This window comes from Neovison vison, chromosome 2 (genome assembly GCF_020171115.1).
Source record: "Neovison vison isolate M4711 chromosome 2, ASM_NN_V1, whole genome shotgun sequence".
NCBI classification, from domain to species: domain Eukaryota; kingdom Metazoa; phylum Chordata; class Mammalia; order Carnivora; family Mustelidae; genus Neogale; species Neogale vison.
The window spans coordinates 23,440,400-23,497,757 of NC_058092.1; the positions used below are offsets into that span (position 1 = coordinate 23,440,400).

At 52.8% G+C, this 57,358-nt stretch overlaps 1 protein-coding gene across 2 annotated transcripts; it reads right to left on the reverse strand.

The window, feature by feature from the left end:
* Positions 1 to 16,054: 16,054 nt before the first annotated feature.
* Positions 16,055 to 56,734, reverse strand: NKAIN1 (sodium/potassium transporting ATPase interacting 1). Of its 2 annotated transcripts, XM_044237643.1 has the most exons (7): positions 56,320 to 56,734; positions 22,692 to 22,829; positions 21,026 to 21,106; positions 19,592 to 19,789; positions 18,841 to 18,901; positions 18,145 to 18,226; positions 16,055 to 17,995 (listed from the first exon to the last, which is right to left on the reverse strand). In XM_044237643.1, the coding sequence occupies exons 1-7, from the start codon at positions 56,371 to 56,373 to the stop codon at positions 17,986 to 17,988; spliced, it is 624 nt and encodes a 207-aa protein (XP_044093578.1). In that variant the 5' UTR covers positions 56,374 to 56,734; the 3' UTR covers positions 16,055 to 17,985. The 2 variants fall into 2 exon arrangements, with proteins under 2 accessions (XP_044093578.1, XP_044093579.1); XM_044237644.1 differs by lacking the exon at positions 22,692 to 22,829.
* Between the last annotated feature and the right edge of the window lie 624 nt (positions 56,735 to 57,358).

Below are 57,358 nucleotides of genomic sequence, written 5' to 3' on the forward strand. Positions count from 1 at the left end.
GAAGAGTGTGGGGTCAGAGGGAGCGGGTCTGTACTCGAGCCGGCGGGGACGCGTGGGGTCGTGCAGCCCAGGAACCGGGCCGATGGAGAGGGCCGAACGGTGGGGAAAGCGCGAGGGGTCGCCCGGTGGGCTCCCGCCGGCCTCGAGTGCGCGCAGGCCCGGGGCTCTGGCGCTGGGGCCTGGGGTCTGGATCAAGTCCTTCTCTCCCATGGTCCTGTTTCCTCTCCTGTGAACTGACAGGACGGGTCTTGTTTTGCCGAGTGGGTTGAGAGAACGGAAGTGAGGAGGAGTCTTCTTAACAGACAGCTCCTTCTCAGATGTCTATTTTGTACTTGCTAGGAAGAACGTCTTCATAGCTTTACTAACACTTCACTCACACATTTCCATTTATTGTATGAAACAATCCATGAAATAGGTAATACTATCATCCCCGTTTTACAGCTGAGAAAACTGAAGCTCAGAAGAGACAAGCATGTGGCAAGAAGCAGGACTTAAACCTTGGGTCTCATTTGGCATTTTGGAGTCTTTTTCATCCTAAAGCCCATGTTCTTAAGTAGCATTCATTCATTCATTCATTCTTAGCTATTTACTGATCCCTTCTGTGCTGGGTCATCTGTTGCGTGTAAGGAATGCAGGGAACAGGGTATAGTCCCTACACAAATGAAGGTTACAGTGTAATTGGAAGATAATGAACAATTAATGACAATTACTCAATTAAAATTGAAATATGTGCTGTAGTGGAAAAGTATAGGGAACTACAAGAAGGTGTTTCCTGAACGATGAGTTCCTATCATGTGCCAGGTTCTATCCTAAAGCCTTTATGACTTGACTTGGGTTTCCTGCCCACTTCAGATCTCAATCAGATTTATTTCAACATTGTGTTAACCAGATTTCCAGCAGTTGCAAATGACAGAAACCTACCACAAACTAAAACAAAGAAGGGGGTGAGGGGGAAAAGAATTACTGACAGTCTCTAGAAGTACAGGAGTTTGTACTTATGGCTGGATCCTAAAGGCTCAAGAGAAGTTTTCAGAAGTTTTCAGGGCTCACTCCCTCCTCAATTCTTTCCATGTAGTCAAGCAAGATGGCTACAAAACAGCTCTAGGTTTCACTGACTCAACAGCTCTCAGTCCTGAAAGAGAAAACATACTTTCCAGTGGCTTCAGCATAAGAAAAGCAGTCTTGGGATTGTTTCCTCTAAACTCCCTGAAGTTGTCCTTAACCCTTGCAAACGCTGAAACCCAAAACTGGGTCTGTCTGAACACTTCACTCTCTCCTATCTAAGGATACAAAATTAACTACTTTTCTTTTGTAACAACCATTGAACTTAATGTCTGTACCATTTGGCTCCAAATGAAGCATTGTTCTGTCACATTCTGGGTTATAGCAACATGCACAGGCATCGGCAGGGCTCCTCTATCACGGATTGGAGGATAGGTATGTGAATATCCAACTTATACATTCAAAAAATATTTGCTGAGCTTTTAATGTGCTAGATAAAACCATCTGGTAAGCAGAACAGACCCCAGTCTTGCCCTCATGGGAACTTACCGTCTGGTGGAGAGACTGCTAACAGACACTAAACACAAAGGAGCATATAATTATACTTGAGAGTAGTTGCTACAAGGAACAGTAGCATATTCTAAAAGCTTCCCAACAGGGGGCCTGGCCTGGTCTGGAAGGTTAAGGAAAGACTTCTTCAGAGCAATGTTTGATGTGAGATATGAAGGATGAATAGTTTATTTATTTAAATTGTTTTTTTTTCAAACTGGCATTTTTATTTATTTATTATTAAAGATTTTATTTATTTATTTGAGAGGGAGAGAATGAGAGAGAGAGAGAGAGAGAGCATGAGACGGGGGAGGGTCAGAGGGAGAAGCAGACTCCCCGCTGAGCGGGGAGCCCAATTCAGGACTCGATTCTGAGACTCCAGGATCATGACCTGAGCCGAAGACAGTTGCTTAACCAACTGAGCCACCCAGGCACCCGAAACTAACATTTTTTAAAAAGTTTATTATTATTTTTAAGTAATCTCTGACACCCAATGTGGGGCTCAAACTCCTGGCCTCTGCAACCCTGAGATCAAGAGTTGCCTTCTCTTCTAATTGAGCCATCCAGGCATCCCTGAAGGATGAATAGTTTAATCAGGCAATAGGAGAAAGAGCATTTGGATGAAGGTACCTGCATGTGCAAAGGTCCTGGGGTGGAAAGAGCATGGAGTACTTAAGGGCTTGGAAAAAGATGGGTGCATGCAAGCAAGAATGAAGGACTGGCATAAGATGAGGCTGAAGGGGTAGTCACAGTCTGGTGGATTTTCCCAAAGCTCAGCCTGAGAAAAGAGGGTGTGCCCAGAGGCTGATAAGGACAGTGCTACAATTTTGGATATGTAAATTAAATGAGGTGATGTATGTATGAAAGGGCATAAGAGTACTTAGCACACAGCAGACCCTCAAATGGTAACTTCTAATATTGCTCCCTGAAGTACAACGTCCTGGAGATCAGGACTGTACCCGTTTCTTCTCTGTGTCTACAGGTCCAGTATAGAGGGAGGGAGCTCTGCAAATATTTGTGAACCAAGCTGGAAAGGGTGGTATTCAATCTATGTCTCAGAAAAAGAGGAATAAAAAGAGCACTTCTGGCCAAGGGAGGGCCCAGGTCAAATGCAGGAGGTAGGAACAGACTTAATTGATTTGGGGAAAGGGGAAGACACTTCCAGGCTGGTGGCAAGTGGAGGGGGCTTTGCATAATCATGGTCATGGTTGGCTGCCTCCCTAGTATCCGCCCCCAGCCTGATGTTTATTTGGAGAGCCACTGTCCCCTGCCCACGTAGTGTCAGGAGGATGGGTCTGTATCCTCAGCATCAGGGATGAAGTGAGCATATGATCTAGCTTGGCCAATCTTTTTTGTTGTTGTTGTTTTTTAACTGTTTATTTATTTATTTATTTATTTGAGAGAGAGACAGAGACAGAGAGAGCGCATGTGCACACACTTGAGCCAGGGGAGGGGCAGAGAGAGGAAAGAGTGAACCTCAAGCCAACTCCCCAGTGAGTGCAGAGCCCAGCTGATGCAGGGTTCCATCTCACAACCCTGAGCTGAAACTGAGAGTCCCACCCTTCCCCAGCTGAGCCACCCAGGCGCCCCCTGGGTTGGCCAATCTTTAGATCACTTTCTTTTGGCTGTGATGATTGGCACATGCATGGTCACATGACACACACCAGTCCAATCAGAATGGGTTTCAGAAGTGGGGACATCTTCCTCATGCCTGGTCTCCCACTCTTGATCTCCAGGTTGTGAGTCTGAGTCCCACCTTGGGTGTAGAGGTTACTTATGAATGAATGAACGAACGAACGAATGAATGAATCTTAGGACATTCCAGTGAGGATGGGGGCTATAGAATCCATTCACAATAGGACCTGAGAACTGAGCCAGTCCAGAGGCCTTGCCACTCCAGGATGATGGTAGAAACCGATCCCTGGTAACATCACTTGAGAACCTGTAGCCAGGCCTGTTACTGGGCTGTTCTGCTATGAGGCCAATGACTTTGTGCTTCCCCTGGTGGGCATTGGGCTTTCTGCCACTTGGTTCCTGAGGTTGGAACATTGGTGAAACCAATCTGGGAAGGGCCTGGATGTGGGTCCTTGTTTTTTTTTTTGTTTTTAAGATTTTATTTATTTGAGGAGCGCCTGGGTGGCTCAGTCATTGGGCATCTGCCTTCAGCTCAGGTCATGATCACAGGACCCTGGGATCGTGCCCTTCATTGGGCTCCCCACTTGGCAGGAAGCCTGTTTCTCTCTCTCCCACTCCCCCTGCCTGTGTTCCCTCTCTCGCTCTTTCTATCTCTGTCGAATAAATAAATAAAATCTTTTAAAAAATATTTTATTTATCTGAGAGAGAGAAAGCACATTAACATGAGGACAAGCAGGTCGGGGGGAGGCGGAAAGCAGAGGGAGAAGCAGACTGCCCACTGAGCAGGGGTCTGGTCCCAGGACCCTGAGATCATGACCTGAGCGGAAAGCAGATGCTTAGCCAACTGAGCCACCCAGGAGCCCCTATCTTGTCTTTTCAGTGAGGAGGTGACTTAGCCCCATGCTGTCTTTTTGGACCGACAAGACAGACACAAACATGTGGAAGGGGAGACAAGGGCAGGCAGTGCAGACCGACCAGCAGGAGAGGAGCAGGCAGCCAAGGTGTGGGGGCCCCTCCAACTGCAGGGCACTTCTATGACACTTTTACCAAGAATGGCCCAGGTCCCTGCCTCACTGGGAGGAGCAGAGCCACTCACCCACAGGGACCATTCATAGGGGGTCTGCTCTGTGAGAAAGACATATGCTGGGGTGCCTGGGTGGCTCAGTGGGTTAAAGCCTCTGCCTTTGGCTCAGGTCATGATCCCAGAGTCCTGGCATCGAGTCCCGCATCAGGCTCTCTGCTCAGCAGGGAGCCTGCTTCCCCCTCTGCCTCTCTGTCTGCTTGTGATCTCTGTCTGTCAAATAAATAAATAAAATCTTAAAAAAAAAAAAAAGACACACACTTCCCTGCCCTTTCAGCCCCTGCTCAGTTGGATCTCTCTGTAAGGGCAGTCTGGCCTTGCACCAATTCATTCACTCTCACTGAGGCCCAGAGAGCTCCTTTTCCACCTTTGAGGCTCAGCTCAAATGTCTCCTCACCACGAAGTTCTCTCTGAACTCACCCAGAAGAAGGATCAGCTCTCCTTGCTGTGTGTGTTAAAAAGAAAACCAAAGGCCAAAACGATGTCACTTGGGTCTGTGCAAGTCCAGGCCAATCTAACTGCCATTTCAACCTCCCCCAGAAACTAAGTCTTAACTGGTCAATCAGGAATTCTCTGATAAGCACCAGAGAGTTCATCTGCACGTGGGTCCTCTTCATTCCCCAGAGGAAGATGAGGTCATCTCTTGATAAGACCCCTTGCCCTTCCCCCTAAGGGAAAATGACCTTGCCTGGAACAATTGTTTCTTTTCTTTCGATCATAACTTTCTTGTGCCTCCCTCCTTCCCATAAAAACCTTCCATTTCGTATCTCTTGGAGCTGCTCTCCACTTGTGAGATGGGATGCTGCCTGATTGATGAATCACTTAATAAAATCACTGAATAAATCACTTAATAAAGTTCAGATGAACTTGCTCGAATTTTTTAAAGCTTACTTATTTATTTAAGTCATTTTTACACCCAAAACAGGGCCCCAACTCATGACCCCAAGATTGAGTCGTCAGCTCTTCTCACTGAAGTGGCCAGGCACCCATGAATTTTATTTTTTCACCTGTGTTTCAAGGTTGTATTCCTAAGTCCCTCCTATGGGCTTCTGTTACAGGCCCCACCAGATTCTAGCATGTTCTGGTGAAGGACAGGGTACCACCCCCACTGGATTGTGACCCCGCAAGGCACTGTGAACCCGGGTTGTAATGTATCATTTGATTCCTCCACTGACACTTTGTGGAGGTCCCTAGTGCCTGAACTTTGTCTGCAAAACCCTGAGACATAGGGGGTGATGGAATTTGGGTTCTTAAGGTCAGCTGACAATTTGAGCTGCCATTCATTCTTAGCGAGTTCAGGTCAGGAAAGCTTCTCCATCCTAGTCTCCGTCTCTGGGACACATTTTGTAGAATTCATCCTCTTGCTCTGATTTCCACAAATCCCCCTCACACAGGCCTTAGTGTAGGTAAGGACTTGACAGAAGATTTGGTGGATGTCGGGGGAGGGTTTTAACACATAAAGTTGATCCTTGTTCTCCTTTTCCTCAGCAACTTTTGAATTTGCTTCACAGGAGTTGTCACAAGTTGCAATTATTTTATTTCTATGTCTTTTAACTTTTTCTTGGTTAGTTTGCTTCCTCCCCTAGTTATAAAGCATGGACTGGTCTTGCCTACTGTCGAACGAATGAATGCCTGTGAAACCAAACATCTGTCTTGAATCTTCATCCCCCACTGGGAAAGCCCTTTGAAGTTTCTCAGGCCTTCTCCCTGTCCCCTTTCTCACTTTTTTTTTTTTTTTTTTGGAACCAGTTTGTCCCATAAGGCCTCCAAAATTTTCACCCAGTCATGCAGAACATGCTCTGTTCTCTCCAGCCCCTACTTCCAGACCCATCTGTGAATCTAACAGGAATTCAGAAGAAACTAGAGGCCTCTGATGGGAAGGAATCTCCACCCCTTAGGGCACAGCAATGGGTTTAAATGTCCCCTTTCCCCTGCCATTACATTTTTTTTAAAAAAAGATTTATTTATTTATTTATTTGATAGACAGAGGTCACAAGTAGGCAAAGAGGCAGGCAGGGAGAGAGGGGGGAAGCAGGCTCCCCGCTGCGCAGAGAGCCCAAGCAGGGCTCGATCCTAGGACCCTGAGATCATGAGCTGAGCTGAAGGCAGAGGCTTTAACTCACTGAGCCACCCAAACCTCCCCACCCTCCCCAACCCCTGCCCTTACACTTTTATCACCATTGCCCTCTACAGGCTTGGCACAGGAGGAGCTAAGCCTGCCTGTGTTGTATTAAACTCAAGGAATGGAAAGCTTGCCTGGAGAAGGAAGATTTCAGGTGGTGTGACCAATGAAAGTTGTCACAAACTCTTTGCCAACCTTCTGACCAAAAGGTGGGCCTAGGGGCTCCTAGGTGACTCAAGTTGGTTGGGCATCTGATTCCTGGTTTCAGCTTTAACTCACTGAGCCACCCAAACCTCCCCACCCTCCCCAACCCCTGCCCTTACACTTTTATCACCATTGCCCTCTACAGGCTTGGCACAGGAGGAGCTAAGCCTGCCTGTGTTGTATTAAACTCAAGGAATGGAAAGCTTGCCTGGAGAAGGAAGATTTCAGGTGGTGTGACCAATGAAAGTTGTCACAAACTCTTTGCCAACCTTCTGACCAAAAGGTGGGCCTAGGGGCTCCTAGGTGACTCAAGTTGGTTGGGCATCTGATTCCTGGATCTCAGGGTGCTGGTCTCCATGTAAAACTCCAGCAGCCCTCCTGGAGAGACCATGTGGGAAGATGCAGGCTACACAGAGCGTGTCCGGCCGGGTTCCATTTTATCACTGATGCCACCAAGGCACCAGACATGTGAGTGAAGCCTCATGGGTGTCTTGGACCCTCAGACCCAACCAGCCACCCACTAAATATTGCCAAGTGACCTCAGTTGATCCCATCTGGAGCAGAATGACCCAGCTGAGCCCTGCCTACGTTCCTGCCTCACAAAACCACCAGATGTATTGGACGTTTCCAGCCTCCACGCTTGGGGCTGGAACAGCAACAACTAACTGGAACGGAGAGAACAAGACTCTGGGGGTCGGGGGGAGCAGACTGAGGATGCTGGCTGGGCAGCCACCAGGACGCAGAGGGCAGATGAGTCATGTTCTGGTGGGAAAAAGAAAGCAACAAGAGCTTCATCTGCACCCTGGCAGGCCTGTGGCCGACAGACAGACACTGGCCACCCCATCTCTTCCTGGCTGGCCCAAGCTGAAACAATCCATAGAGGACCATGGCACTGGCCTCACAATGGAGGTGTGACGCATGGACGGCATGAGACCAAAGGGACACATACATATTGAGTACCCACTGTGTGCCAGGCACAGTGATGAGTGGCTTCTTACAAACCCAGCACAATCCAGAGAGAGAGCGAGAGACAGAAAGGGAGAGAAAGAAAGAGGGAGAGAGACACACAAATGCTGGATCTGCGTTTCAAATATGTAAAACTGAGGCTTGGGGGGGGAGACAGAGTTGGGATCGAGCCTGGGCTCTAGTTCTAGAACTGTGGCCTAGCCATGTCAGAAGAGTTAGAGGGCGTGGAAGATGTCATGGTGGTGGTGGTGGTGGTGACTGCAGCTCGCAGGGGGACTGGGTGGTGGCCGCCAGCACGCATGCGCAAACCCTAGAGGAGGGGCTGCGGCGCCCCCTGCCGGGATACCTGGCCCAGAGAGAGGAAGACGGGCCAGGTGGGGCCCCCAGGGCCCTTAAACCCAGGGAATCAGGCCAAGTGTTCTTACCGAGCCGGTGGAGAGCGTGTAATGCTGAGGGAGGCAGGCAGAGAAGCAGAGTCTCTGCAGGGAGGAGAAGAAGGACCTTCAAGTTGGGGAATGACCTGATCAGGGAGATGGCACTTTGCTTCTCTGTGCCTCATTTTCCCCCTTTATAAAAAGGAAATGACCACAGCACCTACCCTGCTCTTCCTTCCTCCCTCCCTCCCTTTCAACTCCTTCCCTCAATTACTCAACAAACACCTACTGGGAGCTGACAGGACCAGGCCTAGGACCAAAACTAAGTGTGACTCCAGCTCGGCCAGTCCTTGTGGGCCACAGGGATGGGGATATGATCGTCCCAGGGTCTGGAATGGTTTGTTCCCTTCCAGGGGTTCTGTTTTCACCTCTAGGCAATGGGAGTGCTCATCACAGTAGAGGCTTGGAGAGGCTTCACAGGGCCACAGGGCTCCTGGGCAAGGCTGCAGGGAGGTGGGCAGATCCTGGGCTGGAGAGAAGACAGAAGGAGACTGTAGCTGGTTCTCAGGGCCAAGTTCTGTGACAGCGAGACAGGGCCCTTTGCCCACCGCCCTCGCCAGAGAGCAGGCAGGGGCTGCAGAGGCGGGGGTGGGGGGATGGTGGTGGGAGGGGAGGCTGGCACTGAGAGCTGCCCCCGGCCAGAGAGGCCTCTGAAAGCAATCTGGGGAGGCAGAGCTGAGATGTGTGTCCCTCCAGAATGCTCGGGGTGTGCTCTGGCAAGGAGGCCTCAGCCCACCCCAAATATTATGCGGTTTTGCCCTGTGGAGCTCTTACCCTCACGCACGAGGGCCTGAAGACACGCATTATTAGGGTCATTTTACAGAGAGAAATATTGAGGCTTGGAGCAGCAGGCTAAACCTGCCTGAAGGGATCCACTGAACAGACAAGAACTCACCACCCTGTTATCTCCTTCCAGCTCCCCACGGACTTAGAACCAACCCCAGTTCCCCATCTATCCTCTTCTTGGGGTCCTGGAACTTCCCATCCCCATCCATGGGGATCTTTCAGGACCGGCGGAGTGCCAGGAAAAGGCAAGATGTGGGGGTTCGCAGACGAGTGGGATGCTACTGGGTCACACTCTGACTCTGGGCAGGCGGAAAGGACACATTCTGGGGCCTGAACACTCCACCCTCTGCCTGATGCCTCTACCTCCTCAAACACCAATGATCGGAAACTCCGGAAAGGGAACTCACGCTTCGCAGTTTACACTCGGCCCCAGCTTGTCTGCGGTCCTCACGGAACCCTGCCCAGTGAGGCTTCCAGTGTGAGATTATCAATCAGGCTTGGCCAAGTTTGCCGGGTTAGCAAGTGGCAGAGCTAGGTAGAACCCGAATTTCAGAATCCGTGACCTTTTCTAGGCCAACACCAAGAAAGGAGACGCGGAGTGAGGGCGCTGGCCGGGCAGCAGGAGGCCCAGGAAGGCGGGGGGTGGGGGGACCTTGCCTCCGGGGTGCTTGCGCGAGGAGCGGCCTGACCAGCGGAGGGTGGGGGTCTTCACGTCTCCAGGTCGGGAGGCAGCGCATTCGCAGCGCCAGCCAGCAGGCGTCGCTGTGACAGCCGTGCTCCCCCGAGTTCTGATAGAAGGGGGAGAGTGGGCTGCTGGAGGGCAAGGTTAAGGCTGTGAAAACAGGCTGCACCTCTGCTGGAGGTGGTGAGGAAGATGCACGCTATCGCTTGTGAAAAGTGCCCACGAGGCTCAACAAACGGGCATTGTCTTCCCACTTTACCACCTGTGAAATCTTATTCTAGTTCTCTGTGCCTCAGTCTCCTCAACTCTAAAATGGGAATGCAGCCGCTGGCTTCACAGGGTTTCTGTGGGGATTGAAGAGAGTTACTTAAGTCTGGCACATTATAAGGACTTGGTGAGTGTTTAATCTTGATTGTGTTCTGCTCCCCCCCTCCGAGGTGCGACTCTCCGCCCCCCCCACCCCCCACCAATCCCCAGTCACACTGAGGGCGGGAGGGCAAGAGCAAGGGAGGTAGCCAGAGATGCTTACAGGGTGTGTTCACCAAGAGGGTGGGAGATTTTTGAAGTCAGTGTCCTTGGCAGTTGCTCCCAAATTTCTGACACACCAAAGCTGTGTGAGATAATGTTTGTTGATTTAAGCTGCTAATTTTGGGATAACTTGCTAGGCAGCACTTGAAAACTCAGAGTCTCCCCACCTCCACTCTAGTCCTAGAGCAGTGGTCCTCAACCCTGGCTGGGAACCGAAATTCCCTACAAGGCAATACATGTCCATGGTTAGAGAATGAGCCTGGGGTCAGAGTGGCTGCATTTAAACATCTGTCTCACCAGTTACTAGCTGTGTAACTTTGGGTATGTAACTTAACCTTTCCCAGCTTGAGGGTCTCCATCTATAAATGATTATAACAGAACTTGCCTTCTTGTGATTGTTACAAAGACTGAAAATGTATGAAAACATGTCAGTTCTGCCTAGAGGGTAAGCTGTGAGAGAGCTAAGGCCTTGCCAGTCTTGCTCATTGGTGTCGTCTGTGTCTAGAATGGTTCTTGGAGCATAGTGGGTGCCCAGTTAATATTTCTTGACAGAGAACAGAATCAGTAAACTGAGACAACTCAACAGTGTTAGTCTGGATCAGCTCCTTGGCTTCCCGACTTCAGCCCTCTCTGCTGGCTCCACAGAATGTTCTCCAACTCCAAGTGGGACAGTGCCCCAGGACTCAGGTTTCCGCTCTCTTCTCCGTCTGCATTCATTCCTCGGTGACTTCATCTGTTTTCCTGACTTGAAACATTATCTTGAAACCAATGATTCCAAACTTTCTGTATCAGCCCAGAGCTCTCCTCCTTGACATCTCCACTTGAACGTCTAGCGGGCATCTTAGATTTTCCTGTCCAATACCAAAATGCCGAAGTCCACCCCCAAACCTTCGCCTGTTGCAGTCATCCCGTCTCAAGGGCAGCTCCAGCCTCTACTTGCTCAGGCCACAAACCTTGGGGGTCCTGTTTGACCCCTCTCTTTCACTTAACTCCCCCTCATCCAGTCTACCAGCAAATCGGTTGGTCTTACCCTCAAAATGTACTGAAATCCAGTCACTTCTCACCCTCTCTACGGCCGCCATCTTGACTGAACCACCAGCGTCTCTCATCTGGACTGCCTCGATGGCATCTGACCTGGCCTCCGTTCCAGCTCCTGACTTCCTAGTCTATTCATCACACAGTATCCAAACGGATCCTCCCAGCTCTGTGCTCTGTTACTCCAGTGGTTTCCCATCTCACTCAGGGTAAATGCGGAGGCCCTTATGATATCCTTCAAGATCAACAGTATCAGACATGCCACCTCCCACCCGCTTCTGTGACTTATCTTCGGCCACTCTCCCCTTCCCATGCTTTGAACCACACCGGCTTCCTTATTCAGGCATGCTCCCACCTCAGTGCCTTTGTACTTTCTGTTCTCTTTGCTTTCTACCCTAACCTTCTTCAGGTCTTTTATTTCTCTTCCCTACCATTTTGCTCTGGGACACCTCCGATCGAGCATATTTTTACTGGTTTATTTAGGTGTGTCTTCTCCCAATAGATACCCTCCCCAGAGGGGGAGATTACTTCTTGCTTTGTTCACTGCTATATTCCCAATTCCTGGCACATAGTAGGTGCTTCGTACATATTCAAGGGTGAATTCAGATGCTTGGATCCCAGTGAATTAGAACCTGGTATGCAAGTGGAGTCCAGAAAGCTGTATGTTAAAAAAGGGCATCCTGGGCACCTGGGTGGCTCAGTTGGTTGAGCAGCTGCCTTTGGCTCAGGTCATGATCCTGGACTTCCAGGATCGAGTCCTGCATCGGGCTCCCAGCTCCTTGGGGAGTCTGCTTCTCCCTCTGACCTTCTCCTCTCTCATGTTCTCTCTCACTCATTCGCTCTCACATAAATAAATAAAATCTTTAAAAAAAGGGGGGGGCATCCTGAGTACAATTTGGGTTGAGAAGCCCTGTTCCAGAGTGTTAGCAGGTTGAAGAAACCCAGGAATATAATTTGAAGTCCAGCCCTCTCATTTCACCCATGAAGTCACCAAGGCCAAAGGTGGAGGAGCTGCCCCAGGGCCCTGGGTGGGTGCAGGGCAGAGGAAGAACTAGGATGTAAGTCCTAGATGCCCGGCACAGGGCTCTCTCTGCTGCTCCAGCCTGCCTGGGCCTGCCCAGTCCAATTCCAGGGCAGACTCGAGTGGAACTGCTGAGTCACTGCAACGGAGGCTTAGGGCAGGGTGTGGTCCCCAGCTCAGGTGGCAGTGGGACCACATGGCGCTGCCCTCACCTCCTCCTCCAGGTGACTGAGGCTGAGGGAGGGGAAGGCAGGGCTTGGAACTGTCTCTGCCCAAACTAACCTAGGGGGAAAGTTAGGCAGATGTTTAAATTCAGGAGTAGACCACAGCCTTTAAAATGACTAATGTACTACACTCACACACGCATGCACTATAAGATTGTCAGTAACAAACTTGAGCTTAGGGGAGAGAGTCTTCAAGTCTAGCTCTGGTATGATATAGCTGGCAGGTATAATTCAGGGGACCCTCCATGACACTGGAGGAGGGGGAGTTCTAAAAATGTCCAAATGCCTCTTTACCCAGGGCTAGGATTTTCCGAGCCTGGATTACAGGGTGGGGTGGGGGCAGGGGGGTTGCAAAAAAATGCAGTTTTCCTGTCACTGCCTGGGAGATGTTTGGGTTCAGTACATTTTGGCTCAGGGTCAGGAATTTGGATGTTAAGGGATTCTTATGCTCTGGAAACGAGAAACACAGCCCTGGGCCAGCAGCCTGTGGAGTAGTGAATCCTGTAAAGCAATGGGGTTTTGCCGTCAGCCCCCGCCACATTCTTAATCTGTTTAAGAAACTGCAAGATCCAATTCCAGTGCATTAAAGAAAACACTAGTGTGTCTCTGAGTCCCAGTAGACACGTGCGCTTGTGAAATGTACCTTAGGGAATTCATAGTCTTGTTTTAAAGAACACTTGGAGTCCCTTTGTGATTCAGCAGTTACTGGAAGATGGTCCGTCCTATCTGGATTATTCTAGTGTGTGGAGATGGCTGGGAGGTGGCCCCAGAGTGGCAGGGGCTGGGGGATCGTCACTGGGCTTTGTAAAAAGACCAGCTCACCTGGCTCCAGAGTCATGAATTTGGACCTAGGTATGCCTCCTGCAGTCCAGGATGATCATTATGCTCCCAAGTTTACAAAGAGCTCATGGTCACAGCCAGATCCTCAGAACACACATCTATGGAGGCTTGGGAGAAATCTGAGGCCTCTTCCAGATAAAACACTGCTCTCTGCCTTTCTCCTCCACCCCACGCTTCCAGCCCTGCCAGTTCTTGCTAAAGGACAGCTCTAACATTTCTTAAATTCCACACATGAATGGAATTGTATGGTATTTGTCTTTCTCTGACTTATTTCACTCAGCATTATACTCTCTAGCTCCGTGTGTGTTGTTGCAAATGACAAGATTCCACTCTTTTTTACGGCTGAGTAGTATCTCATTGTATGTAGACACTGCATCTTCTTTATCATTCACCAGTTGTTGGATATTTGGGCTCGTTCCATAATTTGGCTGTTGTGGACATTGCTGCTAAAAACTTCATATTTTTGTATCCTTTGGATGGATACCTAGTAGTGCAACTGCTGGGTCATAGGGTAGTTCTTTTTTGAACTTTCTGAGGAACCTCCACAGTTTTCCAGAGTGGTTGCACCAGCTTGCATTCCCACCAACAGTGTAAAAGGGTTCCCCTTCTCCACATCCTCTCCAACACCTGTTGCTTCCTGTGTTGTTAATTTTAGCCATTCTGACTGGTATCTCATTGCAGTTTGGGTCTGTAGTTCCCTGATGATGAATGATGTTGAGCATCTTTTCATGTATCTCTATGTCTTTTTTTAGAAAAATGTCTACTCATGTCTTCTGCCCATTTTTAAACTGGATTAACTATTTTTTGGAGGTGTTGAGTTTTATAAGTTCTTTATGTATTTTGGATACTAATCCTTTATTAGATATGTTGTTTGCAAATATCTTCTCCCATAAAGACAGCTCTAACGGAGCAGCTTCTGCTCAAAATCCTTCAGTAGCTCCCATCTACATCACTCGGGCCAATGTGCTCTGACTTGACATCAAGGCTGCTATAACCTGGATAAAACTCCTATCCAGGAAGGCAGAACAATGTCTCCCAAGGGTGTCTAGGTCCTAACCTCTGGAATGTGTGAATAGTTACAAGGCAAAAGGGACTTTGAGATGGGGAGATTATCCCGGGTTATGTGGTTGGGTCCAACCTAATGACATGAGCCCTTAAAAGTGGAGAAACTTTCATGGCTGTGGGTAAAGATCTGACAAGGGAAGGAGGGTCAGAGAGATAGGACATTGCTGGCTTTGAAGATGGAGGAAGAGGCATAAGACAAGAAATAGGGGTAGGCTCTAGAAGCTAGAAATGGCAAGGACATGGATTCTGCCCTAGACCATCTGGAAAGAAATGCAACCCTCCAGACATCTTGATTTTACCCTAGTAAGACTCCCATGCCCAACCTCTACTGAACTGTAAGGCAATAAATTTGTATTAAGACACTAATGTGGGGCGCCTGGGTGGCTCAGTGGGTTAAAGCCTCTGCCTTGGGCTCTGGCCATGATCCCAGGGTCCTGGGATCAAGCCCCACATCAGGCTCTTTGCTCAGTGGGGAGCCTGCTTCCTCTTCTCTCTCTGCCTGCCTCTCTGCCTACTTGTGATCTGTCAAATAAATAAATAAATAAATAAAATCTTTAAAAAAAAAAAAAAGACACTAATGTTGTGGGGGCGCCTGGGGGGCTCATACGGTTAAGTGTCTGCCTTCAGCTCAGGTCATGATCCCAGGTCCTGGGATTGAGTCCCACATGGGGCTTCCTGCTCAGCGGGAAGCCTGCTTCTCCCTCTGCCTCTGCCTGCTGCTCCCCCTGCTCCTGCTGCTGTCTCTCTCTCAAACGTATTTTTAAAATCTTAAAAAAAAAAAAAAAAAAAAAGATACTAATGTGTAATCTATGACAGCAATGGGAAACTAACACATTCCCCATCAAAGTTTCCTCCAGTCAGTCTGTCCCAGGCTACCTTCCCCTCCTCCGACACGTTCCCCTACTTCCACATCTGTGCTCATGCTGATGGCCCTGTCCAGGACACTCAGGTGACCTCTCGGCTGACCTCTTATTAATAAAAGCCTTTCACTCTGGCCTGTCCTCAGCACTGAACCCCTGCCAGCAGCATTCACCCTTCTGTGGTCCCATCCTATGGGCTCCCCACTAAACCATAAAGTCCTTGAAGATGGTGTCTGTGACTGATTTTCCTCCAACCTCCATGACCAGGAGGGGCCCACAGAGGTTTGCGTGATGAACCTGGGGCATCTTTGTAGAACCTCTGTTTTGGGATTACCTGGGAATCTTCACGCAAGTCCTAATTCTACCAAATCACAATGGGAGGCAACTCCACGTGTATTCTCGGGAGAAGATTTCCAAGGTTCAGAGTTAAGGAGGAAGTTGAAAATTAAGTAGAGCATGTTGCCCTTTGTGTGAAAAGGGGAAAAAATATGTCAGTTGACAAAGAACTGTCTGTCTTTGGAAAGATATGAAAAATAGGTAAAAAGACATAAACTCCTGGAACTTTCTGAATTCTGCACCATATATACCTACTATCTAATCACAAAAGTAAATAAAATTTTGAATATTCAAAATACCAATTCTGGCTGTGTTGCCAGAAAAGATCCAGGCTGTCCCAGGACTCTGTGTCTAAAGCACTTTCTGCCACACATTCTAAGTCAGGAACTGAACTGAAAGGAATAGGGCAGACTTGAGATGCAAAGGATATTTGGAAGCCTCAACTTACACTCAACTTAATCAGAAAAATAAATAGAGACTCTCCAAGGGATTGTGAGCCAGGTTTGGGAACCCACTGATTGAGCCCCATCTCTGCATTTTATGGATGAGGAAAGTGAGGGAGAGTGACTTCCAAAAGCTACAGAGCCAGCCAGCACAGGCCAGGGCCCCAGGAATGATAATGGCAGGGACCTCTGCTCACCCTCAAGCAGGGACCCTGGTGACTCACAGGGCAGGACAGGATGATAGAGAAGAAAACACCATCTTTAATGAACCCACCTGCACAGAAACCAGGAAGCGCTCTCTGCCTTGCAAGGTCCCAGTGGGAAAAGAACTCGGTCCCTTGCAAAAATCATCTTATAAAAACAAAAGGCTTCAAAGCACCAGTGGCTAAACCCGTTGAGTAGAAAGGAGGCTGGGGAGTGGGGGGTGGGAGGGGAGGGCTGGAGGCAGGAGTTGGCCTGGAAGCAGGATAGCAGGATAGCAGCCAGGCCCAAAGGGAGCTGCCCCCTTCTTGAGCGGAACTCCTAGCTACCTGGGTAGACCATAGGGGACCTCAGTGCCCGGGGTGGCCAGTGGAACTCCTGGGGTTGGCTTCTTGGCAGAGGGGATGGCAGGATGGGGTCCTAGCTCCAGATACTTTGGCCTTAGATGTAAGGAAGGCTAGATCAGAGGGTAGAGAGGGAGGAGTGGAGTGGTCACCGTGGATGGGCTCAGGCATACAAACCATGCATTTCCCTCCAGTTCCCCCATGCCTTCTGCCCTCCCTCCTTATCCAGGGCCACTCCTGTTTCACAGACTGGGAAGCTGAGGCCTGCCCCTCCTGCCCTTGGACTTATGGCCCATACACAGGAAGCAAGGTCCTCAGGGATGTCTGTGGAAGGAGATGGGGAGAATGAGCTCTCATCTGTTTGCTCTCAAGGGTGCTGGTCCTCCCGAACCCACACAATGACCCACATGCCCAGTCTGCCTCTTCACAACTCCTTCTGGGCTTGTTAGAGGGTTCTCTTGGACATTGGAGTGGTCATAGACGCTGGTGATCTTTGAAAACTGGTGATCGGTAGGTGCTGACCAGCTGTTTTCCGTTCTGGAACTACAGGTCCTCCAATGGGTGAGGTGGATGGAGCCATCGAGGGTGGTGGAGTTGCTGAGGGGACAGGGGATCATGGCTGCAGCAGACCCGGCCTCAGGGACCCGGAAGGGGATGGGGTGGCTGAGATATGCTCCCTTCCCCTACTGGAATGACCTTCAAACGTTGGCCCAGGGTGAACAGGGGCCGAGTCTAGAAGGGCTTTTCTGTGGGTCAGGCTGAACTCAGGGCTCTGGGCTCTGTTCATCTGGTTCCCAACAGGAGAACAGGTATATTGCTTCAAGAGAGGCGCTGGCGAGTGGTGGTGGTGTGTGTGATGTAGATCACATGAGTTCTAGAGTGTTCCATCTGGATGGGGGCTTGGAAATGGGATTCAGAGACCAGGCACTGGGTTTTGGAGTCTGAAACTACAGAAGGTACACTGTGTTCAAGGCCTACCTCCTCCAAACGCCTAGCTGTGTGGCCTCAAGCAAATCGCTTCATATCTCCGGGCCTCAGTTTCCACATCTGCAAAATGGGAATTATAATCCCAGCCTAGCCCCAGGAATTACGAGTCAAATGAAAAGGTTAGAAAGAGCTCCATCTGCTAAGAGGTTATTTTAATTGAGGGAAACTGAGGCCCAGAGAGGGCAAGGAAGGACCTTGCCAGATGTCACACAGACAGTTGGTGATGGAGCTGCGACTGGAACTTAGGACTCCTGCTTCTAGTTCACAGTAACTCTCCCCAGGGCTGGTGAAAGTGTGGTGAGACGGGGCAAATGCCATTTCTCTCTGGACAGGGGGCCGGAATTGGGGTGAAGGGTTTCGAAAGGGAGAGGCTGGAGAAGGGAGGGAGGCCCCAGCGCACGCCAAGGCTGAGATAAAAAAAATACAAACCCCGCGATCCCCTACCCCGCCCGGCTCGCCCCCATCCCTGGAGTCGGGCTGTGAAGGGCCAAGTCCAAATCCGCTGCAGACTCAGCCGACGCAGGCTGCAGTCGATCCACGAGCCGCCAGGGGGCGCGCCTGTTACTTTGGCCCGAGCTCGCGCCAGCGGCTTCAGGCTAGCCGGTAAGCTCGTGGCAACTGGATGGGCGCGGGACAGAAGCTAACCCGACCTGCAGGAAACAAAGGCAGGTTAGGGAAGTGGACGCTGAAAGTATGGGGCAGAGAGATCCGGCTGCCCTCTCCGCTCCACCCTGCCCCTTTCTCCCCTACAGGAACGCCTCAGTCCCGCCACCCCACCCCGCTGGGCGCCGTGACCCACGTGTACAGAGGCTGCAGTTGTAAATGCGATGTCTTCTGGGGCGCCTGGTATCCGTAGGAGTCAAAGCCACCGATGAAGTCAACTGCGGAAGGGGAAGAGGTGCATAGTTAGGGATAGGCCTGTGGGGTATGAGTTATGGGAGGCTCGGGGCTGAAAAGGAAGAATCTGAGGGGCTCAGACCCCTGTACAGTGCCTGGGGTAGGGGGGCTTTGCTGCTGGACCTATGGGGAGCAGAGCGAGACTCGCAGGAGCTCAGCCAGAATGGGCCAAAGCCCAAGTAGATAGAGAGCCTCGGGGGTGGGCCGTCCTTTAAGGGAGCAGGGCTTGAGCTACTTAAGGGGGTAAGACCTGGGGGTGGGGGTGGAAGGTAGTGAGGGGACGAGGCTGGGCACCCACGTTCCTTGGTAGGGGTGAGCCTCGGGGAGCTCCTCTGAGGGGCAGAACCTAAGAGGAGTGGGTGGAGAGTAGTGTTGGAGCCGTGCACTGGGCACCTGGATGTCTGGGTCACAGCCCAGAATGTTCTGGCTATGCAGACCCCCCACCACCCCTGCCACCTCTTCTCCCCCACCAAGAGGAGCCAGGTGGCCAACTCAGGTCTCCCTGCCTCCTAGGCAGCACAGGGCTCTGTCCAGGGTGCTGAAGGCATGGGGTGGTGTGTGGCCAGGCTTCCCGGTTCCCTAGGGGCTTGGCACTCACAGCTGTCCTCCTCCTCCAGGAACACTTTGCTCACGTAGCAGGCGAACACGAAGCCAAAGAGCTGGGGGTGGAAGGAAAGAAGACAGAAGCTCTTCCTCCACCCAGCGCCTGGCCGGGCTCAGTAGGACGGGAGGGGGCGGGGCGTGCGAGGATGAACACCAAACCATAACAACGTCAAGTTAAATGCTTGGGCCTTACAGTCAAACATATCTGGTTCCATTCTGTGTTCTGTGAGTGGACTTGGACAAGTCATTATTTTACCTCTTTGAGCCTCAGTTTTCCCAGCTGGACCTGGGCAATACTTGACTGACGGGTTAAGAGGAGCGAGGATTTTGTGGTTTTGGATGTGTGGAGTGCTAAGGGCAAGCCTGGGAACTATATTATCATCTTGGAGCCACTCTTCTTTCAGTCTCACAACTCTACACAGTTGATGCGGTCACGCCTTTCTGTGAATAAGCATATAAGCTTGGAGAGGGCAAGTGACTTGTCCAAGGCCACACAGCGGATACACTGGAGACTGGGTTGACTCATGGTCTGATGACTCCTCCTAGTCATTAAACCCACTCACTCTTGGAATGGGAGTTGGGGCAGGGGTGAAGGGAGGAGATACAAGATACGGAGGCAGAGCCAGACAGAAGCACAGGCAGGCTGGAAGATCCAGGTTCTCCCTTTCTTAACTAGAGCTAAACAAAGGGGTTGGGGTGGACTTCACCTCTGGGAGTGTGTGGGCTGGGGGAACAGGAGGACTCACAGCCAGGAAGATCTGCAGGGCACTGCTGAGTGCTTCGATGTAGGGGTAGTCAAGCAGGCAGCCGGTGACAGAGATGACATGGTGGTCTTCCAGGGCGAGGCGGGAGTTCAGGACAGGTGTCACCAGGCAGCCTGGCCCATTCTCCATCCACCAGGAGCGGTGCAGGGATGTGTTGAAGGTCATGATGAAGTCCCGGTCCTGGGGGCAGAGGGGCCTAGGATACTGAGCTGGGGCCAGGGGTGGGGGTGGGGGCATCTTCTTCAGGTCCCAGGAAACTTTATATAAGATCTACTTCACACCTGGACTGTTGAAGCAGTCTCCTCTCCTTGATTTGAAGGGTACGGAGGGAGTCCGTTATTGCAAGTCTATATTTGGCCAGTAGGTGGCACTCGATGACCACACAGGTCTCACGCTTCCACCAGAGGCGGAAAGGGCTAGTGCTGACCCACAGGAGCCCCAAAGTTTCAGAGATGTGAAGGACACTAACAGTGACGGAGTCCAGTTTTCCAGCCTGGGTGAAATCCTCAAAACTGACTCCTTCGCAGCCTGTTCAGCCTCTCCACTGCTCTCTGGGTGTGGCCCTGGGCAAATCTATCCTCTCTAGTTCTTGGTGTCCCTATCTAGGCTGCCCTAGATCAAAGGTTCTCACCACAGCATGATCTCTCCATTCTCTCCTGCAGCCTGTTAACTACTAATATCAAGTTCTGACCAGGTGCCAAGCCCTGAGATGTAAAATCTCATTTCATCCCCTCAAGCAATCACATGAAGCAGTTATCTGCACTTCCCAGACAGGGAAACTCAAGCTCAGAGAGGGTAAGCCACATGCCCAGGGACACACAGCTTGGAAATGTTGGAGCTGGGATTTAGATCTAACAGAACTACAAAGCCAATGCTCCCATTCATATATTTTCCCCTCTTGTGTACTAAAAACAGAAGTTGTGTCCTCTGGACTTGCTCTTACACAATCTAAAAACGTCCCCTTTCTTCCATAGTTCTGCACGGGACCTGGTCCACTTGATTTCCCTAAATTTACTTAATCTCTTTCCCTTCTGAAAATACTGATCAGAACTGGATACAAATCTTTGTGGCCTAAGCAGTACCAAGGGCATGGTATTTTCACCCCCTTGCCTTGAACATGTGTTGGGCCCCAGGGCACTTTCCAGGACCACTGCAAGTGGCTGGTTTCTACTGAGCTTGTGATCAAGGGCCACCCGGCCCATCTTCACGGCCCCTCAGCCTTATCTGTCCCATTATTTGTTTCTGAGAAGTGCAGAAACAAAAATGTGGGGGTAGAGTCTGAGGAGTACAGATCATTCGAGTGTATAGAGGGAGGTCTCTTCAAGAGATGAAGCCCCAGACTAAACTAGGAGCCCCTGGCTAGGGGATGGGCAAGGTCAGGCTCTGCCCTCTGGCATTGCCAGGCCTGAGGCTTACCTGGGACAGCTGTCCAACCTCCAGGTAGAAGCAGATGATAAACGCATTCCAGCCAACCCAGAGCACCAGCCAGGCTGCATACTGGGGAGAGGAGAGGTGGGATCAGGGGGGGGCTTGGGGGAGGGGGGAGGGGCGTGTCAATGGAGCCAGAACTCAGGGAGGAGAACTTTGCAAGGGGAAGTGATGACACTGTCTCACGCAGAGAGCACTTTAGTTCACAAATCATTATTACATCCGTCCTGTCCTTACAACAGCCCTGCATGGAAGGCACTGCTCTCCCTCTAAGGAGAACCGACGTCAGCCCTAGAGAGGAGGTTTAAGTTTGCCAAGATCACACAGCTGGGAAGAGGTGGGCCTGTCCCTCAAGCTCCAGTCTTCTGGCAGCTAATCCGATGCACTCTGCGGAGAAGAAGAGACACAGCCCGGCTCCGGAATGCTGGAGAGAAGCAGGGTGTCTCCACCCAAGTCCTGGGCCTGCCATGCCACTGCTGCCTCCCGGCACACAGCACCGCTTGTAGGAGTGCCTGGGGCCTTCTTAAGAGCCAGAGAGAAGGATTCTCCCATCCTGGGTGAGACAGAGTTTTCAAAGGGTGCTGCTCACCGGGCTTCTGGGAGCTCAGCCTGTGGGAGGTGGGCAAAGCCCAAGAATGAGCCAGAATTGGCTGTCGCAGGAATGGCAAAGCATGTCGTCGTCATCACAGGCGTCAAGCATGTGTGTAATAAGGCGACTCAGAAGGCTTTTCCCTCCAGAGGCATGTGAATATGTCACTGAGGAAGAACTGGGGAGGAGGGTGAGCCTAGCTGAAAACAGGAGTTTAACAGAGACCATCAAAAACCAGGGCTTGGGCAGAGGAAGCAGGAGGAGGGAGCCAGGGACACAATCCACTCCTGGGATCAGAGCACAGGAGGCACTGACCTCTAAGGCCCACTTGTGGGGCACCTGGGTGGCTCAGCCGTTAAGCATCTGCCTTTGGCTCAGGTCATGATCCCAGGGTCCTGGGATCGAGCCCTGCATTGGGCTCCTTGCTCAGCAGGGAGCCTGCTTCTCCCTCTCCCACTCCCCCTGCGTGTGTTCCCTCAATCGCTGTGTCTCTGTCAAATAAATAAATACAATCTTAAAAAAAAAAAATAGCCCCACTTGCCGTCAGACCACATTCTCGATGAACAGTAAAGGACCAAAACCAAGCCAGCCTTCTCAAAGCAACCTGAGAAACTAAGGAAAATGAAGTCCGTCCCTCCGCTGACTTACTGATGCAGCCTTCACTCAGGATCTGATCCTGCCACTCTAATCCTGCCACTTATTAGCTCTGTGAGCTTAGGAAGCCTCGCAACCTTTCTGAGCCTCATTTCCTCACCTGGGAAATGGAGACGGTAGGATACCCCTTGCAGGGCTGTTGTAAAGATAAGTGAAACATGCGAAACGCTTAGCAGCGCGCTTCGCACATGGCAAGCACTCACTAAATGACACAGATGGTTAATATTTGGATTTTTCCCTAGGAAATCCTTCAGGGAAAATATCAATCTCGTCTCTCGGCTGAGCAAAGAAGCATCAGGAATAGGCTGGAGCTAAGAGAGAGCGGGTGGGGGGTCCTGGGCACTGCGGGGGGGTAGGGAGCTCGGTCTGGCTGGGGGAGCAGGGGTGTGGGAGGGGCCGAGGGAGCCATACCAGAATGAGGTACCGGGAGCGGTACTGCACGGTGCCAAAGATGCCCAGGATGACTGCCATGATGTGCAGGAAGTTGGCTAAGATAGGAGCCCACTGATAGCCCAGGAAGTCAAAGATCTGCCGCTCCAGCGCAGCGACCTGTGGGAGAGAGCAGGCTGAGGCCACGGTCACGGCCTGGAAGGGAAGGACAGGGACACCCCCGGACCTCATGCAGCAGGTCACACCACTTACCATGGTGACGAGCCACCATGGCCTGACTGCTCACAAGCCTCAGAGCCGTCCCGGCTCTCCCAGACCACAGGGAGATGGGGAGATGGAAGCAAGTCTTGGGGGACAAACTGAGACGGAGCCCTGGTCATCACTTCGGGGAGGGGAGGAGGGAGCTGAGGTTCAGAACATCTTCCTCCCTGCCAAGAGGCCCTCCCCATTGGCACCTGCACCTGCCCCTGCCCCACGTGGGGCTGAGAGCAGGTGGAGTTAGGATCCAGACAGCCTCTCCCAGCCCTGGCCAAGGGCGGAGCTGCCACCCTCAAGGGCCCAGGAAAGTTCCTGGGCCTGAGTCCGCTTTTCCAAGCACTGCTATCTGGAGGCTGCCCTGGCCCGTGGAATCCATGCACTGCAGAGAAAGGGATTTGTTTTTACTTCCCTTCCCCAAGGGAGCTGTGGTAGGTTGCAAAATTGACCTCAAGCTCTTTCTCTCCCCGACTCCGTGCTCTGTGGCAGCACCCTTCTCCACTCTGTGCTGAGTCATGTGACTTGCTTTGCACAGTGAGACTTTAGGCAGCACAGTACAAGAGATCTTTTGAAAAACCTGAATGTGCCCTAGAGCTTGCCCAGTTGCTATACTTGTAAGACGGACAACACCATGCGGAAGAGCCCCGGTGAGCTGCTGGAGGATGAGAGGAGAACCAAGCCCTCTCCCCACCGCCCATGAGAGCCCGTGAACCATGTGAGTGAGGCCATTCTAGATCATTCCAACGCTAGCCAACCTACCAACTGACCAAAAATACGTAGCCAGACTAGAAGAATCGTCCAGCTGACCTACAGAATCAAGAGCTAAATAAAATGATTATTTTAAATGGCTGCTCCAGGGGATGTCTGGGTGGCTCAGTTGGTGGAGTGCCTGCCCTCAGCTGTGGTCGTGATCCCAGGGTCCTGGGAGCGAGTTCCCTGTTGGGCTCCTTGTTCAGCAGGGAGCCTGCTTCTCCCTCTACCCACCACTCCCTCTGCTTGTGCTCAGTCTCCCTCTCTGACAAATCAATAAATAAAATCTTAAAAACAAAACAAAACAAAAATCCCAAAATGACTGCTCAAGAATGATCTGTTACCAGCAAAAGTGAACCGATACAGGACTCAGTCAATCGACCCTTTCCAGGAGCCCCTGGTTCAGTGATTCAGCTGATTCATTAAGAACGAAGGTGCCAGTGACATCCATTGTTACGGACTGTCCAACACCTCTGCTCGTGCTGACAGAACCCATCTCTCTGTTTTGGAAACCACCTCCCAGACCTTCAGTCCCTGTGGCTTGGGTGGGGCTGAGCCCACTTCTAATTTCAGCAGTGGGCTCACGACTCAATCCTGACCAGATAATCGACACACAGGGATCTGGTCAGAGCTGGGCGCTCACCCTGTGGCCAGCTCCCGAGAGTTACCCCGGAGAGCTGCCGGAGCAGCCGGGACAGAGATGCTGTCTGCCGGCGTATCTGAATGGGTGCAGCGTCACTCGCTGCTGCTGATGGCCGTCTTTGCCATCTCAAAGGGACAGAGAGGAAGAAAGAGTGAACAATCAAGGGGAGTCTCCAGGCCATGTAGTTTTCGGTCTGAGGGTCTAGCCACGCTGAAAGTTAATTCTCCCTCCTTGTCGGTGTGATTTGTCACTTGCAACCCAAAGTCCTGATTTAAATGGAAGGGGAGAGAAGGGGATATAGCTGGGAAGGGACAGGGAAGATTCTGATTGAGAAGATCCCAGAAGCTGTTTTCCTGGCAGGGAGGTGGGGAGCGGGAGGTGCTCGCGCTACCACACAGATGGCAAAGCTTGGGCAGAGACCCAGGAAGCTGCAGGCCCAGCCTGGCACCTACCCACCTGGCGCCAGCCTGCCTCTTGTTGGTGACTCCTCCTGCAGGGCCCTACAGACTGCAAAGAGCTTTCCAAGTTCATCGCCCATTGGATGCTCCTTGGCAGAAAGGCGGAGTTGGGGATCATGATCTTGTTCTCAAGCAAGAGACCAGGAGGCTCAGAGAAGGGAAGTGACTTGCCCAAGGTCACACTGCAGGGAGGGGGCAGAGCTGGGCAGTCATTCGCTTTTCTCTGCCACCTGTCCCACCTTGGCACCAACCCATCACCTTTCCCTACTGGTACTGGCCTGGGAGTTAAGAGGTGTGGATTCTGGTTGAGAGTCTGACAGACTCCTGGGTGCCCTGGGGCAGGCCACCTTCCCCAGTGACCCTCAAGCTCCTTCTTCTGTACAGAAGAGACCACTGGACTACAGGACTCTAAGGGCCCTTCCTGCTTTGACTCCAGTGGTCTGCTGACCTTGGGGGAGAAACTCTCCAGGTTGTTGCCTGCTCCCACTTCTCCTACCTCACTTCAGCTCTTCTCCTTTTCACCCAGACTCTGCCAGGCCTTGAGGAGCCCCCTGGTGGCTTGGGGTCCACTTGATGTTCTCAACTCAGCTGGCATCTGTTCCTGGCAAGGAGGCTGCCATCAGAGGACAGAGGAGGTGGCCGAGACAGACCTGCCCAGGCTCATGGTGTAGCTGGGGAGATGCCTTGCCTGGAAATGCCCTCCTAAAACATGCGGTCACCCTGCTGCACCCCTGGCCTCCTGCTCCAACCACTCTGGATTCCCAGGGACCTTACTAACATAACGAACAGGGGGGACAGCTCCCACAAAAAGCTTTGGAGTCCCCAAAGCTCAGGTTCAAATGGCCACTCTGTGACTTAGTTCAAGTTACTTTCCCTCCCTGAGACTATTTCTTCAACAGTAATAGGGAAGGCAATCCTTCCCCCGAGAAGTCGTTGTGAGGATATGGAGACATCACACAGACTAACGGACGACTAGACTTAATAAATGGTGACTAATTCGGAGAAGACGCAACAGTGGCATCTTCTCAGATGGGCACCGAAGGCTTGCTGGGAGCTGCCGCTCTCCTCTATCCCCAGCCAGCTCCTGCCCCCTGAGCGGCTGAAACAACAGCTGAAGTCCTGCCTGCATTTCCCTTTTCCTCTATGCAAGTCCTCCTTGGTCTTCAAAGTATAGCACAATTCCCTCCTTTTCCAGGAAGACCTCCCTGATTGCCCAGAGGGATGACTCTTCCCCCTGAATACGGACCCCTGGCCATTCTGGTCACTGTCAGCCATCACTGTAGCCTCTCTCCACCCTCCCTCCAACCTTCCGAAGTGTGGCCCGCCCTCATCTGCCTCGGGGGTCACTGTCTACCTACTTGTTCACAGATCATGTGCTCTGCGTCAGGTCCCGAGCTGGCACTGCATGCAGAGGGGAGTAAGCTCTGGTGCCTGCCCCCCGGGAACTCAGTCTAGTTGGGGAGATGGGTGGGAAATGGACGGTCATACATCAGTGTAGTTGGCACGGCCACCCAGACCTGAATACTGCTGATCAGGACCTCAGCTGAGATCAAGAGTCAGCGGCTCAACTGACTACACCACCAGGTGCCCCCTAAGCTTTGTTTTTAAATTATTTTTACATTTTTAATATATTTTTAAAAGAATTTATTTATGTTTTTGGGCCAGAGATAGAATGAGTGGTGGGGAGAGGGAGAGGGAGAAACAGACTCCCCACTGAGCAAGGAGCCCGATCCAGGACTCAATCCCAGGACCCTGGGATCATGACCTGAGCCAAAAGCAGACACTTAACCTACTGAGCCACCCAGGTGTAAACTTAGGTTGTTTTTTTTTTTTTTTTTAAAGTAAACTCTATACCCAACGCAGGACTCGAAATCACGACCCTGAGATCAAGTGCCCCACGCTCTACCAACTGAGCTAGCCAGGTGCCCCTCCATATATATTAATTGAGATTCTGCATCTTATAAATAATCTCAATCCTAAAGTTACTATTTTTGATTAGAAAGCCAAGTCAGATATTCCAGAACTTCTGCTTGTGCAGCTGTGAGATGCGACTAATTACCAAATAAAGAACAAACCAATAAGGGGAATATCTTCCCCATCTGGTGGCACCAGCTTAGAACAATCATCTGAGGGCCGCAGTGATTTAAGTCCTAACTGGCCTTGTTGTGTCCTGTCAGTTTGATGGGAGGACTAGTGGGGGGACAAGGGCAACCTTCGAAACTCCTTCGAAAAAATTTCAAGTGCACCTGCACTCAGGGAGAGTGACTTTGGGCTTTTTGTTTGTTTTTAACCTGGCCGGCCTGTAGGCCAGGTCTTGAGTCTTTCTCCTAGGTGGTCCAGGCCCAGGACGGAAGCTCCTGTTGACAACTGATAAAGCCTCCTGTGGGATGGGGGTGGGAGGGCAGTGCTGGCCAGCACCCCTGTCCAAGTGCTTTCTCTTTGCATGTTTTTCGTTGTTTGTTTGTTTGTTCGAAGGAGGCTCCGCACCAGCCTGGAGCCCAATGTGGGGCTTGAACTCAGAACCCTGAGATCAAGACCTGAGCTGAGATGAGTCAGATGCTTAACCGACTGAGCCACCTAGGCACCCGTCGAGTTACTCCCTCTGCCCCACAGAGCTTGGGGCAATCGCTGAGGCCCCTGGGCCTGCCAGTGATACCCCTGCCCCCCGCCAGGACCCCAGATAAGCAGGACGAGGATGAGTGCCCAGACCATCCTGAGTGACAGTTGAGAACAAGTCACCCAGATCCCGTGTGGATTTGTCAGACCCACAGAGTAAGTCCCACATGCCTGCCCCTCAGCCCCCCACCCTCGTCTCCTCAAGGCCCTGTGCTGCTTTGCCTGAACCCCCCACCCCCTCATGAGCCCTTCCAAACCAGCCCGCGCCCCCCTCACCATTTGCACCCACGGATGCTACTGTCTCTGTGCTCCTCTCACATCCCATATTCCTTGGGCCCAAAGGTGAGGGGGGATCCTCTGGGGTCCCTAAGTTGCTTACAGACCCAGAGAACCCGTCATCCACCAGCCTCCAGGTCCTTCCTTTAGCCGGAAATGAGTTTCATCCCTGCAGCATCCTTTGACATCCAGGGGCCACCCTCTCGCCCTCCAACCCCTCAGCCTCTCCGCTCTCAAACACCATCCCCGGGACCTTTCCCCTCACCGCTCCTCCACGGCCACCATGCGGACTGCCCTGCCTCCGAAGTCAGCAAGTCAACAGCCCCCGCTGGACGCGCCCCAGCTGGCTTCCCAACCAGGTCCAGCCCACTGAGTCCTCTGCCTCTTGCCTCCCACCCCTAGAGTTCCCCGGAGCCTTACATGGCCGCTGCGCTCGCTGGGACTGCCGATGCCCCCTCACCTCCGCATCAGTTCCACCTGTAAGCCCGACTCGCAGACCCCGCAGCCTTCCCCTCACACCTGTCAGGAAAAGCCCGCACCTGCACAAACCCAGTTAACAGGGTTCCCCCTGCTTGCAAAGCAGCCAAGTGCTGCTGGAGGGAGCCACTCCCCAGGCGGACACGGAGCACCACAATGCCAGGTCCATCATCACAACTTCGAGAGGCCCTCCCCACCACCCCACAACCCAACTAGGCTTCTCTGGGGAACGCACTTTGTCCGCAGACCACTTCCGATTTCACTGTCCTCCGCCCTCCTGGAGCCCCTCCAGCCTCCCTCTCAGGGGACCTGGCTTCTGGTCCCTGCCCACCCCCCTGCCCGCCCCCTCCTCTGACAGGGGCCTCCACCTCCACTCTGGACCCCATCTCCTGTCTCCTCAGGTGCTCACCTCATCCTCGGAACCTTCTTGCCTGTAACTCAACCTCTCCCTCTGCCCAGGATGCTTCCCACCGGCTCCTAAGCACACTCAAGCCACTTCCATTAAAAAAGCAAAAGAGAAAAGGCCCCCGCTCCTCCTCCAGTGAAGGCCTCATCTATCTCAACGCTCTCACGTCCTCCATGCCCTCCCTCCCACCTGCTCCTCTGGCCACGGGCACGTGAGGATCTGGTTCAGGGGCTAGAAGCAGAACCACGGTTAGAATCCTCATGCCACAGGGCCAGTCGCTTCACGCTCCTGCACCTCAGTTTCCTCACCCGCAGAATGGGTATCATTCACGATACCTCCCTCATATGGTGGTCCCGAGATCCCGTATCATTTGTTAATTCATATATATGTTTAAAGTACGCTCTAGGGCCACGTGGGTGTCTCAGTGGGTTAAAGCCTCTCCCTTGGGCTCAGGTCGTGATCTCAGGGTCCTGGGATTGAGCCCTGCATCGGGCTCTCTGCTCAGTGGGGAGCCTGCTTCCCTCTCTCTCTGCCTACTTGTGATCTCTGTCTGTCAAATAAATAAATTAAAAAAAAAAAAAAGTAAGCTCTATGCCCAATGTGGGGTTAGAACTCACGACCCCAAGATCAAGAGTTGCATGTTCTACCAACTGAGCCAGCCAGGTGCCTCATTTTTTTTTTTTCCAGATAATATTTAAAATTATGTCCTGTGGCAGAACTCCCCGTCTCCCCTTGCTTTATTGTTTGCATGGTGCTTATCACAGATTACTGTACTACCCACTCCCTTTCCCTTTCCCAGTCTGACTCCTGCATTGGAAGGCACACTCCCCGGCGGGAATTTCTGCCAGAGGTGCTCACAGCTGCACTCCCGGCGGTGAGAGCCCAGCCACAGGTGCCAACGCAAACTCGGTCTCCATCCTCCCACGCAGCCAGGACCCTAAGTGTCAGAACACCCCCAGGCCATTTCCCAGGCCCTCTTCATGCTCCCTCGTCCAAGCAATCAGGTGCCCACCCAACCTTCGGGCGCTACCTGTTCTCCCTTCAGCCTCTAGCCCCTTTATAACTGGCTACCCATCAGAAGGCTGGTTGTGAACTTGATACGCCCACACCTGGCCTGTTTCCGGTGTCTGGGACCCATGATGTGTCCAACTGCAAAAGCCAGAAAGCTCAACTTCAAGTGCTGTTCTCCCTCCTGCTCGTCTGAATCCCTCTCACCTCTGGTCACTTTCTCCCGCTTCTGTCCTCTCACCGGGCCATTACAACACTACCAGCCACCCTCCCTGCCCAGCCAGGCCCCACCAAGCCTACCTCAAGCCTAACCCACTCCTCTCCTTTCCCCAGTGAAGCCACCCAGCGGCCCCTCCCCTGCCCTTAGCTCCCCACCCCCTCCCGATTATTTATTTATCAGGTAGCTGCCAGCCAAGGGGGATGCGGTTGCCATGGGAACCTTCAGCCCTGAGTCAGGGCTGCCTCTGTTCTCAGTAGGATACTCTAGCCTGTCTAGACGCCAACCCCAGGAGCCTAACACCAGGTGGGGGCAAGGGATGAGTGATGCAGATGGGCCCACCCTAGTCCCAGGAAGCTGGCTGGGGGAGAGGGGGTTGGGCTGTGGGCCACAGAACCCATCAGAAGCCTCTGGTGCCCAAGCCCTTGCCGGCCAATTCTGCAAGTCAACAACTTTCCTGGCCAAAATTCCAGCCATGTCACCATGGGACTTAGCTACAGAAGTCAGGCCATCTGGGGGAATGACGAGGGAGGGTTCCCTGAAAACCATTTTCAAAAAATGGTTTGGTCCAGCCTGGTACTGTTATGGAGGTGGGAAGAGCTCCCCATTTGGGGCTCAGCCCCCCACTTGGGGTCCAGCCAACTTCAGTTCCATCCCCGGTCAGTCTCTGATTCACTATGAGTCCTTGGGCAAACCACTCCCCCTCTCTGAACCTGAACCTGGGAAAATGTCCTGAAGCACATGGCAAGTCAGACGGTGCATGGAAAGCTCTCAGCCCAGCGCCTGGCCCGCCCCCGGGGCTCCGTATATGGCAACGGCCTTTGCTGCATCCCCCAGCTCAAGCCCCCCTTCTCCCAGTGGATTTCTGAGGCAGCTGACAAAATTAAACTCGACTCAGCCCCTCATCCATGAAATGAGAGAGTGGGACTAAAGCCAAAGAGAAGGACCCCTGGAGAGCTACCAGTCCAACCCCCTAATTAGGGAGCGGAGCAAACTGACAGACAGCGGCGAGTGGTTTATGAGGAGTCTTCCCCTCTCCCTGAGCTCCGCACACATCTCTGGGGTCCATCTAGGGCAACGGCCTTCGAGCAGGAGCTGAAACAGTCCCAGAGAGCAGGCAGTCTTTGGCAGGGGCAGGGAAAACTGGCCCAGCAGTTCACTGAGCAAGTATTTCCTGAGCATCTATTATGTGTCAGGCCCTGAGCAGAGTGTCTGGTGACGAACAGACTGGTGTGGCTCCCTCCTCAGGGAGCGCAAGTCTGGAGACAAACACACAGCCCTCTAGGAGCTGAGGAGGGGGACTTCTCTAATAGGTTCCCCATCCACCGTGTGTGGTGACCTGTGAGGATCCCCTCCTACCCTCGCACAAGTGCGCGCGCGCACACACACACACACACACACACACACACACACAAGCTCTCTGTCTCTTCCTGGGCTCCTGCAAGCCTTCTGCCTCTCTCTGCCCCCGCCTGAATCCTGCTGGAATATGGACAAGGCTATCACTGTTAAGTGAAAACAAAAAGTAAAAAAAAAAAAACAAAAACCCTCAAAACAAAAAACAAGCAGAAAACAATAGGATTCCATTTATGTAAAGACAAAAACAAAAAAACACACAAAAAGCCCAAAAATAAAAATGAAAAAGACACGAAGCGTGCGTGTATAAACGCAGAGTCAAGAGCCTGGGAAACATACCACGAAGCTTCCAAGAAGTCCCCTCTGGGGAGTGGGAATGGGGACATGGGAAAACTCATACTTTCACTTAGACATACTTCTGTATATTGGAATCTTTTTACAACAAAGATTTTTCAAAACCGTTAAGAAAGGTTTCTTAATGTTGATTCACATGAAAAAGCAGTAAAGTTTCTCAGGGGATCTGAGGTCTCCTCTGATTCGAATGTGCTGCGGAGTCCTGCCAGGCCTCTCCCCCTAGGCCTCAGCGCTCCCATCTGTACAATGGGGGCCTCAGTAGCTCCAAATCACGGTCTGGGTCTGGTGGTGCTGTAGCCTGCCTATTGGAAGGGGACAAGCTACTGGGGTCCTGTGACCCCCGCTGAGGGCCTAATGGCCTCTTTCCCCCAGAAGCTGATTCTGCCAGCCCCTAGTAAGGTCTCTCCCTAGGTTCTGCCTGGATCATCACAGCCCCGCTTCCCCCTGCCTGACTACACGCATATCTGTCACCACCTCTCCTCAGGTCCAGCCGGACAAGGGGTGAGGACTCCCTACAGCCCTGGTGTGGCTGCCTGGAACCTGCAGGCATGTTCCCCTTTTGTAGAGGCGGCTCACAGTGGACCCCCAAGGCTCCCACGGTCACTCAGACAGGAAGTGGCCGAGCTCAGGTTTAAGTCCTTGTCTCTACACTCACCTTTCTTCCCACCCACCACACCTCTCTCCAGAGACAGTCAGGGGCTCCCGAAGAGGCAGAGCTGGCTTTCATGAGTCACCCCTTCCCGGCTCCCATGGGCAGCGCTGACATACCAGGTAACATTTATTAATCTCCTATTAGTGCCAGACACTATGCTCAGTCCTTCACATCTGTTCATTCTACAAACAGCTCTCCAGAGCCTTTTGTGCGCTAAGAGAGAGAGAGAAGTCGGTGGTGAGTGTAGAGGACCCAGCTCCTGTCATCACGGGATGCAGGTCCTGCCTGTTCCCCCCTCAGGGAAGATACTAGAACATCTGCTGCAGCCCAGAGAAGAGGGAAGTAGAAGAGGAGCAAGATGAGGGGGACGTTCCTTCCCATTAGAAAACAAAACAAAAAAACCTCTCGTCGGGCTTCAGATTAGTAGAATCATTTATTGAGCACCTACTGTATATCACCTTTCAAACTCAGGTTTCTTAGTGCTACCCTCATCACTGGATGAGGAAACTGAGGCCCCGAGGAAGCAAAGGGGCTTGCCCAAGGACACACAGGAGAGCTGAGACTGCAGCCAAGTCCTCACTCCTCCCTACCACATGGCTCTCTGAGACCTGGCTACCAAGCCAGCTTGCTTGCCCTGGCAATTGGAAATCTCAGCCTTTGTAGCTCTGCTCAAGACTGTTCCCTCCTCATGACAGCTTCCCCAGCACCCCCAGCCCCCCAGCCCCCAGCCTGCCATCTGTCTGTCCTTATGCCCTCCTGCTGTGGCCCAGCCCTGTAGCTCAGCTGGGCCAGGGGGAGCCAGGGAGCAGCTGGCCACTAGCTTGTGCGTAATTAGCCCTGGGAGACCAGCCTGGGGCTTAAGGGGGGCCCAGGACTGTCTCAGAGGGCTGGTCCAGGCCAGCCCCGGTCCCCACAGGAGGCAGCCTTTGGGGCTGGGCTTCTGTCTCCATGGCAACCCCTCCCCTCCTCCCAGCCACTGCTGACCCTTCCCAGCTGGGGGATTCCTCAGACCCCTTCTGTGCTGATCCATCCCACTACACTTCTGAGCCAGCAACACCATTAGAACAGGCCCGGTAGTGGTCCGATTAGCATACATCTACATTAATTTGCATAAACCCTGCCTAGAAGCCCAGGGTGATACCAAGGTCAGTCTGAAATCAAAGGGTCCCTCCAAGCCATCAGGCCTCTCTCTTCATCCAGTCTGGTCCAAACCCACAGGTACCACGGCGGGAGGCCCTATGGGCGGGGCAGACAGGGGCCTTCAGCACAGGGAGTCCAACTCAGTCCCCTCCTCCACAGAACGGGGACAAGGATGCGTACTTCACAGCAGTGTTGAGACCACTGAAGGCTCTTCCAGATTCATTTCAAGCCCTGGCCCTGTCCCACCCCCTCCGACCTTTCATCTCCACTCCTGGGGCTCCCTGCTTTCCGCCTGTGGGCCAGGCCTCCCTTATAGGCCCAGAGAAGTCCACAGGAGCCCAGAAGAGTCGCCCCTTGGATGTGGGGCTACTGGGCCCCCTGCCCCCCAACAGGCTGTCCTGCCCGAATTTCTGGATCTGGCAGGAAGTGGATTAGAAGCTGGTGGCTACCAGCTCTGGCCATTCACCAAAATGCCAGTGGATTTGGTCCCATGCTGGTTCACAGCGGGGGAGCAGAGGATGGCTGACACGGCTCTGACCACCCCCCCAAATACCACCCGCTCCAGTGCATTTTTGGGAAAACCACCAGAGGCAGTTTAATGCAGTGGGCAGATGGCGCGCTTGGGTTTATCTTCAATCTATGAGCCTCAGTCTCCCCATCTGTAAAATGCAGATAACAGTCCCCACACTTTCCGGAAATACTGTGAAAATTCAAGGAGACGACACTTGTCAAGTGCCTGACATGCTAAGTGTTCCACAGATGGTAACTATTATTACTTCAATGAGGACAGTGAGGAGAAAATAAGCCGAGGCCACCTCGAGGGTCCATGAAGGGTTTGCGGAGGTGATATTTAGCTTTGGCCTTGAACTGGCTACAATAAGGACACACGACTCGCTCTGGTTGTCCCTCAGGAGGGTCCGCAGCAAATGATGGTGCCTCCACATCTCAGGACACGACGCAGCTGCTCCAATGTGGGGGCGAGGGGCAAAAGAGTGCCAAGAGGTTTGGTGGGAAAAGGCAGGTTGCGGGGGCCCCTTGATGTAGGATCCTATTTTTTTGCAGAGGGAAAATAAACGGTCCTCGGACTGGAGAGTAGGGTTCTTGCGGCAGTGGGGAGTCTCCGAGATTCAACCAGAGCTATTTCAGTTAAGGGTTTCACATTGAGCAGTAATACTTTTATAAGAAAAAAACAAAATAAAGAAGAAATTAAGAGGGGACAAATGAGCCCACAAATGAGCGTGGGCAAAACCCCTGAGGTGTGGACAGGGTGACGAACCATCTCGGTTTGCCTGAAACTGGGGGCTTTCTTGGGGTGCAGCCCTTTAAGGGATATAACCCAAAAGTTCTGGGCAAACTGGGACAAGCAGGACATCCCAGATGTCAGGGGTATGGACCACCTGGGGGCTTAGGAGCGTGAGGGGTGAGGAGACCTAGGGCTTCATCCCACCAGCACCTAGGAGCCAGGGAAGGTTCCAGCAGAGGGAGGAGGCAGCAGGGTGCTTTGGGCATGGCACTCTCTGGCGAAGTGAGGATGGGCTGGAGGTGGCTGATCATATGGGGCCTGACCTCCAGGCCTTCCTGGGAAGACTAAGGACAGGGCCCAGAATCCCTCTATGTGCCCAGAGTCCTACTTTTCCAGGACTCTCCCTTTCTTGCTGATGCCCACACTACCTCCACCTCCGTGCCCATGTCCAGCCTGTTGGGGTATCCCCAGTCCCATGCCCCCGATGCCGAGACCCCCCCAGCAGGCTCTGGAGTGGGCAGCAAAGGCCTGGGATGAGGGAGCCCTACTTCAGACAGGGATGGATGGGAAGGCAATCCAGGCAGAGAAAATCTAGCAACAAACAGGCTCTCCCAGAAGACACTGGCTGCAGATCGATGGACTTTGGATAAATAAAAAGGTGATTAATCAGATTCCCCATTAAGTACAACAAACTACACCATATAATTAAGCCAAAAAACTCATGGTAGAGAGCACCTTAATGGGGTGGGCACTTGAGCAGGGAGAATTCAGGAGGCCTTGAGAATTACAGGCATGTCTGTAAGGCTGGAGTTGGCGGGGGGAAAGACCAGAAGGCTGACACACTCAGGAGTTAAATCTGCCCAGCATTCGGTGGGGTCAGAGCCCAGCAGCAATCAGCTCAAGCTCCAGAGTCAGGGGGGTGGGGGTGGGGGACCAGGGAGGGAGTCCTAGCTCTCATTCACAAGCTGTAGGACCTGGGAAAGTCATTTCCTGGAACCTCAGTTTCCTCGTCTGGAAAATGGGAACACAACTACCACAAATACCCACCTCCTGGGCCTGTGTGAGGATTCAGGGATGTTAACAGGAGCACAGAACTTGTTGAGTCCCCACTTTCCCTCTTTGGATCTTCATTTCTCATTGGCAAATAGGGGATAATAATGTCTTGTCTTATTCACAGAGAAATTGTAGGATCCATTAAGACCATAGCCTTGAAAGCAATTTATATACTATAATGTGCTTTTTAAACTGTAAAGTACTGTGCCCGTATCATCATTATTAGGATAATTAGGTCCTTGGTTTCCTACCAAGGTCAGATTCCTGCTGCTTGTTCCCTGAGAAGCTGTACAGTGCGGTGCTTAAAAGTGTGGCCTAGGAGCCAGACTTTCTGGGTATGAATCCTACTTTTATATTTATTAGCTGTGTGACCTTCAGCAACTCACTTAACCTCTCTGTGCTTTAACTTCTCTATCTATAAGATGGGGATAATGATGATAGTACGTATTTCATGGGATTGTCAATAAGCCTTAAGTGAGGGAATATGTGTAAAATGTTCAGAACACTGCCTGGCCCGTAGTCCCGGGTAAAGACACTTTAGTCTCAATGAATTCCTCATAGTGAAGACTCTGGGTCTGGGTCCCCTACAGGCCCAGAAGAAGAGACCACCACTGTCCTGGTGTGCAGACCCCTTTGAGGCTAGGAAGCACTCTCCCTGACCCACCCCATCCAGGCCAGCAGTTGCCTGACCCAGCCTGGCCCCCTTCTCTACCCTGGCTCTTCTCATTCACCCACCAAACATTCACGAACTCTGACCCCACACTAGGCCTGCACTGGCTGAACAGACCACTGACTTCAAGTGTCAGTTTTGCACAAGTCCAGAGAAGAGAGCAGGGACTTCCCTCCGGACCCCATCCTGGACATGCTGCCTTATGTCCACCCACTTCACATTCTCCTCTCAACTCTTGTCATTTCCCAAATGTAGAAACAGAGGCCCAAGGAGGGTGTGGACGTGGTGGAGGCAGGATTCGTACCCTGCTGTGTCAGGGTGATAATATTCCCAAAGTGAGATACAGACTCGACGCAATCTCTTTTGAAATTCCGACTACCTTTTTTGCACAAACAGATAAGCTGGCCCTAAAATTCATAGGAATGTTTAAGGGACCTAGCAGAGTCAAAATAATCTTGAAAAAAAGAACAAAGTTGGGAGGCCTTAGCCTTCTTGATTTAAAAACTCACAGTAACATGACGGTAATCAAGATAGAGTGGTATTGGGGCGCCTGGGTGGCTCAGTGGGTTAAAGACTCTGCCTTCGGCTCAGGTTATGATCCCAGGGTCCTGGGATCTAGCCCCGCATGGGGCTCTCTGCTCAGTGGGGAGCCTGCTCCCGTCCCTCCCGTCCCCCCCGCCCGCCTGCCTCTCTGCCTACTTGTGATCTCTGTCAAATAGATAAATAAAATCTTAAAAAAAAAAAAAAAAAAAGAGTGGTATTGACATAAGGTTAGGGAGACACGTCGGTGGAATAAAATTCAGAGTCCAAAAATAAGCCCATGTGTTTGACTGATCTCCAACAAGAGTGCCAAGGCCATTCTATGGAAAGCATAGTCTTTTTGACAAAGGGTGCTGGGGCATCTGGAAATTCACATGTAAAAGAATGAAGTTGGTCCCCTACCTCACACCATATGCAAAAACTTACTCAAAGTGGACCAAAGACCTAAATATAAGAGCTGAAACTATAAATCTCTTAGAAGGAACCATAGGGGTAAATCCAAGGAACCCTGGACTAGGCACCTGTTAGATACCAAAGCAAAAGCACAAGCAGCCAAAGAAAAACCAGATAAAGTGGCTGTCATCAAAATCAAAACTACGTGGGTGTCTGGGTGGCTCAGTTGGTTAAGCCTTCAGATCAGGTCATGATCCCAGGGTTGTGGGATCAAATCCCACATCAAACTCCCTGCTCAGCGGGGTATCTGCTTCTCTCTCTCCCTTGACCTGCCACTCCCCATGCTTGTACTCACTCTCTCTCAAATAAATAAAATCTTAAAAAAAAAAAATTCTAAATCTAAACCATTTGAACATCAAAGGACACAATCAAGAAAGTGGAAGCCAGGGGCACCTGAGTGGCTCAGTGGGTTAAAGCCTCTGCCTTCAGCTCAGGTCATGACCCTAGAGTCCTGGGATCTAGCCCAGCATTGGCTCTCTGCTCAGCAGGGAGCCTGCTCCCCCCGCCACCTGCCTCTCTGCTTTCTTGTGATCTCTGTCAAATAAATCAATAAAATCTTAAAAAAGAAAGAAAGAAAGAAAGAAAGAGGAAGCCAACACACAGGATGGGAGAAAATATCTGCAAAACAAAGAAGCAATAAGAGTCTAGAGTCCAGAATATATAAAGAATTCCAACCATTCAACAAAATGATAAATAACCCAATTAAAAAATAAGCAAAGGATATGAATGGAAATTTCTCCAAAGAAGATTTTAAAAATGGCCAATAAGCCCATGGAAAGATGCTCAACATCATCGGGGAAATGTAAATTGAAACCACAATGAGATACTACTTTATATCCCTAAGGATAGCTTAAATAAAAAAGACGGGGTTGCCTGGTTGGCTCAATGGGCAGAGGGTGTGGCTCTTGATATCAGGGTCCTGAGTTTGAGACCCATGTTGGGTATAGAAACTACTTAAATAAATAAATAAACTTTTTTAAAAAAAGATATCAACAAGTTTGGATGAGGATGTGAGGAAATAGAATCTTGGAGGCATTGCTGGTGGGAATGTAAAATGGTACAGCTCTTGTGGAAAACAAAGCTAGTTCCTCAAAAAATTAAACATAGTTCTCCTATGGCTCAGCAAATTATTCCCAGGTAGAGGGGCGCGTAGGTGGTACAGTTGGTTAAGCGTCCGACTCTTGGTTTTGGCTCAGGTTGCGACTTTGAAGTGGGATCGACCCCCATGTTGGGCTCCAGCTCGGCATGGAGTCTGTTTAAGGCGCTCTCTCTCTCTCCTTCTGCCCCTCCCCCTCTCTAAACTAGATAAATCTTTCAAAATAATTTATTCCTAAGTAGATACACTGGAATTGAAAGCAAAGTTCACATTCCAGGGCGCCTGGGTGGCTCAGTGGGTTAAGCCACTGCCTTCGGCTCAGGTCGTGATCTCAGGGTCCTGGGATCGAGTCCCGCATCGGGCTCTCTGCTCAGCAGGGAGCCTGCTTCCCGTCCTCTCTCTCTGCCTGCCTCTCTGCCTACTTGTGATCTCTGTATGTCAAATAAATAAATAAAATCTTAAAAAAAAAAAAAAGTTCACATTCCACTTACACAGAAAAGTTCATGGTAGCGTTACTCACAGCAGTCCCAATGGAAACCACGCAGATAGCCATCAACTGATTAACAGGTAGACAAAATGTGATAGAGCCACACATGGGCTATGAAGCCCATAAAGGGATGAAGCACAGATACAGGGTCCAAGCATCAGCTTTGAAAACGTTACCCTAGGAGGCGCCTGGCTGGCTCGGTTGGTTGAGAACAGCCTCTTACCTCAGGGTCACGAGTTCAAGCCCCACGTGGGGTGGGGAGCCTACTTTGAATGAATGAACGAATGAATGATAAAAATATTATGCTAAGTGAGAGAAGCCAGTCACGAAGGACTGTATATTCTATGACTCTCCTTCTAGAAAATGTCCAGAATTGGCTAATCCAGAGAGACAAAAAGCAGATTCTTGATAGCTAAAGGCTGGTGGGAGGGAAAAATGGGGAGTGGTTTGAGGTTTCTTTCTGGGATGATGAAAACGTTCTGGAATCAGAGCGTGGGGATGGCTATAAAACAGCGTGAACACACTAAAAATACTGAACTGTATACTTTAAGATGAAATTTTTTTTAAAAAGATCTTTTTCTTAGAGAGAGAGCACAAGTGGAGGAAGAGGCAGAGGGAGAGAGAGAAGGGGACTCTCTACTAAGCAGGACATTCCAGGACCCCAGGATCATGACCTAAGCTGAAGGCAGATGCTTAACTGACTGAGCCACCCAGGAGCTCCATAAGATTTTATTTAAGTAATCTCTACACCCAACATAGGGCTTGAACTCACAACCCCGAGATCAAGAGTCATGCTCTACTGACTGAGTCAGCCAGGTGCCCCCTAGGATGCTGAATTTTAGGTTACGGGAATCATACCTTTTTAAAACAAAAACAAAAACAAAAAACCACGCTAGCTCTTGGCCTCACAGAGTTAACATTCAGAGTAGGGTCGAGGGAGAGAGGGAAAACACACAGACACACACACACACACACACACACACACACACACACACAAAGCCAAATTACTGTTGTGCTAAGTGTCTGAAGGAGGGGTAACAAGAATGAGAGCTATGATGGTAGTGCTCAGGAAGACTTCCTGGAGGAAGTGAACTGAAGGAAGAAGGGTTAGCAAAGTAGGGAGGAAAGGGAAGAACAGGCAGCAGGGAAAGCAAGTGCAAAGGTCCTGTGGTAGGAGGAAACTTGGCAAAAAGAAAGGTGCAGATAAGCCCCCTGAGGCTGAAGCATGGGGAACCAGAGGGGGCAGAAGGCCAGAGGGAAGGGCTGGAAGGGTTACCACGTGCTGTGGCCTGCTGCCAGCATGGCGGGGTCAGAGGCCTGAGCAGGAGAGCAGCTCGGAGCTGGAGAGGAGGCACCAAGCCCTTCAAGTGCTCCCTTGGGCCAAGCATCATATTGGAGGAGTCAGGCACCTAGTGCAGAGGGTCAAGTGTGGGAAGGAGCTGGCAGGTCATTTCTCCTGACTGAGCCACTCTTCACGTGACCTGATGGAGGGAGGAAAAAATCCAATTCCCTGACTTATTTAGCAGTCTCCTGCACTGATGCTCCCAGGAAGAAAATAATGATGAAAACCAGCCTCACTGCTATGGCAACAGCAACCACTTCTGACTTACCCTCCAGACTAAAGGCTTGGGGGGCGGTGGCAGGGAAGTCTGCAGAGCCTCGGTGGTGGGCGGCAGGAGCCCCTCCCCCAGGGCTGCAGGATCCCCCTTCCCTTTCCATTACAGTCCTGGCTCAGCTCCCGGCTTCCCCACTTCTCCCAGCAGAGAATCGCGGCAGCCGCCAACATCTGGACAGCTCTTCACAGCTCAGCCTGTGATTTATGCCACCACCACCCCCGCAATGTGGTGTTATTAGCCCCACTGGCCAGATGAAGTCACTGAGGCTCAGAGAGCTGAGGGGCAGTGCCTATGGCTGGGTACCCTTCCCTATGTCCCGCCCTCACTCCCACCTGGCGAAGGTCCGTTTACCTGAGCAGGTAACCTGCCCTGATTCGTCCATGGCACAAAGGAATCAATGAGTAGAACTGTTACCCTTGCACCCCCGCCTGTCTCCTGCTTCTGCGCCTGGGAATCTATCCTCATCCTAGGGTGGGGTGCCCTGTTTTGGTACAGCTCAAGAGGGCTGGGGTGGGGGTCCTCTGGGGCTGCCTGTGCCCTAAGAAGTGTGCCCCCAGGGGGCTGGGCTGAATTGTCTCCCTTCACAATGGCTGGCTCTGAACTTAAACACTAGTGTTTACGATGGCTAATATTTCATCCTCACTAACTCTGGGCCATGCCCTGTGCCCAGCTCTCTGCAGGCCCCACGTCCCTCAGCCTCACAAGCAGAGTGAGGGATGGGCCATGGCCCCGGGTCTATGGTGGGGGGTGTGAGGGTGCCGCCTGAGATCTTAGGGCTGGAGCAAGCCCAAGTGGTCCGACCCCAGAGCCTAAGTTTTTGACAGATACCTGCAGCCCCCAGGAGACTTTCTCCCTCCCCATCCCCCACCCTCAGGCAGGCTGGGAAGATTAAAGTGGGGGTGCAGAGGAGCAGAGGGGAGGGAGCTGAGCCAATACCTGCAATCATTTCCTGGCCCTGGGCCAGAAAGCTGCAGGCAGAACCTGTTGGAAGAAGAGGGGCTTGCTGTCTGCTGGGGTAAGGGAAGGAAAGGGAGGGAAGTAGGGTGGAGGAAGAGCCCCTCCTGGGAACTGGGTCCTGCCTCTCTCCAGGCCTGGGGTTCAGAGGGGTAAGGAAAGAGAAGAGAGTACCTAATAAGTGCCTATGCTGAGCCCAGCACCTTACAGGTGGTATTTCGAATTATCGCAGAGTGACACTAAGAGATAATAGCTAACACTTATTATATGCCAAGTGTCTCTTGAATGCTTAGCATCTGATTCATTTAACCCTCACAGAGACATGGCAGGTAGAGACTGAGATCACCCACGCTCCACACGCAGGGAAAGCGAAGCGTAAAGAAGAGAAGTGACAAGGTCACACAATAGAGACAGATCTGAACCAAGTCCCTGGGCCCCAGAGTCCATGAGGAAGAGACTGATTATCCTGCTAGGGCAGTGGCAGCCGCATGTTCTAAAGAAGGAGATGGAGGCCCTTTCTTGAGGTCACTGGGTGTCAGAGTGGGGGGTCAAGTCCCGTCTCCTGGGAATGTCTGACTTCTCTTGTGGCACCTCCTGGACGGATGGTCACTTCTGCCACTGCTGCCCATCAGTTCCTGTCTGGAAACAACGAGAGCAGGGGGAAGGGTTCTAGCCGTAGTCTTGCCTACGGCTGCCCAGACTGAGCTGAGGAGCCAAGTGCTTCCACCTATCTGGGGAGATTATTTTTGTTCTGGGTATTTTTGTCTGGAATTGCACACCCAACCACGATCCTTTCCAGAAGTGGTGTCAGTCTGTTTCCTAGAACAGTTCGCAAAGGGCTCCACTGCCTTCCTGGACCTCTGTGTACCCATCTATACAAGGGGTTCGAGCATTGTTCCAGGGGACCCTCTTGGCCCCCACATCCCAGGATTCTCTGCCTGGGAGTTTCCCATAAAGCCAACAGGCATGGCTCTGGGTCTTAGAGGCGTGCCGCCCTCCGAAAGATGGGTCGTGATTTCTGTTGGCTGTGTGCTAAGTACTAAGTGCCAGGTGCTGTGCTGAGTGCTCTCCAGGAGTTTCACCCTGAGTTTGCTCAGTGGCCCTAGGAGGCCAGCACGATTATCTCTATTTACAGATGAAGAAACAAGTCAGATTGAGCAACGTGCCCGTGTTCAGACTGCTGGAGAAGAGCAGAAGTAGGGTGGCTCACCATAGCCTCCCAGACGGACGGCGAGAGCCAATCACATATGTCAAACATTTGGCCACTGCAGGCCCGATAAACTGAGCCCCCCACCTTCCATCCCATCCCATCCCATCCCATCCAGCCTACCCTAGCCAATAGCCACTGTGTGAGTCCCAGGTTGGGCCCCCGACAGTCTCTCACTTTGTGGGGGAGGGGGACGGTCCCTGTATCCTTAGGGCCCTGTCTTGGGGATGACAGCTAGTGGCAGCTGGGGGACAGCAGCCTGCTCAGATGGCTCACAGGGCTGCTGACAGCAGACAGGCGGTGACAGGCTGCAGCAGCTGGCATTGCCCAAGGCAGATCAGGCACCTGGGAGCCTCTGCCTGCACCCGGCCTCAAGTCCAGAACCTTCTCTAAGATCTGGGGGTCCTTAGGACCAAAGTGAGAGAACCAACACAGCCCCATGCATCTAAATATTTAAGTTATGAACCCAGCTAACATACCCTTAAATAAAATATGTCCTATCTTTCCACCTAGACATAACGGTCTGGAAGCCAGGCTATGAATGTAAATTCCTCTGACCCTCTGGAGGGCTGGGCTGGAGCACAGTAGTGTCCAGGCAGCCCTGGCCCGCATTCCCACCCCGGGCTCTCTTCTGGGCAGGGGCCGAAAACACAGGTCAGGACACCTTTGGACGTTAGCGTCAGTAACATCCACCCCCACAGCTGGCCTTTGTCCCTGAGGCCTAGAGTGCACACACCAGCCACATCGGCTGTCCTCTGGAAAAGCCCTGGCAGGTCCTCAAAGTGGGCTTGGGGCCAAGTGGATGGGGACTGGGATCTGTTGTGAGCAAATTGGCAAATCCTCACCGGAGACATGTTCCCAAAGTAGTCTCGGGCCACACAGGTGCCTGGGCCCCAGGAGGAGCCCAGGGGAATGAAGAACCAGCTTAGAAGTTAGCACCAAGAAATCCAGACCAAGCCCAGCTCATGCCTTGCTTGCAGAATGGTCGGTGCCTCTAGGAAGCCCTGTGCCTCCCACACCACCACCGAACCCCCAGCACCTAGCTCGGGGCCTGGCACAGAGAAGGTGCCAAGGAAAAGCAGACGGGTTGAGTGAACGAAGCAGCTCTGTGATTATTCACCCGGGTTTTCCGTCTGCTCCCAGAGGTCAACCAAGGATCACAAGTTCACAGAGGGCCAGGCAGCTCCAACCCAGAGCTCCCAGTTCAAGGAGAGAGATTCAAAGCGGAAACAGGAACAGATTCCAACAGCGTGACACCCACCATGACAAAAATGGTGGGGACAGGTGTTGTCAGAGCCTGGAGGAGGACGTGTGTGTGTGTGTGTGTGTGTGTGTGTGTTGGGGGGCAGTGCAGGAGGACAGAGAAGCTCCAAAGAGGAAATGATGAGTGAGCTGGCCTTCAGGACATCCAGAGGGGAAAGTATGTCCAGAGGCTAGAACAGCAAATGCAAATGCAAAGGCACTGAGGCATGAGGGGTAGCTGCCGTGCTTACAGCAACGTGGTCTGCGCTCCGGCACCAGAAGCTGGCGGGCCAGCCTGGGCAGTGTTGTGTCCCACTGGCTAGACCCAGTAATTCTCACCACGGCGTCCCCGGACCAGCAGTTATCAGCAGCACCTTGTTGGAAACTCAGGGTTAGGTCTAGAAATGTGCATTTGGAGAAGCCCTCCTGGTGACATGGCTGCACGTTCAAGTTTGAGATGCGCCACATTAGGACCTCTTCCCCAGGGCAATGAGGAGCCATGGACTACTGTAAACAGAGGGAAGGAGGACCAGAGCTGCATTTCACGATGGTCCCCGGGGGAGTCTGGTGAGGGGTGGGTGAAAGTCCTAAGTCTGAGGGCTGGCCCCATGCGGCCCCTCACCTCCAGCTGGACAGAGCTGCCGCACGTGTCAGAAGAATAATCTATCCGCACATGTGAAGGACGGGGCCACCAGAAAGTCAAGACCCTTGCTGGGCACAGGGCCTGTTGCCAGGGTGACCACCTGTCACTAGGAGAAAGGGGGCAGCACCCTACGGAGGGTCAATGAAGGGGAGCTGGTTATCATGGCAACCTCGCCACAGGTGGGACAGGGCAATGGAAGGAGGCCTGGTTGTCCCCAACTACCCCACCCCCGTTCCCAGGAGGGAGCATCACTGACCCCACTGTCCCCCTCTGCCCGCATCTAGCTCATCATCCCCTCCTCTGTCCATTTGGGCCCCAGGTGGCCATTCCCCCCTTCCCTAGACTGAAGCCACACCCTCCTTGTCACAGCCTAAGGGCTGGGGGGGCTATCTCCTTGGTTACAGCCCTGGTTCCCGGGGTATCCATGGTGATCTTCTCTCAAGAGGCCCGAGACCCGCATCTGCCAGGCCTTCACCTTCCTCTGCCAAGGCTGGTCCTGGAGGCGGTGACCCAAGTCAGCGGCGGGGGCTCCCCTGGTCTCTCTAGCTGACACTGGGTGTGGAAAGACGAACAAGACGGTTCAGTGTGTTACGTTCAACGGGGAGGGCACGGAAGGCACACTAAAGAGCTTGTGGAGCTCAGGGGAGAGCATATCTCACCCTCAAACCCAGAAGAGCACAAAACAGGAGGAGTCTAGAGTGCGACAGGCCAATACCGCGCTACCCTGGGCAGGCTCTGCCCCCCTGAGCCTCAGTCTCCTCATCTGTACGTTGGGTACAATATTAGCATCTACCTCTGAGGGCGCCTGCAAGAGACTCAGTGAGGAGAAGCATCGGAATCTAGAATTACAGCACCTGGGATCTCCCTGCAGCCTGTGCTCCCAGTCCTCGGGGAGAAAGGAGGAGCCCCTCGCCCTGGCTCCTGGGTGACCTCCCTCTGCTGGTGGGACGCCTGGTGGGGAAGAGCAGTGGCTCTGGGGTCAGAAACACTCCACAGACACTGACTTCTAGTACAGTAATTACTATGATTATGGGGCGGTAAACGGAGGCCCGCCTCCTCCAGGTAATTTACATTTCCTATTGTCAGCGTAGTCTTCATTCGCTATCATCTGATGCCGGGATGTTTTCTAGAAAGCAGGAGCCATGTTGTGCTGCCCGGGCCCTGGCAGGGAGCACCCGAGAAGCTCAGCACGGGAGGGACTCAGAGATCATCTGCTCTAACTTAGCACGTGAGCAGAACGCGCTGTGCCTTAAATCTTAAGGAGCTTGGATGCCTCTGGGGATGAGGTCCTTATTCCCTGCTGAAAGTGGGCTAGTGCCCAGGACTCCAGAGAGGCTGAGCTCTGTGGGGGGCAGCGGGAGCTGAATGGGCAGCCTGCAGGAATGGGGGCTGCAGGGAACTCCGGGGCCACCCCCACCCCCATGGCCGAGCAGCCCCCTTCCCCTCCCACTGAGAGTTGCTAATAGGAGTGGTTCTAATTATGCTCTAATTGCTTTCTTCCAGGCAGTTTCTCTGGAGCCAAGGAGTTCAGAGTTCATGAATAAATGAAGAGGGAGGAAGTGGGAAGGGATGTTTATTGATCCACAAATCTCTACGTGCCAGTGTCTGCCCCACAAATGCTTGGGCATGCAGCCGTGTGCAGGTTTGAATACACACACACACACACACACACACACACGCAGGCACGCACACTCCAGCCCCAAACCTCTCTCTCCCAAGGACCCATAGCAGGTGGAAGGAAGGTAACAAGCAGTCTCCTACATTGGTCTGAAGTCGCGGTCCCAACTCTGTCACTAACTTGCGCTGTGGTCTTGGGCAAACCCTGGTCTTCCCACCTGGATGGTGCAGGAGTGAAGGGGATGTCTGACAGCCTCCTCTCAGAAAATGCAGACTTTAGGGGGTCAGTTGGGGCGGCACCCAGCGAGACAGGACCCTGGGCTGGGCCAGGTACACACTGTTCCCCTCAGGTTGCCCTTTCCTCTAGATGCCTCATTTCCAAAGATATGGCCAAGCAGCCGGCAGTTCCCAGAAAGCGGCAGGAGGAACGCCCGTCTCTCCATGCTGGTGGGGGGCCTGGTGGGGAAGGGCGGGGCTCTGGACTCCGAAGCCTGCCCAGTTGCCCACCAGCTCTGAGGCCTGGGGCCTTGGGTGCTTCCTCTGTTAAATGGCAATGATAGGCTGTGTGTTACCAAGGTTCCCGGAGAGCACAGAATGGCCTTAGGCAAAGGCCTGGCACAGAGTAAGCATTTGATGAATGGTGTGATGTTACCAACCCTGCACAGTATAGACGGCTGCACAGTACAGACGGCTGCCTTCATGACAGATGAACTATGGCACAAAGAGGTCAAGCAACTTGCCCCACATCATGCATTAAGTGACAGAATATGAACCCCAGACCATGGGACCCCGAAGCCTCTGTGCTCCAGTCTTGGTTCTCCACTACATCTGAGTCATCTGGTCCCCAAGAGCTGGCACTTGGTAGGTGACCATAATAATGTACCAAATAACAGAGAAATGTAGGGGCAAATGAGCATCAAAAACAGGTTCTGTTGCCAGTGACCAGGCGGGAGTGAGATGATGTAGGTAGAATGAGGCCAAGATTTCCTTCAAGGTCAAAGCAAAGTGCTGGGTCTGAGGGGCCCCAGGACTCAGTGCCTCTCCAGCAGCTGGGGCCAGGTGGGGACAATGGGGATCCTTTGTATATGCTCATGGAAGGAGATCCTTTTACTCCTTCGCGACTCCCACTAAGAAGCCAAAGCTAGGAATTCTGGCTTTTGGCATCAGGCAGAACCCATTCTGCCACCACCTTGCTATGTGACCTTGGGCAAGTGACTTCAGCTCCGTGAACCCCACAGCCCTCATCTAGGTAATGGAGATGACCAGGGTCCCCCTCTAGGGCTGCAGAGAGACTGCCGGGAAAGGGCTCGTGTGAGGTCCTAAACTCGAGGCCAAGAGTTGGGGGGCTTGGGGTCCAGCTGCCTGGATTTGCATCATGACCCTGCCACTGCCTGATGTCAGTGCTCACGGCCTCAGTTGCTGCTTCTGTGAAATGGGGATGATAGGTCTACCCCACCGGGACAGAGCAAGGGGGAATGGGCTCCTACGGGGGAAGCAGTTAGAGCAGTAGGCAGCGTGGTGGAAGTGCTCAGTAAATCTATAAGAAGGCATGCATGCAGACTCCCTGCAGTTCATTTCACATATGGAGAAAGAGCCCCAGAGAAGGGCAAGGACTGGTCCAAGGTCACAGAGCTAGTTCAAGGCAGAGCCAGGCCCACACGGAAGCTGGCTGTATGCGGGGGCCCCCGTCCACACCTCAGTTTGCACGGATAACCCTTCAAGACCCTTCCCAGCACCTGCGCCAGCCTGCTCGGGCTTAGGGATTCTGGGCGGGCCGCTGAAGCAACCTTCTCTCATCTTCCTTGCTGGCTCCAGCCAGCGGGGTGCGTCAGAGGGCAAGGAGGTAACCCGCCTTCCTGCCCAGCCCTGCCAGCCCCTTCACTCCGGGGCTGCCTGCAGAGGCCTCAGAAACAATCCAGGGGCCCAGGACTGGAACACCATTTGTCAGCCCGGCATGGTGGTGGCGGGCTTGTCTCCATGGCAACAGTGCAGTGTGAAGGCATCCTGGCATCATTAGGGCGCGCGCTGAGTAGTATAAACAGAGGCTGCAGTAGATTACACGCCTATTATGAGCAGTCTCGGGCTCTGAGCACTGGTAATTATGCCTAATTGTGCATTTAATTGTGTAATTGAAAACCCACATCTCTGATTCAGGCTGGGGCTGCAGAACCTCCCCCCACCCCCACCCCCCAAAAAGCTTAGGAGCCATCACTCTCCTGAAAATCCCAGGGCTGCCTCCCCTTCTAGGGCAAGGCACAACCAGAGTAGACTTGGGGTTAAAGAGCCTACAGACTCCCATGTCCCCCGCTCCCCGTGCCAGGAGCTCAGCCAGGATCTGTGATTTGGGATGGGGCAGGGAGGTGCATGCTTAAGGCAAAGGGACATGGTAGGAGCCCACAATTTCCATTATTCCTAATAGATACCATTTTATGCTCTTGCCATTATCCTCTCAGGACCTAGAACCAGCATCTGGTGGTTCCAAGGGACCTGGATCATCATCAGATCCATTATACATCCAAGCGGTCATCCAACTTACATATAAATTCTTAACCACCGCCAGTGACAGGGAACTCACCCTATGACTATCAAGTCTGCCCCTGCAGAGCCTCTGTAGATAACCTGAAAGCCACTGATGGATTCAACAATCTCTCCCGTTTCCCAGATTGGAGAAAATGAGGCCCAGAGAAGGGCAGGGCCAGCTCACAGTTGCGCAGCAAATGAGGTCCAGAACCCCGGGATTCTGACTTGCAGCTGAAGGCATATTTTGCACCCCAGGGCGACTTAGCATCTACAATTGTGCCTGGCACTTTGTGGGTGCCTCATAATATTTGCTAAATACAACTCTGGGTAGGGTTAGCTGGAGGCAATTCTGACTCTCTGACCCAACAGAAGTGAGTCTTTCGGGAGTTCAGGACGCTGAGCTGCAGTGGCCTGGGGTGAGTCATGGGTCAGACACTGCTGCTCTGAAACTCTGCAATCTGAGACTTGAGTTTACAACCAAATATGCCAACTGGGCATTTGGGATGGGGACGGTACAGACGCTCATTCAGACAGAAGACAGAGGAAAGAAGAGGAGGGCATGGGAGCTCCAGGCCCCGTGGCACTTGGGTGTAAAGCCTTGGGGAGGCCACTGGAGGTAGGGGGGTCCTCCTTGGCTCAGAGCCTGAGCCTCACATCACTGCTGTCCACAGCAGGAGGGGCTGGTGTGGCAGCCAGTCTGGTCTCCCCTGGGAAAGGACGGGATTATTGTGGGCTTAGAGCTGGAGAGGTCCTCTTAGATGATGAGTCCAACCTCCTCCCTTTATAGAGGAGACATAGAGGGCCACAATTCCCCTCTGCAGGGCTCTGAGTCCAGAGCTCCCTGCATTAATTCAGGCCACCCTGGCTATAGTCCCATGAGGGGGGGGGTGTTATGATTATTCCCATTTTACAGAAGAAAGACTAAACAACAGTAAGGCCAAGGCTGCCTAGATCTGGCAGAACTTCCGCTTCACTTATGTCTTCTATGGATTGAAAAAAGGACATGTCCCCTTCCTACACCATGGTTTTTAGATTCATAGAACTTGTTGCTTCATTTCTGGAGCATTTAGGAGCAGGAACGTTTTGTGAGATTTACTCAGTGTATCTTATCTCAAAGGAGCCTCCTGACAACTCTCCAAGGCAGATCAGTCTCCTGATTGAGAGAAGTGCAGTTGGAAGCCCAGAGAGGTCAAGTGTCTTGCCCCAAGGTCACCCAGTGACAAAGAGGTAGAGATGGAACTCAGACCCCAGCCTGACCCCAAAGCCCAAGTTCTTCCCTGTTGACCGCTCTGCCTCTGGTTAGCCAGCTGCTCAGAGAGGCAGAAGCCCGGAGGCCGGGTAACGTGTTCAAGCCTGCAGCCACAGTAACAGCTCTGCTAAAACCTTGGTGCACGGGGCTCACAGGCGGAAGAGTCTCAGATTCATTGGCCCTCTCCCTCTCCAGGTCAAGGCCAGAGGCCAACGGCACTGGAACTGGGCTCTCTCGGACCACTACCCGCTCCATCACCTGCAGCCTGGAACTAGCTTTAAATAAACACATTTCTAGGGCACCTGGCTGGCTTGGTCAGTAGAGCATGCAACTCTTGGGCTCGGGGTCAGGAGTTCGAGCCCTACACTGGGCACAGGGATTACTTTAAAAAGGACATTAAAAAAAAAACAAAAACAAAAAACCATGCGGCGCCTGGGTGGCTCAGTGGGTTAAAGCCTCTGCCTTCAGCTCAGGTCATGATCCCAGGGTCCTAGTATCGAGTCCCGCATCAGGCTCTCTGCCCAGCAGGGAGCCTGCTTCCTCCTCTCTCTCTCTGCCTGCCTCTCTGCCTACTTGTGATCTCTGTCAAATAAATAATAAATAAGATATTTAAAAAAAAAAAAACAAAAACCACCCATCCCTGGTCTCAACTTACTTTTCCATCACCCATGCCCCTCTGAAGCCCGAGAAGAGAAGAGATGTCAATGATCACAGCTGACCATCTCTGCTTGGCCCAGATTTTACAAGCCCTCTCAACTCTTTTTCCCTCGATGATTCATCCAAGACCCGGGCTGTATCGTCTGTATCCACAGGTCACTCTGTGCTTCAGGCCTCTGTATGCCCATCAGTAAATGGGTACAAAAACCACATCTACCTCACAGAGTTGTTAGGAGAGCTCATAGGTCTCCAGTTTCTTCCCTGGGTACCTTTCCCTCAACCTGCCTCATAGCAACTGTAACCTTGGCATGGTGATGGGTGAGTAGAAATGGGGGACAAGCAGCTCAGCAGGTCTGGTGGTAGCAACAAGCCCTAGTGGCTGAGGAAAGGGTTGGTTTCTCCAGCTGTGTTGGGGAGCTCCCTCCTCGGGGGAGCAGTGGGGCATGGGCGGTGGAAGCCATGGAGACCTAGGTCTGGGTCTGCATCCCCATTCTATCCCTGCCCTCCACGTGGCCACGGATGACTGAGAGAGTAACCAGGGACAAGGCAGATAAAGAGCCTGGTTCATGGGCGACCCCAAACAAACAGAAGTCGGAGCTGCTGTTATTAGTTCCCTCTGAACTGTACACTTCCCGCATAAAGAAACTAAGACTTGAAGCATTTATGGAAATGACCCTGACCTCCAAACTGCCACAGGGTACGGCCGGGGCCGATGGCAGCGGGGAGGCCAAGGCTTAGAGAGGGGAAGGGATATGCTGGAAGTCACAAAAAAAGGTGGCAAGGTCTGTCTGAGCCCCAAGGTATTGCTCCTAACCCAGCCTCACATCTCAGAGCAGCTGCTGTTTACGGGGTGCTTATCCCCATACCCCGCACCTGCCTACCCTTGCAACAGAGGCAAACCAGGGCCACCCCCCTCCATGGGTCCCCTGGGGGCCCTCTTCTCCATCCACCTTGCTCTGCCCACCTCATAAGGGTCTCGAGGACTGTTTGGCCTCAGTCTGTCCATCTGCAAAAGGGAGCTGACCATCCCAGCCATCCAAAAGGTATGAGGAACAAAAAGGGTCAGTGGCCCAGACAATGCCGTGCTCTGTGCTCCTGACTCCCAAGCCTGGCCCGAGGGCCCGAAGCACCTAGAGCAGAGCGGAGCCCCCACACCCATCCCAGGAGGCCACCAGCTTGCAGGCACAGCTGCTTTGGAGCCCAGGCCCCCCCACAGGAGCCCAGCTCCCTCCAGTCTCCACCATCACTACTGCTAATAATGACATCAATCAGGTTGACCACGTTTCACACCATTACTCGCAGCTCAGCAGGAAGCTACGTCTTTTCTCCCCTCACCCACCACCTTCGAGAAAGCAGAGAGCTTTCCAAAAGGGAAGAGAATGAAGACAGCATTTTTCTGAATGCCTACTGTGTGCACGACACCTGGCTAACCCCTTTTTACAACTCCACTAGGTAGGGATGGCTCTTTCTCTTTGCTGGAGGAAGAGACTGGGGGCCCGGAGGAGTGAATGCATGTGTCCAAGGTCACCCAGAGCAGGGACGAGAACGGCCATGGCAGTGAGGTATGACTGAGCGCTCACTGGCTCGTGGGCCCAGCCGAGTGCATGATCCTATTGAAATATTATCAATTTCAGGGGGGTCTGGGTGGCTCAGTGGGTTAAGCCTCTGCCTTTGGCTCGGGTCATGATCCCAGGGTCTTGGGATCGAGCCCCACATCGGGCTCTCTGCTCAGCAGGGAGCCTGCTTCCTCCTCTCTCTCTCTCTCTCTGCCACTGTCTACTTGTGATCGCTCTCTGTTAAATGAATAAATAAAATCTTAAAAAAAAAAAAGAAAGAAATATTATCAATTTCAGATGAGGAAGCTGAAGTCGGAAGCAGGGAAGAGACCTGCCTGAGATCATGCACGGCACAAACACCAGCCGCGGACTGCTGCTGGAGGACAGGGGGCTCTCTGCTCAGGCAGTAAAGCACACATGTCCTGGGTCTGTCACTGGCTAGCTTAGAGACCTCAGGCAAACGTCGTCACCTCTCTGAGCCTCAGTCTCCGCATCTGACATAGGGGAGAGCGAGAACATCCATCCCGTTGTGCAGAAGAACAACGAGGATAAAAACAGTGAAAGCTAACGTTTATCGATCGCTGAACACGTACCAGGCACTCTGCCAAATGCTTTACATATGTAAGCTCATTTAGTTAAATGAGGTAATGCATATAGAGTGCTTAGCACAGGACTCCAGGAATGGGAACAGTAATGATAATGATGAAATTGACGAGGATTCCCTTGGGCAAATCTCCTTGGTCCATCTTCTTACAGGAAGAACAGGGTGGCCTGTAAGGTTTCAGGAAGGAGGTGAACCCAGAAAGAAGGGGAGGGTTTGGGCAGAGGAGGGAAAAGAGGAGCACCTAAAAATAAGGGAGTGAATAGCATTAAAAAGGTCAAGATGATACACCAAGTAGAACTCGGGAAAGGAAGGGACTCAAGGTGTTCTACAGAAGGGAACCAGACTGAGACACCCTGAAACCTCCAGGCCAGCCCAGACACCATCCCAGTCCCAGATGGGCAGGACTGGCCGGACCCCAGAAGATACAGAGCAGTGGTCCTCTCCCATTTTATAGATGGAAAAATCAAGGCTTGCAGTGGGGAAAAGGCTTGCCTGAGTTCACAGGATCTCAGTGGCAGAGCAGGACTAGAATCCAAGCCTCCTGCCTCTCAGCTCAGTGCCCAACTACCTGCTGCTTCCCACAGAGGAAAAGTACAGAGGGGTACCTAGATATGCCTGGGCCACAATTCCAGGAAAGTATCCCATGGTGTATATATTATTAACATAACAATAGTTAATAGTTATGTTAACAATAGTTTATTGAAGTCCGCTCAGTGCTTGGCACGATGCTAAGTTCATCACTTGTATTTACTCCTCAATACGACCTTAAGAATGGGCAACTGTTTATATTATCACTAACAGATGACAAAACTGTGGCTCAGAGAGGGTAAGCCACTTGCCAAAGATCACACAGCTAGGAAGTGACAAAGCCAACGCTCAAACGCAAGTCTGTTCTATCAAACTCCAGAGCCCTGTCCCTACTCTTGTCCACCTGAATGTAAAGCCCCCACTTGCTCCTCCCACTCCCCAGGACACACTCACCCTAATCCCTCACCGACAGCAAGTCTATCCCGATTACAGTAGAGTGTCTAGAACTAGCCTATTTTACTGTAATGATCAAACCCTGTTCAAAAGAGGAAAAATGACAGTTCCCCTTCTAAAGTTTGCAGCTGAGAAACACTAACAGCCTTTTCCTTCTCAGCCTCTTTCCACTGGATGGGAAAATAGCCTCCCTTCTCTCTCACATCATGTCAGGCTGTTGGAGCCCAGCCTTCTGGAGCATGAGAAGCCGTCAGGCAGCCGAGGCCCCCGGGGGTTAGCGTCAGCCGAAGAGACCCACTCTGCCATCCACCGAGGCAGAACAGAGGCGAGAGAGCAATTTTCAAGTCCCTCCTCGGAGCACCCCCTCCCTGAAAATTATCTCATCTAACTCCCACAAGTGGCCCAAAGCCACCCAGCCAAGTTGTAGGAGAATCAGAATCCCACCCAGGTCTTGCCTAATTCCGGAGCCCCTATAGGTTTGTGAACCCTTTAGTGGAAGCGCCGAGGAAGCTTAGCTGGAGAGAGGTCTGGAGGCAGGTGAGTGGGAGGCAGGGAGCAGTAAAGACCTCCTAAGGGACTCTGATGGCTCTGTGCCAGAACTGCTTATATTTTATAATGAAGAAGGCAACAGAGTAAGCTGGCCAGCTGCCTGACTTCAAAGCCTGGCTCCTAACCATGGAACTTTGGGCAAGTTGCTTGATAGGATCATTACGAGGACTGAATAAGTTAATACACGGAAAAGGGCTTCCAAGGGCACCTAACACCTAGTAAATGCTGCCTAAAGCTAACCATTGTTTGCTGCAGCAGCAGAGAATGGGGCAGAATGCCAAATGGGCTTACCTTTGGGGTGTGGGACTGGGCTTAGAAGGAACCGTACCTTTATGTTCTGCACTGTTGGATTATTTATTGATTCATTTTTTCACAATAAATGTCCGTTACTTTTTAAAGAATAAAGCAAGTCCTCCTTTAAATTTTAAAAATGAACGAGCAGGGGGAAAAAAATCCTTGGAAAAGTTTCATCATTTCTTGGCATTTTGTATTCCTCAAAGTATATAAAGGAGGGTGTTTCGACTGTGAGCCTGGAGTTGCCAAATAACTGATTCATTAATTTATTTTACAAATATTAATGGACTGCCAGGCCCTGTTCCAGCTGCTGGGGATTTAGCAGGCAACAAAACAGATAATCTCTGCCCTTCTAGAGTTTCCATTCTACCTGATTTTAATTAACCCCCTCTGCAACCCTCAAGGATGAGGCATTTTGCAGGCAGGCAGACCAAGGCGGCCCAGGGAAGGGAAGTCCCTTGCCCTGCGTCCCACAGCTGGGGAAAGGGCTACATTCTTCATGGCCTGGCTGCTCCCACCACCGCCCAGGAGGGCAAGGCTGCGGATGACAAGTTTGGGGCTGGCGTGCCTGAGAGGGGAGAAACAAGATGAATGAGGTCTGCACATCCAGGCTCAGAGCTTCCCTCTGCATTACTGTATGCACCTGTGCTGGGGAAGCGTGGGGGCAGGCAACAGTGGGAACCAGCGGGTGGAGTTGGGCATCAGGGAGGCTTAGTGCTGGGAGCTCTGCCCAAGGAGGTCCCTGTGCACCTCTCTGCCTAGAGGCTCAGCACAGCTTCAAAACCCCCTAGTTGTCAGGCCCGAGCTCTAGGATGGGCAGGAGACCCTGGCTTCTCCTGAACCCGCTCCCCAAATTCACCTGCCAGAGCTTGAGTTGAAGAGCACTGGTCCCCTTCAGCCCTGATTCACTCCACTGACCTCCCTGAGGCAAGAACCTGAGTTCCCTAAGCTGGGATGAAGCAGAGTTTCCCCAGATGCTCCCCTCCCTGCCAGGGCACCCCAGGATCCCCACCCCTCACCCCTGCCTGCCCAGGCGAGTTGCTGGTCCCCACCCATGACGCTGGGGAGGAACCGATGGCTGATGGAGAGCCCCTGGGTGCAGTGGCCACAATCAAAGCGGGGAGGGCGGTCACCACCCAGTTTGACAGACTGGCCCAGGACCTGGCAGTTCCTTGCCAAGCTCTCCAAGAGAGGTGGCTCTCCATTCCCAGGCCTGCCCAGTCAGGAGGGTGAAGGCAGGCAGAAACTGCACAAAGGAGGAGGAGGGTACGGTTCTTGGAGTCTAAGATCCCAACACACACACACGGACGAACGTGGACCAGAAATGGTTAGAGAGCTAGAGACACCCAAGGAGAAAGACAGAGACAGACACAGAGGAGCAGAGACTTTGCGAGAAACACTCAACACGGGCACAGACCCCCGAGGAAGGGAGAGCCGCTAGCAACCGAGGAATCTAGCGGAAAACACCCGGCAGGGACCTCAGCGTCTCCGCCGAGCAGCCCGGGACACACCCCCCCGGCCCCAGCGAGCCACAGTCCCTCAGCAGGCCACTCGCACGGTGCCGGTGGGCGTGGGGGGGACCCGCGCGCAGGACGCACTCGGGGACCGGGGAGCGCCTGGCGGGGAGCGCACACAAAGAGCCAGCCCGGCCAGCAGGAGCAGGCTCCGCCCGTCCGCTCCGTGACTCCGGCCCACCCCCCCCCCACCCCAAGCTGGGACTCGCGGCAGACACGCACGGAGACCCACGGCCCACCCGCACGCCCGGGACCCCGCCCCGCCAAGCCCCACCCGGCCCCGGGCGCCCGGCGCTCACCAGCTGCAGGCAGCAGAAGGCGACGAGCGTGCAGCGCCCGCTGCACTTGCCCATGGCTCCGGGGGCCGCGCGGGCCGTCCGCCGCGGCGCCCCTCTAGCTCGGCGGCCGCCGCCTTCTCCGCGCCGCGCGGGTTCCGCGTCCTCCCGGCTGCGCGCCCCGGGCGGCGGGGCCGGGCGCCTAGGGCCGGGCCCGGGGGCGCCGGGTCCTCAGGGCGGGGGCCGGCCGCTCGCGCTCCGAGTCCATGGTCCGTCGGCCCGTGCTGGCTCTGCCGCGCCGCGCCTCCTTTGTCTGGCCGGCCGGCCGCCAGGCGCGCCTCCTTGCCCCGGGGCGGCTGGCGGGGAGCGCGGAGCGGGGGACGCGGGCACCGAGCGCCGCGCGGCGCAGAGCAGCACTGCCCAGCTGGGGCAGCCGCCCCGGCGCTCCGCGGCCGCGGCTTCCCGGCCCCACCACGTGGCTTCGCTGCCGCCGCCGCCGCCGCCGCCGCCGCCACCGGCAGGGAGGGTGGGAGGGAGGGGCGGGGCGGCCGCGGGAGCAGATAGGAGGGGAGAAGGGGTAGGGCAGTGGAGGAGGGGGGAGAGGCAGGGAGTGACTGGGAAGAGCGCAGGCTTGGGGGCTGAGGGCCCTGGGTCAGACCCGGACTTCCCGGCGGCTGGAGAGCTGTGTGACCTTGGGCATGTCACGTCTCCTCTCTGGGCCTCAGCTTTCTTAGCAAAGTGGGAATAATGTCAGCTTCAGAGTTGCCAAGAGGGTGGGAAGCAGTTGTGTGACTAAAACTCTTAACCCTGTGCCTGAGCTCCTGAGGGTGCTGGAGCTCTCCTCTCTCCACCCTGTCCCTAGGACCCCGAGGTTCCAGGTTTGGCCCTCTCATTCCACTCTGGTTCCCAGATCTGCTCCTCATCCCAGCCTCCCTCCTAAGTGTCTGGTCACGTGTTCGTCCTTCCCTCTTTCCTTCTACTGGCCTTTACTGAGGCCGGACTGCATACACACCCCTCGGGGACCCAGGGGTCCAGAGATGAGCACTGCAGCACGGTTCCAGAG

Coding starts and splice junctions, on each gene's coding strand:
- NKAIN1 (XM_044237643.1), bottom strand. CDS start 56,373: ATGGGCAAGTGCAGCGGGCGCTGCACGCTCGTCGCCTTCTGCTGCCTG. Junction 22,830..56,319: donor CCTTCTGCTGCCTGCAGCTG/GTGAGCGCCGGG, acceptor TCTCTCCCACAG/GTCGCTGCGCTGGAGCGGCA. Junction 21,107..22,691: donor GCTCCCGGTACCTCATTCTG/GTATGGCTCCCT, acceptor TCCTCTCCCCAG/TATGCAGCCTGGCTGGTGCT.